We start from the raw sequence: 72,089 nt of genomic DNA, 5'->3' as shown, positions 1-72,089 counted from the left end.
AGGGCAGGCAGAGTGCGGCATTGTAGTTCTGGATTGCCAAACAGGAGGGCTTGTGGGCCAGTAGTCTGAGGACGGAAGTCTGAGAACCCAAACTAGGCCAAGGTTTCTGGGTGAGAATATGGCAGACACAAGCTACAGAACTCAATCGAGATCTCGTGCACCTGAAGTCAAGGCAAGGATCAGACGATCGCTCAGGTTGGACTTTCTGTCCCTGATGGCCCCTTCTTGAAGGGGGGGTGGGTCACGAAGCCATGGGGGTTTTCCCACGATGGGAGTTGTGAGAAGCTCCAAACTGCAAAGATTCTTCTGCAGGAAAATTGAGACCTGTTGGTTGGCTCGATGCAAAAGATTCCGAGCAGGGTTCAAAGGATGGATGGCTGGGTAGCCCACCTCGCATTCCAATTGTCTCCAAGCAACAAGAAAGGTTAGATCTGCTGGATGAGGGGGGAGCAACCGAGGAGGCTGAGTTGAAATGGACTCTCCTTTGGATGTGTCCTAATATGTTTTTGTGTCTAAGGAGACCTTGGAATGAAGCGATGGCACTGGGGCCCTGAAGGGTTCTCCTAAACAGAGGCTTTGACACAGCTCCAACGTGCATGTTTCCCATGTGTAGATGAGATTTGTTCTGATGGGTGAGTCAAGAAACAGCCATATGCTGGTATTGAAATCCAGGCCTCTGAGGAGAGATGCCTGGAAACCAAAGCAATGGATCTGATTAGTGCCTAGGGGCCTGTTCATTCCTTTTTACCTCTGGGGACATCAGTCTACGGGTCTGAGTGCAGGTAGGTGCTCAGATGGGCTCAGATTGCCCGTTTGTCCTGGGAAGCCACAACTATTGGGATGGCCTCAGGGACTTTGGAGATTTATCCTATTAGTAGGGTTGTGGCCATTGGAATGGGCACATACAATTCCCTTGGAAAGGGCAAGTACAGTCCTCAGGTTTGGCTACAGGGGCTTGAGCCTGTAGGGTGTGTAGTCCACAGTTGTTAGGACAGTTGTCTGAAAACACAAACTCGGCTTATGTTTCAGGTCATAGGTATGGCAGGACTGATCTACAGACCATGAGGAGAACTCTTCGGGATATGAAAAAAGGGCGAGTGTGAGGCTCTTGCTCAAGTTTTTGTCTCTGGATATCGTGTCACTCATGGTCGTGAAATTGCCAGATGACTTCATGGGAAATGGACGAGTCTTACTCTCTGGGGGTCCGGCCCCGTCCAAAGAGTTTGGGGTCATTCTGGGGATGGAAGAAGTCCGTTTTTTTGTTGTTTTTGACTTGTTTCCTTTTGTGTTTCAACCTCAGATGTCCCACCTAATGAGGGATTCCAGAGTAGAGCCCTGAGGAGGGGCGATTGGACACCAGAAATCTGGGAAAAATTGGGGCCTAGGGACATGTCAAGCCCATTATGACATCTAATGATCCAGCCACTGAGAGGAATTCCGAGAGGACAGGACCCACGCTGAGGTCACAATGTGTGTTTATGCTCTCCTCGCACTCAAGAATGGGCGGGGCCTCCTTGTGAATGCTGATTTCTCCTACACTGAATGTTGGACAACATGCCAACCACAAGGTTTCTTGCCATGGGTCAGGAAGAGTTATGATTTCTGCATCACAGTCACCCGTGGGCAGTGATTGGAGATAAGGTCTAGGTTCTGAAGCCTGAAAACTGAGGTAGGGAAGAGATGATGATATAAGGCCATGGCGGGTCTGATGTGCTCAGTGTGCGGTCAGCTGTCTGGGAGTTGGTCAAAATGTCTGGGCTCCGGTTGTGTCAGACAGTGCATTAGTGCCCTGGTTAGACTATATAATTTGGGTACAGGCGAGTGCCGTGTAGGTTTATCCTCATTTAAGCTGCCTGGGCAGCTCATTAGGCAATATATTTTTTCTAGAGGGCAGGCAGAGTGCTTCTTTGTCGGTCCGGAATTGCCAAACTTGAGGGCTTCAGGGCCAGGAGAGTGAGGACGGAAGTCTGAGAACACAAGCTAGACTTCGGATTCAGGGTGAGGGCACGGCAGGTACCCCCTGCAGATTTGAACCAATATCTCATGCATCTAAAGTCAGGGCGAGGATCCGACGTTGGCTCAGGTAGGAGTTTCTGTGCATGACGGCCCCTTCATGAAGGGAGCAGAATCTCGAGGCCATGGAGGTTTTCCACGTTGGGAGATGTGGGATGCCCCCTTCAAGGATTCCTTCTGCGGGATAATTGAGACCTGTTGGACAGCTCCAGGACATCCCATATGGAATGACTCCAGAGCACCGTTCGAGGATGGATGCCTGGGAAGTCCTCCTCGCATTCCAATTGTCTCCTAGCAATGAGACAGTTCGATCCAATGGATCTGCGGGAGCAACCGGGGTGGCTGAGTTGAAATGGACTTTCCTGAGGATGGGTCGTAATGTGTGTTTGTGTCTATGAGGGCCTTGGAATGGGGCGGTGGCACCGGGACACTGAAGTATTCTCCTACGCTTTTGTCATAGCTACCATGCACATGTTTCCTCGTGGAGAGGAGATTTGTTCTGATGCGTGCCTCAGGAAATCCCCTCTGCTGGTTTTGGAATCCAGGCTTTTTAGGAGACATGCCTGTAAACCAAAGCAATGGATCCAATAATGGCCTCGTGTCCTGTCTGGTTCAATTTTCTTCTCTGGGGACATCCATCATGGTATGAGTGGAGGTAGATGCTCAGCCGGTATCAACCGCCATTTTTGTCCCAGGCTACTTACACTATTGGGATGGCCTCAGGGACTTTGGAGGGTTCTCCTAATTTGTATGATTTTTGACAATGGAATGGGCAGAATTCCCATGGATTGGGTGGGCGCAGTCCTAATATGTGGCTCCAGGGGCCCCCGCCTGGAGGGTTGTGGCACAGGACTTTGAGGACAGAAGTCTGAAAACACAAACTCAGCTTAGGTTTGGGGATGTAGGTATGGCACGACCAATCTAAAAACCAGGAGAATAACTCTTCAGGATATGAAGAACGAGGGAGTCTAAGGCGCTTGCTCATTCTTTTGTCTTTGGATTTCGTATCAGCGATGGCCGTGGGATGTTGGGGAGGCCTCATGGGACATGGACAAATCTACCTCTCTGTGGATTTGGTGCGATCCCAATTGTTTTACGTCAATCTGTGGGATGGGAGGACTCCTTTCAGGTTTGTTACCTCAGGTGTCCCACCAAAAGAGGAATTCCAAAGCAGAGCCCTGGAGAAGAGTGAAGGGACAACCCAAACTATGGTTAAAACTTGGGGCCTAGGGGCATGGCAAGCCCAATATGCTGTCTCTTCATCCAGCCACTGAGAGGCCTTACCTGAGGACTGGGCTCAGGCTGAGCGTCACAATGTGTGTTTGTGACCAATGTGGCCCGCAAGCATGGGCTGGGCCTAATGGGCCACACTGTTTTCAACTCACTGAACGTTGGACAACATGCCAACCACAAGGTTTCTTGCCATGGGGAAAGAGTTCTGATTTCTGCATCATTTTCAAACCAGGGCATTGATTGGAGATCAGGTCTAGGTTCTGAAGCCTGGAAACCGAGGTTGAGAAGAGATGACGACCTAAGGCCATGGCGGGTCCGATGTGCTCAGTGTGCAGCCAGCTGTCTGGTTGGGGCCAGGAGGTCCAGGCTCAGGCTGGGTCAGAAGGGCAATAGTGCCCAGGTCAGCCTATGTATTTGTGGTACATCCGAATGGTGTGCAGGTTGATCCTCATTTGGGGTTTCTGGGTAGCCCCAGAGGGCAATGTTTTTCTTCTGGAGGGCAGGCAGAGTGCGGCATTGTAGTTCTGGATTGCCAAACTGGAGGGCTTGTGGGCCAGTAGTCTGAGGACGGAAGTCTGAGAACCCAAGGAAGGCCTAGGTTTCCTGGTGAGGATATGGCAGGCACAATCTACAGACCTCAATCGAGATCTCGTGCATCTGAAGTCAGGGCAAGGATCAGACGATCGCTCAGGTTGGACTTTCTGTCCCTGATGGCCCCTTTTGAAGGGGGGATGGATCATGAAGCCATGGGAGTTTTCCCACGATGGGAGTTGTGAGAAGCTCCAAACTGCAAAGATTCTTCTTTAGGACAATTGAGACCTGTTGGTTGGCTCCAGGCCAACGAATCCGAGCAGGGTTCTAAGGATGGATGGCTGGGTAGCCCAACTCACATTCCAATTGTCTCCAAGCAACCAGACAAGTTAGATCTGCTGGATGTGTGGGAGCAAGCGAGGAGGCTGAGTTGAAATAAACTCTCCTGTGGATGTGTCCTAATATGTTTTTGTGTCTATGGAGACCTTGGAATGAAGCGGTGGCACTGGGACCCTGAAGGGTTCTCCTAAACAGAGGCTTTGACACAGCTCCAACGTGCATGTTTCCCATGTGTAGATGAGATTTGTTCTGATGGGTGAGTCAAGAAACAGCCATATGCTGGTATTGAAATCCAGGCCTCTGAGGAGAGATGCCTGGAAACCAAAGCAATGGATCCTATTAGTGCCTAGGGGACTGTTCTTTCCTTTTTACCTCTGGGGACATCAGTACGGGTCTGTGTGCAGGTAGGAGCTCAGATGGGCTCAGGTTGCCCCTGTTTGTCCTGGGAAGCGACAACTTTTGGGATGGCCTCAGGGACATTGAAGATTTATCCTATTAGTAGGGTTGTGGCTATTGGAATGGGCACATACAATTCCCTTGGAGAGGGCAAGCACAGTCCTCAGGTTTGGCCCCAGGGGCCTGAGCCTGTAGGGTGTGTAGTCCACAGCTGTTTGGACAGTTGTCTGGAAACACATACTCGGCTTATGTTTTGGGTCATAGGTATGGCAGGACTGATCTACAGACCATGAGGAGAACTCTTCGGGATATGAAAAAAGGGAGAGTGTGAGGCTCTTGCTCAAGTTTTTGTCTCTGGATATCGTGTCACTCATGGTCGTGAAATTTCTGGGTTAGTCCACGGGAAATGGACGAGTCTTACTCTCTGGGTGTTCGGCCCCGTCCAAAGAGTTTAGGGTGATTCTCGGGATGGAAAAGTTTGTTTTTTTGTTGTTGTTGATTTGTTTCTTTTTGTTTTTCAACCTCAGAGTTCCCACCCAATGAGGGATTCCAGAGTAGAACCCTGGGAGGGGCGAATGGAAAACCAAAAATCTGGTTAAAAATTGGGGCCTAGGGACATGTCAAGCCCATTATGACATCTAATGATCCAGCCACTGAGAAGAATTCCGAGAGGACAGGACTCACGCTGAGGTCACAATGTGTGTTTATGCTCTCGTCGCACTCAAGAATGGGTGAGGCCTCATTGTGAATGCTGATTTCTCCTACACTGAACGTTGGACAACATGCCAACCACAAGGCTTCTTGCCATGGGTCAGGAAGCGTTCTGATTTCTGCATCACAGTCACCCCTGGGCAGTGATTGGAGATAAGGTCTAGGTTCTGAAGCCTGAAAACTGAGGTAGGGAAGAGATGATGACCTAAGGCCATGGCAGGTCTAATGTGCTCAGTGTGCGGTCAGCTGTCTGGGTGTTGGTCAGGAGGTCTGGGCTCAGGTTGTGTCAGACAGTGCATTAGTTCCCAGGTTAGACTATATAATTTGGGTACATGCAAGTGCCGTGTAGGTTTATCCTCATTTAAGCTGCCTGGGCAGCTCATTAGGCAATATATTTTTTCTAGAGGGCAGGCAGAGTACTTCATTGTCGGTCCAGAATTTCCAAACTTGAGGGCTTCTGGGCCAGGAGATTGAGGACGATAGTCTGAAAACACAAGCTAGACGTCGGATGTGAAGTCAGGGCGAGGATCAGACGTTGGCTCAGGTTGGAGTTTCTGTGCATGACGGCCCCTTCATGAAGGGAGCAGAATCTCGAGGCCATGGAGGTTTTCCACGTTGGGAGATCTGGGATGCCCCCTTCAAGGATTACTTCTGTGGGAAAATTGAGACGTGTTGGACAGCTCCAGGACATCCCATATGGAAACACTCCAGAGCAACGTTCGAGGATGGATGCCTGGGAAGTCTGCCTCACATTCCAATTGTCTCCTAGCAACAAGACAGTTTAGATCTAATGGATCTGCGGGAGCAACCGGGGTGGCTGAGTTGAAATGGACTTTCCTGAGGATGGGTCCTAATGTGTGTTTGTGTCCATGAGTGCCTTGGAATGGGGCGGTGGCACCGGGACCCTGAAGTATTCTCCTAAGCTTTTGACATAGCTCCCATGCACAAGTTTCCTTGTGGAGACGAGATTTTTTCTGATGGGTGCCTCAGGAAATCCCCTCTGCTGGTATTGGAATCAAGGATTTTGAGGAGACATGCCTGTAAACCAAAGCAATGGATCTGATAATGGCCTCGGGTCCTGTCTGGTTCAATCTTCTTCTCTGGGGACATCCATCTATGGTATGAGTGGAGGTAGATGCTCAGCTGGTATACACCGCCCTTTTTTGAACCCGGGCGACCTACACTATTGGGATGGCCTCAGGGATTTTGGAGGGTTCTTCTAATTTGTGCGATTTTTGACAATGGAATGGGCAGAATTCCCATGGATTGGGTGGGCCCAGTCCTAATGTGTGGCTCCAGGGGCCCCAGCCTGGAGGGAGTGTGGCCCAGGACTTTGAGGACAGAAGTCTGAAAACACAAACTCAGCTTAGGTTTGGGGATGTAGGTATGGCATGCCTGATCTACAAACCATGAGAAGAACTGTTCAGGATATGAAGAATGAGCGAGTTAGGCGCTGGCTCAGGCTTTTGTCTCTGGATTTTGTATCAACAATGGCCGTGGAATGTTGGGGAGGCCTCATGGGCCATGGACGAATCTTCCTCTCTGTGGATTTGGCGCGGTCCCAATTGTTTTTCATCAATCTGTGGGATGGGAGGACTCCTTTCAGGTTTGTAACCTCAGCTGTCCTACCAAAAGAGGAATTCCAAAGCAGAGCCCTGGGGAAGAGTGAAGGGACAACCTGAACTAGGGTTAAAAATTGGGGCCTAGGGGCATGGCAAGCCCAATATGCTGTCTCTTCATCCAGCCACTGAGAGGCCTTACCTGAGGACTGGGCTCAGGCTGAGGGTCACAATGTGTGTTTGTGACCATTGTGGCCCGCAAGCATGGGCTGGGCCTAATGGGCCACGCTGGTTTCAACTACACTGAACGTTGGACAACATTCCAAACACAGGGTTTCTTGCCATGGGGAAAGAGTACTGATTTCTACATCATTTTCAAACCAGGGCAGTGATTGGAGATCAGGTCTAGGTTCTGAAGCCTGGAAACCGAGGTTGAGAAGAGATGACGACCTAAGGCCATGGCGGGTCCGATGTGCCTAGTGTGCGGCCAGCTGTCTGGGTGGGGCCAGGAGGTCCAGGCTCAGACTGGGTCAGAAAGGGCAATAGTGCCTAGGTCAGTGTATATATTTGGGGTACAGCCGAATGGCGTGCAGGTTGATCCTCATTTGGTGTTTCTGGGTAGCCCCAGAGGGCAATGTTTTTCGTCTGGAGGGCAGGCAGAGTGCGGCATTGTAGTTCTGGATTGCCAAACTGGAGAGCTTGTGGCCAGTATCTGAGTACGGAAGTCTGAGGACCCAAGCTAGGCCTAGGTTTCCTGGTGAGGATATGGCAGGCACAGTCTACAGACCTCAATCGAGACCTCTTGCATGTGAAGTCAGGGCAAGATTCAGACGATTGTTTAGGTTGGACTTTCTGTACCTGATGGCCTTTTCTTGAAGAGGGGTTGATCACGAGGCCATGGGATTTTTCCCACGATGGGAGTTGTGAGAAGCTCCAAACTGCAAAGATTCTTCTGCAGGACAATTGAGACCTGTTGGTTGGCTCCAGGCCAACGATTCTGAGTAGGGTTCTAACGATGGATGGCTGGTTAGCCCACCTCGCATTCCAATTGTCTCCAAGCAACAAGAAAGGTTAGATCTGCTGGATGTGGGGGAGCAACCGAGGAGGCTGCGTTGAAATGGACTCTTCTGTGGATGTGTCCTAATATGTTTTTGTGTCTATGGAGACCTTGGAATGAAGCGGTGGCAATGGGGCCCTGAAGGGTTCTCCTAAACAGAGGCTTTGACACAGCTCCAACGTGCATGTTTTCCATGTGTAGATAAGATTTTTTCTGATGGGTGAGTCAAGAAACAGCCATATGGTGGTATTCAAATCCAGACCTCTGAGGAAAGATGCCTGGAAACCAAAGCAATGGATCCGATTACTGCCTAGGGGCCTGTTCGTTCCTTTTTACCTCTGGGGACATCAGTCTACGGGTCTGAGTTCAGGTAGGTGCTAAGATGGGCTCAGATTGCCCTGTTTGTCAGGGGAAGCCACAACTATTGGGATGGCCTCAGGGACTTTGGAGGTTTATCCTATTTGTAGGGTTGTGGCCATTGGAATGGGCACATACAATTCCCTTGGAGAGGGCAAGTACAGTCCTCAGGTTTGGCTTCAGGGGCCTGAGCCTGTAGGGTGTGTAGTCCACAGCTGTTTGGACAGTTGTCTGAAAACACAAACTCGGCTTATGTTTCGGGTCATAGGTATGGCAGGACTGATCTACAGACCATGAGGAGAACTCTTCGGAATATGAAAAAAGGGCGAGTGTGAGGCTCTTGCTCAAGTTTTTGTCTCTGGATATCGTGTCACTCATGGTCGTGAAATTTCCGGGTGACTCCTTGGGAAATGCCGAGTCTTACTCTCTGGGGGTTCAGCCCCGTCCAAAGAGTTTGGGTTCTTTCTGTGGATGGAAAAAGTCCGTTTTTTGTTGTTGTTGATTTGTTTCGTTTTGTTTTTCAACCTCAGATGTCCGACCAAATGGGGGATTCCAGAGTAGAGCCCTGGGGTTGGGCGACGGGACAACCAGAAATCTGGTTGAAAATGGGGCTAGGGACATATGAAGCCCATTATGACTTCTAATGGTCCAGCCACTGAGAGGACTTACTAGAAGACAGGACTCACGCTGAGTGTTTATGCTCTCCTCGCACTCAAGAATGGGCGGGGCCTCAGGGTGAATGCTGTTTTCTTCTACAGTGAACGTTGGACAACATGCCAACCACAAGGTTTCTTGCCATGGGTCATAATGCCCCTGTTTGTCTAGTGCGGCTTGCGGGTGTGGGATGTCCTTGGGGACCTTGAGGTTTCTACTATTTTGTAGAGTTGTGGCCAATGGAATGGCAGTTTCTTAGAAGAGAGCAGGCATAGTTCTGTGGTGTGGCTCCAGAGACCCAAGCCTGGAGGCTGTGTGGGCCACGGCTGTGCAGACAGACATCCAAAAACCCAAACTCAGCTCAGGGATGGGGCCGAGGTTAGGGCAGGCGTGATCTACAGTCCATGAGGTGAGCTAAGCTGAATATGAAAGAAGGGTGAAGGGAGACAGTCGCTCAGGCTTTTGTCTCTGGATGGTTTGTCCACAATGGCCGTTTAATGTAGAGGTGCCTCATGGATCGTAGAAGTCTCCCTCTCTGGTAGTTTGTCCAGCCCCCAAGAGTTTGGGGTCATACCGTGGGAAGGGAAGAGTCCTGTTTTCTGCTTCATGTGTCCCCCCAGTAGAGGGATTCTAGAGCATAGCAGTGGGTACTGACAACTGGAATACTCGCCCTCTGGTTAAGCCTGGGGGCCTATGGATATGACAAGCCGCATATGCAGGATCTTGGCCCAGCCACTGAGAGCCGTTACTTTAATACGGGACTCACGCTGCAGGTCACAATGCATGTCTGTGCCCTAGGCTGCCCTCAAGCACTGGCGTGGCCTTTTGGACAATGCAGGTTTTCCCACATTGAACGTTGGACAACATGCCAACCACAAGGTTTCTGGCCATGGGGAAGGAGAAATTCTAATTTCTGTATCACGTTCACCCCTGGGCAGTGATTGGAGATAAGGTCTAGGTTCTGAAGCCTGAAAACCGAGGTTGGGAAGAGATGACGACCTACAGCCATAGCGGGTCCTATGTGTCCAGGTTGGGGCCAGCTGTCTGGGTGTCGTTTGGGATGTCTTGTCTCAGGCTGTGCCAGACAGGGCCTTAGTATACAGGGTAGGCTGTATAATTGCTTTACAATCGAGTGGCATGCATTAGAAATCATTTGGGGCTTCTTATTAGCAGCATAGGGCAAAGTTTTTCTTCTGGAGGGCAGGCAAAGTGCTGCATTGTGGCTTCGGAATTCCCAAACTGGAGGGCTTGTGGGCCAGGAGAGTGAGGACGGAAGTCTGAGAACACAAGCTAGGCTTAGGTTTCGGGGCAAGGACATGGCAGGCACACTCTGCAGAGCTGAATTGAGATCTCATGCATCTGAAGTCAGGTCGAGGATCAGACTTTGGCTCAGGTTTGAGTTTCTGTCCATGTTGGCCCCTTCAGGAAGGGGGGGCATTATGAGGCCATGGGGGTTTTCCCACTATTGGAGTTGTGAGATGCTCAAAACCGCAAGGATTCCGTCTGTGGGACAATTAAGATTTGTTGGATGGCTCCAGGACGTCTTATAAGTTATTTTTCTAGAACAGGGTTCTAAGTATGGATGCCTGGGCACCAGGCTCAAATTCCAATTGTCTCCTAGCAACATGAAACGTTTGATCTGCTGGCTTGGGATAGCAACAGAGTGGGCTGAGTTGAAATGGACTTTCCTGAGGATGGTCTTAATGTTGGTTTGAGTCCATGGAGACCTTGGTATGGGGCAGTGGCACCAGGGCCCTGAAGGATTCTCCTACCCAGAGGTTATGACAAAGCTCCAATGAGCAAGTTTTCCATGGGGAGATGAGATTTGTTCTTATTGGTGCCTCAGGAAACCACGATATGCTGGTATTGGAAACGAGGCCTCTGAGGAGAGATGCCCGGAAATCAAAGCAATGGATCTGATGAGGGCCTAGGGGCCTGTCCGGTTCAATATTCTTCTCTGGGGACATCTGTTGTCTGAGTGGAGGTAGTTGCTCAGCTGGTTTGAGATCACCCCTGTTTGTCCTGGGCGGCCTACACTATTGGGATGGCCTCGGTGACTTTGGAGGTTTTTCCTAATTTGCAAGGTTGTGGCCAATGGAATGGGAAGGATTCCCTTGAAAGGGAAGCACAGTCCTGAGGTGTGGCTTCAGGGACCCAAGTGTGGAGCGTGTGTGGTCCAGGGCTATTTGGACAAAAGTCTGAAAACACAAACTCCACTTAGGTTGGGGGATGTAGGTATGGCCGGCCCGATCTATAGACGGTGAGGAAAACTCTTCGGGATATGAACAAAGGGCGAATGTGAGGTGCTTGCTCATGCTTTTTTCTTTTTTCTTTTTTTTCTGGAAATGTGTCACCGATTGCCATGGAATGTCAGGGTGTCCTCATGGGCCATCGATGAGGCTCCCTTTCTGGGGATTTGAACCGATCCCAAGAGTTTGGGGTCATTCTGTGGGAAGGGAGGAGGCCTTTCTGTTTTTTTTTGTTTATTTATTTATTTATTTATTTATTTATTTATTTTTACCTCAGGTGGACCACCAAAAGAGGGATTCCAGAGCAGAGTCCTGGGGAGGGGCGACTTGACAACCAGACCTCTGGTTAATATTGGGACCTAAGAACATGGCAAGCCCCATATGTGGGCTCTTGGTCCAGACACTCAGAGGCCTTCCTTGAGGATAGGTCTCACACTGAGTTTCACAATGTGTTTTTGTGCCCAAAGAGCCCCTCAAGTCAGGGCGTGGCCTAATGTACCATGCTGGTTTCTCCTACACTGAACGTTGCACAATATGGCAACCACAAGTTTCCCGGCCATGGGGAAGAAGGAGTTCTAATTTCTGCAACACTTTCACTCCTGGACTGTGATTGGATTTAAAGTCTAGGTTCTGAAGCCTGAAAACTGAGGTTGGGAAGAGATGAAGCCCTAAGGCCATGGTGTGTCTAATGTGCTCAGTGTTCGGCCAGCTGTTGAGTGTGGGTTGGGAGGTGCAGGCTCAGGCTGTGGCAGACAGGGAATTAGTGCCCAGGCTAGACTGTATCATTGGGGTGCAGTCGAGTTTCGTGCAGGATGGTACTCATTTGTGGTTACCGGGTAGCCCCAGAGGGCAAAGTTTTTCTTCTGGAGGGAAGACACAGTGCCACATCGTGGCTGCATAATTCCCAAACTGGAAGGCTTTTGGGCCAGGAGTGTGAGGAAAAAATTCTGAGAACACAAGCCAGACTTAGATTTCGGGGTGAGGCGACGGCAGGCACCCTCTGAAGAGATGATTCGAGATCCCATATACCTGAAGACATAGCTAGGAACAGACGTTGGCTTACGTCGGAGTTTCTGTCCATGAAGGCCCCTTCATGAAGGGGAGGGTGTCACGAGGACATGGAGGTTTTCCCACGATGGGAATTGTGAGATGCTCCAAACCGCAATATTACTTCTGTGGGACAGTCGAGTCCTGTTGGATGGCTCCAGGACATCCCATAAGGAAGTTATCCAGAGCAGGGTTCTAAGGATGGATGCCTGGGCAGCCTGCCTCCCATTCCAGGTGTCTCATAGAGCCAAGGCAAGTTCGATCTGCTGGATCTAGGGGAGCAACCGAGGCGGGTGTGTTGAAATGGGTGAGTTGAGGATGGGTCATAATGTGCATTTGTGTCCATGTAGACCTTGGAATGGGGTGCTTGATCCGGGGCCTTGAGGGATGTTTATAACCGGAGGTTTTGATGGGCTCTAAAGAGTACGTTTCCTATGTAGAGAAGAGAATTGTTTTGATGAGTGCCTAAGGAATCTCCCATATGCTGGTATTGGAAACCAGGCCTCTGAGGAGAGATGACTGGAAACAAAAGCAATGGATATGATTAGGGCCTAGGTGCCTGTCCGGTTCAATCTCTTTCCTGAGGATACGTGTCTACGGATCTGAGGGGATGTAGTTGCTCAGCTTGTGTCAGATCGCCCCTGTTTGTCCTGGGCAGCCTATAATATTGGGATGGCCTCGGGACTTTGGAGTTTCTCCTAATCTATAGGGTTGTGGCCAATGGAATGGACAGAAATCCCCTGGAGAGGGCAGGCACAGTTCTGAGTTTGGCTCTAGGGGCCCAGCCTTGAGGCTGTGTGGGCCAGGCCTGTGGGGACAAAAGTCTGAAAACACAAACTCCGCTTAGGATTGGGGACATAGGTATGGCACGCCCAATCTACAGACCGTGATAACACTTCGGGATATGAAAAAGTGTGAGTTTGAGGTGCTTGCTCAGGTTTTGTCTCTGGATTTGTGTCAACAATGTGGGTGGAATGCTGGCGTGGCCTCATGGGTTGTGGACGGCTTTCCTTCTCTGAGGATTTGACCGATCCCAAGAGTTTGGGTACATTCTGTGGGATGGGAGGAGTCCTTTCTGTTTTTTATTTTATTTTATTTCATTTATTTTATTTTATTTTATTTTATATTTTATTTTATGTACCTCAAGTGTCCCAATAAAAGAGGGATTCCAGAGCAGAGTACTTGGGAGGGACAACTGGATAACCCCACCTCTGTTTAAGTTTGGGGGCCTAGGGGCATGGCAAGTCCAATATGTGGGCTCTTGATTAAGACACTGAGAGGCCTTCCTTGAGGACAGGGCTCATGCTGAGGGTCACAATGCCTATTTGTGCCCAACAAGGCCCTCAAGCATGGGAAGTGCCTCATGAGCCACGCTGGATTCTCCTACACTGAACGTTGGAGAATATGCCAACCACAATGTTTCCAGCCATGGCAACGGAAGAGTTGTGATTTCTGCATCATGTTCACCCCTGGACAGTGATTGGAGTTTAGGTCTAGGTTCTGAAACCCGAAAACTGAGGTTGGGAAGAGATGAAGACCCTAGGACCTGTTGGGTCCAATGAGCTCAGTTTGCAGCCAGCTGTTGAGCGTAGGTCTGGAGGTGTGGGCTCATGCTGTGTCAGACAAGGCATTAGAGAGGGTAGACTGTATATTTGGGGTGCAGTCGAGTGGCGTTCAGTTGATCCTCATTCGGGTTTCTAGGTAGCTCCATAAGGCAACGTTTTTCTTCTGGAGGGCAGGCAGAGTGCTGCATTGTGGCCCCAGTATTGCCAAACTGTAGGGCTTTTGGGCCAGGGGTGTGAGGACGGTAGTCTGAGAACACAAGCTAGGCTTAGTTTTCGGGGTGAGGGCACAGAAGGCACACTCTGCAGAGCTGAATCAAGATCTCATGCACCTGAAGTCAGGGCGAATATCAGACGTTTGCTCAGGTTGGAGTTTCTGTCCATGATGGCCCCTTTATACAGTGGAGCGTCTCAAGAGGCCATGTAGATTTTCCCACAATGGGAGTTGTGAGATGCTCCAGACTGCAAAGATTCCTTCTGTGGGACACTTGAGACCTGTTGGATGGCTCTAGGATGTCCCATGTGGAACGACTCCAGAGTAGGGTTCTAAGGATGGATGCCTGGGCAGCCCGCCTCCCATTCTAGTTGTCTCCTAGCAACAAGGCAGGTTTGATCTGCAGGCCCTGGGGGAGAAACCAAGGGGGTTGAGTTGACATGGACTCTCCCGAGGATAGATCATAATGTGGGTTTAAGTCCATGGAGACCTTGGAATGGGGCACTTGATCCGGGGCCCTGAAAGATTCTCCTAAACAGAGGTTTTTATAGAGCTCCAAAGAGTACATTTCCTATGTGGAGACGAGATTTTTCTGATGAGTGCCTCAGTAAAGCCCGTATGCTGGTATTGGAAACCAGGCCTCTGAGGAGAGATGCCTGGAAACAAAAGCAATGGATCTGATTAGGGCCTAAGTGCCTGTCCAGTTCAATCTTATTCTATGGGGATATCTGTCTCTGGGTCTGAGTGGAGGTAATTTCCTAACTTGTGAAAGATCATTCCTGTTTGTCCTGGGCAGCCAACACTATTGGGATGGCCTCGAGGAGTTTGGAGGATTCTCCTAATCTATAGGGTTGTGGCCAATGGAAATGACAGAATTCCCCTGGAGAGGGAAGCCACAGTCCTGAGGTGTGGCTCCAGGGGCCCCAGCTTGGATGGTGTGTGGGCCAGGACTGTGGGGACAGAAGTCTGAAAACACAAACTCAGCTTAGGTTTGGGGATGTATGTATGAAGGCTCGATCTACAGACCGTGAGAATATTCCGGGCTATGAACAAAGGGCGAGTATGTGGCGCTTGCTCAGGCTTTTGTCTCTGGATTTTGTGTCAACAGTGGCCGTGGAATGTCGGGGTGTCCACAAGGGCCATGGACAATTCGTGCTCTGGTGATTTGGCCTGATCCCAAGGGTTTGGGGTCATTCTGTGGATGGGAAGAGTCCTTTCTGTATTTTTTTTTTTTTTTTTTACCTCAGGTGTCCCACCAAAGAGGGATTCCAGAGCAGAGCCCTGAGTAGGGGTGACTAGACATCTCTAACTCTGGTTGAGATTGGGGGACTAGGGGCTTGGCAAGCCCCATATGTGGGCTGTTGTTCCAGTCACTAAAAGGCTTTAAATGATGATAGGGCTCACGCTGAGGGTCACAATGTGTGTTTTTGCAAATTGTGGCCCTCAGGGATAGGTGGGGCCTAATAGTCCTTGATGCTTTCTCCTACAATGAACATGGGACAACATGCCAACCACTAGGTTTCTTGCCAAGGCGAAGGAGAAGTTCTGATTCTTGCATCACGTTCACTCCTGAGCAGTGAGTGGAGATAAGGTCTAGGTTCTGAAGGTGAAAACTGAGGTTGGGTAGAGATGATGGCCTAAAGCCATTGTGGGTGTGATATGCTCTTTGTACGGCCAGCTCTCTGGGTGTTGGACTGGAGGTCTGACCTCAGGCTGTTTCAGACAGGGCTTTAGTGCACAGGATAGACTGTATAATTGGGGTATGGTCGAGTGGCATGCAGGTTGTTACTCATTTGGCGTTTCTGGTTAGCCCTATAGGGCAACATTTTTCTTCTGGAGGGCAGGCAGAGTGCTGCATTGTGTCTCCAGAATTGCCAAACTGGAGGCGTGTGGCCAGGATTCTGAGTAAGGAAGTCTGAAAACACAAGCTAGCACGAATTTGGGGGCCAAGAGCATGGCAGGCCCACTCTGCAGTGGCTGAATTGAGATCTCCTGCAGGTGAGGTCAGGGCGAATATCAGATGTTGCCTCAAGCTGGAGTTTGTGTCCATGACGGCCCCTTCCTGAAGGGGGTGGGGGCGTCATGAGGCCAGGGAGGTTTCCCTACGCTGGGAGTTGTGAGCTGCTCCAAACTTCAAAGTTTCCTTCTTCAGGACAGTCGAGTACTATTGGATGGTCCCTTGATGCCCCATACAGAAAGACTCGAGTGCAGGGGCCTAATCATGGATGCCGAGAAACGCCAACTCACCTTCCCATTGCCTGGTCGAGACAAGGCACGCTCAATCTGCGGGCTCTTGGGTGAGCTACCCAGAAGGCTGAGTTTAAATGGACTCTCCTGAGGATGAGTCATAATGTGGGTTGGTGGCCATGGAGACCTTGGAATGTGGCAGTAGCTAAGGGACTCTGCAGGATTCTCCAACCCGAAGGGCTTGACACAACTCCTTCAAGGAAGCTTCCCATGTGGAGATGAGAGGTCTTCTGTCTGGTGCCTCAGGAAAGCCCCGTATGCTGGTCTTCGAACCCAGGCCTCTGAGGAGTGAAACCTGGACACCAAAGCAAGAGTTCATAATAGGGCCTAGGGGCCTGTCTGGTTCAATCTTCTGTCTCTGCGGATATCTGTCTGTGTGTCTGCATGGAGGTAGTAGTTGCTCAGCTTGTGTCATAATGCCCCTATTTGTCCAGTGCGGCTTGCGGTAGTGGGATGTCCTTGGGGACCTTGAGGTTTCTACTATTTTGTAGAGTTGTGGCCAATGGAATGGGCAGTTTCTTAGGAGAGAGCAGGCACAGTTCTGTGGTGTGGCTCCAGAGACCCCAGCCTGGAGGCTGTGTGGGCCATGGCTGTGCAGACAGACATCCAAAAACCCTAACTCAGCTCAGGTTTGGGGCCGAGGTTACGGCAGGCCTGATCTACAGTCCATGAGGGGAGCTCCTCTGGATATGAAAGAAGGGTGAGAGGGAGGCAGTCGCTCAGGCTTTTGTCTCTGGATGTTTTGTCCACAATGGCCGTTTAATGTAGGAGTTGCCTCATGGGTCGTAGAAGTCTCCCTCTCTGGTAGTTTGTCCAGCCCCCAAGAGTTTGGGGTCATTCTGTGGGAGGGAAGTGTCCTGTTTTCTGCTTCATGTGTCCCCCCAGTAGAGGGATTCTAGAGCATAGCAGTGGGCACTGACAACTGGAATACTCGCCCTCTGGTTAAGCCTGGGGGCCTATGGATATGACAAGCCGCAAATGCAGGATCTTGGTCCAGCCACTGAGAGGCGTTACTTTAATACGGGACTCACACTGCAGGTCACAATGCATGTCTGTGCCCTAGGCGGCCCTCAAGCACTGGCGTGGCCTTTCGGACAATGCAGGTTTTCCCACATTGAACGTTGGACAACATGCCAACCACAAGGTTTCTGGCCATGGGGAAAGAGGAATTCTAATTTCTGCATCACGTTCACCCCTGGGCAGTGATTGGAGCTAAGGTCTAGGTTCTGAAGCCTGAAAACCGAGGTTGGGAAGAGATGAAGACCTACAGCCATAGCGGGTCCTATGTGCCCAGGTTGGGGCCAGCTGTCTGGGTGTCGTTTGGGATGTCTTGTCTCAGGCTGTGCCAGACAGGGCATTAGTATACAGGGTGGGCTGCATAATTGCTTTACAATCGAGTGGCATGCATTAGAAAATCATTTGGGGTTTCTTATTAGCAGCATAGGGCAAAGTTTTTCTTCTGGAGGGCAGGCAGAGTGCTGCATTGTGGCTTCGGAATCCCAAACTGGAGGGCTTGTGGGCCAGGAGAGTGAGGACGGAAGTCTGAGAACACAAGCTAGGCTTAGGTTTCGGGGCAAGGACATGGCAGGCACACTCTTCAGAGATGAATTGAGATCTTATGCGTCTGAAGTCAGGTCGAGGATCAGACTTTGGCTCAGGTTTGAGTTTCTGTCCATGTTGGCCCCTTCAGGAAGGGGGGGCATTATGAGGCCATGGGGTTTTCCCACTATTGGAGTTGTGAGATGCTCCAAACCGCAAGGATTCCTTCTGTGGGACAATTAAGATTTGTTGGATGGCTCCAGGACGTCTTATAAGGTATTTTTCTAGAACAGGGTTCTAAGTATGGATGCCTGGGCAGCCAGCCTCACATTCCAATTGTCTCCTAGCAACAAGAAACGTTTGATCTGCTCGCTTGGGGTAGCAACAGAGGGGGCTGAGTTGAAATGGACTTTCCTGAGGATGGTCTTAATGTTGGTTTGAGTCCATGGAGACCTTGGTATGGGGCAGTGGCACCAGGGCCCTGAAGGATTCTCCTAACCAGAGGTTATGACAAAGCTCCAATGAGCAAGTTTTCCATGGGGAGACGAGATTTGTTCTTATTGGTGCCTCAGGAAACCACCATATGCTGGTATTGGAAACGAGGCCTCTGAGGAGAGATGCCTGGAAACCAAAGCAATGGATCTGATTAGGGCCAAGGGGCCTGTCTGGTTCAATATTCTTCTCTGGGGACATCTGTTGTCTGAGTGGAGGTAGTTGCTCAGCTGGTTTGAGATCACCCCTGTTTCTTTTGGGCGGCCTACACTATTGGGATGGCCTCGGTGACTTTGGAGGTTTTTCCTAATTTGCAAGGTTGTGGCCAATGGAATGGGAAGGATTCCCTTGAAAGGGGAGCACAGTCCTGAGGTGTGGCTCCAGGGACCCAAGTGTGGAGCGTGTGTGGTCCAGGGCAATTTGGACAAAAGTCTGAAAACACAAACTCCACTTAGGTTGGGGGATGTAGGTATGGCCGGTCCGATTTATAGACCGTGAGGAGAACTCTTCGGGATATGAACAAAGGGCGAATGTGAGGTGCTTGCTCATGCTTTTTTTTTTTTTCTGTAAATGTGTCACCGATTGCCATGGAATGTCGGGGTGTCTTCAAGGGCCATCGATGAGGCTCCCTTTCTGGGGATTTGACCCGATCCCAAGAGTTTGGGTTCATTTTCGGAAGGGAGGAGGCCTTTCTGTTGTTTTTGTTTATTTTTTTTTTGTTTTTTGTGTTTTGTTTTTACCTCAGGTGGACCACCAAAAGAGGGATTCCAGAGCAGAGACGTTGGTAGGGGCAACTGGACAACCAGACCTCTGGTTAACATTGGGACCTAAGAACATGGCAAGCCCCATATGTGGGCTCTTGGTCCAGACACTGAGAGGCCTTCATTGAGGATAGGTCTCATGCTGAGTTTCACAATGTGTTTTTGTGCCCAAGGAGCCCCTCAAGTCAGGGCGTGGCCTAATGTACCATGCTGGTTTCTCCTACACTGAACGTTGCACAGTATGGGAACCACAAGTTTTCTGGCAATGGGGAAGATGGAGTTCTAATTTCTGCAACACTTTCACTCCTGGACTGTGATTGGATTTAAGGTCTAGGTTCTGAAGCCTGAAAACTGAGGTTGGGAAGAGATGAAGCCCTAAGGCCATGGTGTGTCTAATGTGCTCAGTGTTCGGCCAGCTGTTGAGTGTGGGTTGGGAGGTGCAGGCTCAGGCTGTGGCAGACAGGGAATTAGTGCCCAGGCTAGACTGTATCATTGGGGTGCAGTCGAGTTTCGTGCAGGATGGTACTCATTTGTGGTTACTGGGTAGCCCCAGAGGGCAACGTTTTTCTTCTGGAGGGAAGACACAGTGCCACATCGTGGCTGCATAATTCCCAAACTGGAAGGCTTTTGGGCCAGGAGTGTGAGGAAAAAATTCTGAGAACACAAGCCAGACTTAGATTTCAGGGTGAGGGGACGGCAGGCACCCTCTGCAGAGATGATTCGAGATCCCGTATACCTGAAGACAGAGCTAGGATCAGACGTTGGCTTACGTCAGAGTTTCTGTCCATGAAGGCCCCTTCATGAAGGGGAGGGTGTCACGAGGACATGGAGGTTTTCCCACGATGGGATATGTGAGATGCTCCAAACCGCAATGATTCCTTTTGTGGGACAGACGAGACCTGTTGGATGGGTCCAGAACATCTCATAAGGAAGTTATCCAGAGCAGGGTTCTAAGGATGGATGCCTGGGCAGCCTGCCTCCCATTCCAGGTGTCTCATAGAGCCAAGGCAAGTTTGATCTGCTGGATCTAGGGGAGCAACCGAGGCGGGTGTGTTGAAATGGGTGACTTGAGGATGGGTCATAATGTACATTTGTGTCCATGTAGACCTTGGAATGGGGTGCTTGATCCGGGGCCTTGAGGGATGTTCATAACCGGAGGTTTTGATGGAGCTCTAAAGAGTTAGTTTCCTATGTAGAGAAGAGAATTGTTTTGATGAGTGCATAAGGAATCTCCCATATGCTGGTATTGGAAACCAGGCCTCTGAGGAGAGATGACTGGAATCAAAAGCAATGGATCTGATTAGGGCCTAAGTGCCTGTCCAGTTCAATCTTATTCTATGGGGATATCTGTCTCTGGGTCTGAGTGTAGGTAGTTTCCTAACTTGTGAAAGATCATCCCTGTTTGTCCTGGGCAGCCAACACTATTCGGATGGCCTCGGGGAGTTTGAAGGATACTCCTAATCTTTAGGGTTGTGGCCAATGGAAATGGCAGAATTCCCCTGGAGAGGGAAGCCACAGTCCTGAAGTGTGGCTCCAGGGGCCCCAGCTTGGATGGTGTGTGGGCCAGGACTGTGGGGACAGAAGTCTGAAAACACAAACTCAGCTTAGGTTTGGGGATGTATGTATGAAGGCTCGATCTACAGACCGTGAGAATTTTCCGGGCTATGAACAAAGGGCGAGTATGTGGTGCTTGCTCAGGCTTTTGTCTCTGGATTTTGTGTCAACGGTGGCCATGGAATGTCGGGGTGTCTTCAAGGGCCATGGACAATTCTTTCTCTGGTGATTTGGCCTGATTCCAAGTGGTTGGGATCATTCTGTGGATAGGAAGAGTCCTTTCTGTATTTTTTTTTTTACCTCAGGTGTCCCACCAAAGAGTGATTCCAGATAGAGCCCTGAGTAGGGGTGACTAGACATCTCGAACTCTGGTTGAAATTGGGGGACTAGGGGCTTGGCAAGCCCCATATGTAGGCTGTTGTTCTAGTCACTAAGAGGCTTTACATGAGGATAGGGCTCACGCTGAGGGTCACAATGTGTGTTTGTGCAAATTTTGGCCCTCAGGGATAGGTGGGGCCTCATAGTCCATCCTGCTTTCTCCTACAATGAACATTGGACAACATGCCAACCACTAGGTTTCTTGCCAAGGCGAAGGAGAAGTTCTGATTCTTGCATCACGTTCACTCCTGAGCAGTGAGTGGAGATAAGGTCTAGGTTCTGAAGGTGAAAACTGAGGTTGGGTAGAGATGATGGCCTAAAGCCATTGTGGGTGTGATATGTGTGGAGAGCCATGCAGCAGAAGCTGGGAGTCAAGTACTATGCGAGGCTTGTGGAGAAGGGCAGGTGAATGTTTATGTGGGAGCGCTCCAGGCAACGCACAACCTGTACTGAAGTATCGGGACTAGTATAAGATTAACCAGGGACCATGGGAATGGCACAAAAACAGAGTGAACAATAAGTTTCGGGGGCTCACGTCAGTAGGCACGAGCTCCCCGCATGATCTGGGTTGAAGTCATCTGTGTCCCTTCTGATTGGGTGTCATATTAGTCGTGTTGTATGGTGATTGGTTACTTTCTATCCACTGTATCCTATAACTTGGGGCTGTAATCGGTGTTCGGGGTCCCGGGGCTGAAGATTGTCAATAAAGAAGTTTGCCACTCACCTCGTCTGCAGGTTGTTCTTGCGGGCCGAGAGCGACATCTGGTGCCGAAACCCGGGATCGGACGCCGAGCGCAGAGCGAGGATTGGGGTAAGAGCAACGAAAGGGAAAGCTTGCAACCATTTCTGTCTAAGGACAGGGGAGGCTCTCTGGGATGAGTGTAGACGTAGCTATTAAAGTTCCACAGAGACTAGAGTAACAAAAGATTTCCAGAATGGGAAACGAGCTTGCTAGATATAGGATGGAAGGTCCGTTAAAGGACATTCTCAAAGCAAATGGCACGCCTTTAAAATCAAAAACAGCTCGTGCCTTTTTAAAGGAGGTAGGGGAAATTTCCCCTTGGTTCATAGAGGAGGGACTTCTGAATGTGCCTCAGTGGGAACATCTAGGAGAGGATTTAAGGCAGAACCCCACCGTGAACGCCGGCACTCTTGCCGTGTGGTCCCTTGTGAAGGTATGCTTGCAGTCATCTCGGGAGCGACTAAAACAGGTGGTACAACTAGGAGGGGAGATTTTAGAGCAGTTAAAGGAAGAATCACACAAGGGGTCCTCCCAAAGTTCTGAGGCAGACAGTGAAAGCTCAGAAGGACTCCCGGATGAAATAACCCAAAATATAAAAGGAAGCAAAGAGAAAAAGAATCCAGAGGCTCTAGGCTTACCCACGGGGGCAAAGCCTATAGCTGTAACGCAGTCGGAAGCAGAAACAGACCGTGCGCCGACTCCTCATTCCAGCCCCACGGCACCACCTTATGAATGGCCCCCACCATATTGGTCAGGCTGTGCGAAAGTCTGCCATTGCTCAGACTGCACCGCGGCAAACTGGAGAGAGGTCTTAGGCCCAGGAAAAGGGTTTTTCCCAGTACTAGAAGATCAAAATCAGCAGAGATATCATCAGCCGCTAGATTTTAAACTAGTGAAACAACTTAAGGAAGCGGTTAGTGCCTATGGACCCCAGGCAGCCTTTACTGTCTCCCTTGTGGAGTCGCTGGGAGCGCTTACCCTCACTCCTGAGGATTGGAGCAATTTAGCCAGAGCAGTTTTGAGCGGAGGACAATATCTGGAGTGGAAAATTCAAAATCAGGATAATTGCCAGGATACAGCGTGGAGAAATGCAGCTGCGGGAAATCCTCAGTGGAACTTAGAAATGCTAACAGGCACTGGACCATATCTCGGGGCTCAGGTACAGGCCACCTACCCCCCTGCTGTATTTCAACAGATTGCCACAGCGGCCGTTACGGCCTGGAAAACATTGAGGGGTGTAAATGATTTGCAAGGACAACTGTCTAGAGTAGTACAGGGGCCAAGTGAGCCCTATGCTGATTTTGTGGATAGGCTGATGCAGGTTGCGGGCAGGATGTTTGGAGATGCTGACTCTGCTATGCCTTTAATTAAACAATTAGCCTATGAGAATGCTAATAAATGGTGCCGTGAGGCCATTAGGCCATGGAGGGCTAAAGATCTTTCTTCCTATATCAAAGTGTGCAGAGACATTACAGGGCCAGTAATTCAGGGGCAAGTTATGGCTGCGGCCTTCACTCAGGCTATGCAAGGACAGCAAGGAGTCCACCCCCGGAAATGTTTCCAGTGCGGACAAGAGGGCCACATAAAAAGAGACTGCCCCCAGAGAGGAGTTCAATTTGGAAAGGCCTCTCCAAATAAGCCAGCAGGGAAAAAACCCCAACTGTGTCCACGGTGTAGAAAAGGAAATCATTGGGCACAAGAATGCTGATCTGTGGTAGATATACAAGGAAATCCGTTACCACCTAATAATTGGGGGAGTCCAAAAAACAGGGGGCAGGGCCCCAGCCCCCGGGGCCCGAATCAAATGTACGGGGTGGCGATGTCCCTGCCAGTCAAGCCACGATGGCTGTACCCACCCACCGATCAGGGGAGTCAATTCCTGCAGGGCCCCGGAGAGCCACAACAGGCTCCGCCGGACTTGACGTCTGTGCCACCACCCGAATGGTCTTAACACCTGAGATGGGGGTGCAGGCTGTGCCATCTGACCTTTCTGGATGGCCTCCAAAAGGAATGGTGGGACTCATTCTTGGCAGAAGTTCTTGTACTTTACGAGGGCTTCAGGTCCATCCAGGAGTGATTGATCCTGATTTTGAAGGGGAAGTTAAAATTCTGATATCATCTCCTAAGGGAATTAATATTATAAATCCAGGGGACAGAATTGCGCAGCTTTTGATCTTGCCTAGTAATCATGAAAAATATCCCTCTACAGGCCAGGCTAGAAAAGGGGGTCTAGGATCCACAGGATCTTCCCTCGCATGTCTTACTATGAACATGAAAGAGAGACCTATGCTTAAATTAAAGATTAGAGGTAGACTATTCTGGGGACTCCTAGATACAGGAGCAGACAAAAGCATTATAAATTGTCTAGATTGGCCTAAAGCCTGGGCTCTAGTCAAAGCCAGCCAGACCCTCCGAGGATTAGGGATAGCTACCAGCCCTGATATCAGTGCTGCATCTTTAGACTGGGAGGATGAGGAAGGACATAAAGGCATTTTCCAACCATATGTCTGTTCCATCCCTGTTTCTTTGTGGGGGCGCAATGTGTTGGAGCAAATGAATATCAAACTTACTACAGAAAAGTTATACAGTGAGGCCTCTCAAACCATGATGAGAAACATGGGATATAAGCCTGGCCAGGGACTTGGGACCAAGGGCCAGGGAGATCCCAATCTGCCTTCCATGGGAGGTCAGGTTTTTTCCTAGCGGCCACTGAGGCAATTCGCATAACTTGGAAAACACAGGAGCCGCGCTGGGTACCTCAGTGGCCTTTAACAAAAGATAAATTACAAGCGGCAAAAGAGCTAGTTCAAGAACAGCTCAAAGCAGGACATATTCAAAAATCCACGTCCCCGTGGAATACACCCATATTTGTAATAAGAAAGAAATCAGGCAACTGGCGATTGCTACATGACCTACGACAGATTAATGATCAAATGCAGGTCATGGGGCCCATTCAGTTAGGGCTCCCAGTCGTGACGGCTTTGCCAAGAAACTGGCCTTCTATTGTAATTGACATCAAAGACTGTTTCTTTTCCATTCCACTACACCCTGCAGATACAGAGCGCTTTGCATTTACCCTGCCATCAATTAATCATGCTGAGCCAGATCAAAGGTATGAATGGAAAGTACTCCCTCAGGGGATGGCCAATAGCCCCACCTTGTGTCAGTTGTATGTAAGCCAAGCACTAGAGCCTTTCCGAAAAGCATTCCCAGACTTGCTTTGTTATCATTATATGGATGATATCTTGATTTGTGGGCCAAATGAGAGGTCTCTTCCTTCAGCTCTAACCTTCCTACAGAAACAGTTAGCAAAGTGGGGACTAACTATATCCCCTGAAAAGATCCAAGCAGGAGACCTACAAAATTACCTTGGTATGAAGCTCTCTAAAACGTCAGTAAAGCCTCAGCTAATTCAAATTCGCAGAGATCACTTGCATACATTGAATGATTTCCAAAAACTTTTAGGGGACATTAACTGGATTCGACCATACATAAAAATTACTACTGCAGAGCTGAAACCTTTATTCAATAGTCTGCCTGGGGACCCTGCATTGTACTCCCCAAGAGTACTCACTCCAGCTGCTATTAAATCATTACAGTTAGTTGAAAGCAGGCTAGCCTTAACAGCAGCAGATAGGTGTGACTCGGAAAAGCCTATAAGTGTCATAATTATCCCATCCCCTGGATCACCTACGGGGGCCTTATGGCAAGGAGGGCCCCTACTATGGATTTATCTACCCCATAACCTTAACCGTGTCATCACCCCGTATGCTACGGCTGTAGCTACAGTGGCAAATAAAGCTTTTAAAGCCAGCATACAGGTCCTCGGGAAACTGCCTGATGTTTGTATAATCCCTTATGATAAAACCCAAATGAGCATTTTAACGCATGAAAATGACGATTGGGCCATTCTAACAGTTGCTTATCCTGTTACGTTTGATAATCATTATCCCTCACATCCTCTCATTGAGTTTTATAAGAATACACCCCTTATTTGGCCTAAATCCTGTCGATTGGAGCCATTAATCGGGGCCCTCACAATCTTTACAGATGGCAGTAAATCAGGAACTGGCGCCTATGTGGTAGAAGGAAAAATAATTCCTGTTGTTGTGCCCTCGACTTCAGCTCAGAGAACAGAATTGTTGGTGATTATGTGTGTTTTGCAAAGGTTTCTAAATCAACCTATTAATATTATCTCAGATAGCAAATATGCAGTTGCAGCCACCAGGTCTATAGAAACTGCTATTATCTCAGCCAGCCAGTCAGAAATTTCCTCCCTGCTGGCTGAATTGCAACACCTTATACTCTCCCGTGGTGCCCCTTTTTATATTGGACATCTTAGAGCACATTCAGATCTTCCAGGACCTATGGCTGAGGGAAATCGAATGGCTGATGCAGCTGCACGCTTTTATGTTTGCAGTGTTCTAGAAGATGCTAAAAGATATCATGATAAATGGCATGTGAATGCCCAAACATTAAAGGCACGCTTTCATATCTCCAGAGCTGACGCACGAGATATCGTAAAGTCTTGTGGCAATTGTGTGGTGCACTTGCCCATGCCCTCCTTAGGGGTAAACCCTAAAGGGCTATTGCCCAACCATCTGTGGCAAATGGATGTAACACATATACCTTCTTTTGGGCAACAAAAATACGTTCATGTGAGTGTGGATACTTGCTCAGGGGTTGTTAGTGCAACCCCCCTGCGAGGAGAAAATGTTAAAAACGTGATATCTCATTGCCTGCACAGCTTTGCCTGCTGGGGAGTGCCTAAACAATTAAAAACAGACAATGCTTCTGCTTATACTTCTAAAAGCTTTTCAAACTTTCTAGCCTGTTATAATATTCACCATGTTACAGGCATTCCTTATAACCCTCGAGGCCAGGGTGTCATAGAGCGCACCCACTTGACCTTTAAAACCACCCTGCAAAAAATACAAAAAGGGGGAATAGGGGAGGAATATCATACACCTACAGACCTTACCAACTTGACCACTTTCATTTTAAATTTTCTTACGCTTGACAAGGATGGCGTTTCAGCCCCAGAGCGCCATTGGGGCCAACAGAAAACGCAGCAATCTATGGTGAAGTGGAAGGATGTCTTCACTGGGTCATGGAAGGGCCCTGACCCGGTGCTCCGGTGGCACTGAGGTTCCCTTTGTGCTTTCCCACAGGATGCGCCCACTCCACTCTGGGTAACAGAACGTCTCACCAGGCTGGTGGCCGTGGAACCTGTGGAAGATGCTGACACTGCGGATGACAGTGACGACGATCGTCCTGCAGCCTGCCCCCGTGAATCCGGAGCCAATCCAACTGTGGCCGAGACAAGAGACTGCCCAACCTCAAGCCCTTTTTCAAATGACTCAGCATAGAGTGCATTTTTCTCTTCTGGACTCATATCTGTCACTAATGCTTGTTTGTATGCAAATATTGTCAGCTCAAGGTTCTGTATATTGGGCATACGTGCCTGATCCGCCTTTGTTACAACCTGTGAGTTGGGATATGAGCTCTGTCCCTGTTTATGTTAATGACACTGCCCTGTTAGGACCGCCTTCCTCGGTACATCTTCAGCCGCAGCAGGCAAACATTTCTTATAAGGGCTATTCTGACATGTATCCTATGTGTTTCTCCATGAATGGTAGACGATCACATTGCTTGTGGGTGTTTACACTAGTTCAATATGATGATGTAACTATAGCAGGGGTAACTGCTGGCCGCGCAACATCAATAGGTAAGATTCCCCGGGATATCCCATTATGTGCAGCTCAGTTGGGAATATCTAAAGGAATAGATGTTCCCTGGAGGTTATGTGTGGAAAAGAAGGCCACTGCTTACACCCTTGAGGAGGGATTTACACTTTTGGATTGGGGACCTGGGACACGGGGACCTGGGACACCTACCTGGGTTTTTAAGCCAAAAGTACCTTCTATACTTGCTCCGCCAAGAGGGTATCCAGTACAAACGGAAATATGGAAGCTTTTAGCCGCTTTTAGTAAAGCAACCCGTTGGAGCAAGGGGGCCCAAGATCCAGAGGATAGATACCCTCAAGCGTGTGTGCCTAGACCTTTTATGCTGCCATTAAAAAAGATAAAGCTACATATCACCTGCTCTGTCCGAATTGTACTTTAACTAACTGCATTCAGGGTGTCTCGGTAGATGATGGTGTATTAGTAGTTCGACAACCCCCCTTTATCATGCTTCCTGTTAATATATCTAAGCCATGGTACTCTAACCCTGGGTTAGAATTGTGGGATCGGGTACAGAATGCCCTTAGTCGGCCTAGACGAGAATTAGGTTTGTTGATCTTCGGTATAGTTTCTCTTATAACAATAATTGCTACAACTGTTACTGCATCTATTTCTTTAACTTAAGCAGTGCAAGCTGCAGATACTGTAGATCATCTGGCACATAATACTTCTCTGGCCTTGGGAACACAAGAGGATATAGACAAAAGGGTTGAAACCAGACTAAATGCCTTATATGATGCTGTGAAGTTTCTGGGAGACGAACTTCAAAGTTTGAAATTGCGAACTAGGATCCAATGCCACAGTGACTACCACTGGATCTGTGTCACCCCCAAGCGCTATAATGTCACAGAAACTTCCTGGGGTCGAGTGTTGTACCACCTTGAAGGGGTATGGTCTAACTCTAATGTGTCCCTGGACTTGCTGCAGTTACATCAAGAGATTTTGAATATTGCAGAAGCTCCGCATGCCAAGCTGCCCGTGGCTCAGCTTGCTGACAATTTTGTAAATTCGCTATTTTCTCATATTCCTTCGCTATCCCGTACTTGGTATGCTATAGGCTCTATTGTAGGAGTGTTAATACTTATGCTTTTATTCATGTGCCTCTTTCCCTGTGTGGTTAAATTTATGCTTACAGAATTATATAAAGTGCGAGCCACTGTGCGGAATCAGCAACGGGCTGTCCGTGACAAAACTGCACGACAACCCTGATTACGGGGTGCTCCCACCATGGCTAGTACCCTGCTGCCTCAAGCGGCTCAAAATTGGCTTTGCTGCCTAAAAGGAGCTAGTAATTGATGCCTCCCCCATGAATATGGCTCTGTATGCTGGGTCGGTAGCCAAAGACGGGTAAGACTGATCCCTCACCATAGCAACCTAAGACAGGGGCTCCTCGGTGAAGGGGAGTACCCGATGACGGGTAAGCATGTGTGCTGAGGATTGGCAACCTAAGACAGGCACGATCCCTGCCATATAAAAATACAAAAAGGGGGAGCTGTGGAGAGCCATGCAGCAGAAGCTGGGGGTCACGTACTAGGCGAGGCTTGAGGAGAAGGGCAGGTGAATGTTTATGTGGGAGCGCTCCAGGCAACGCACAACCTGTACTGAAGTATCGGGACTAGTATAAGATTAACCAGGGACCATGGGAACGGCACAAAAACAGAGTGAACAATAAGTTTCGGGGGCTCACGTCAGTAGGCACGAGCTCCCCGCATGATCTGGGTTGAAGTCATCTGTGTCCCTTCTGATTGGGTGTCATATTAGTCGTGTTGTATGGTGATTGGTTACCTTCTATCCACTGTATCCTATAACTTGGGGCTGTAATCGGTGTTCGGGGTCCCGGGGCTGAAGATTGTCAATAAAGAAGTTTGCCACTCACCTCGTCTGCGGGTCGTTCTTGCGGGCCGAGAGCGACAATATGCTCTGTGTACGGCCAGCTGTCTGGGTCATGGACTGGAGGTCTGCCCTCAGGCTGTGTCAGACAGGGCTTTAGTGCACAGGCTAGACTGTATAATTGGGGTATGGTCGAGTGGCATGCAGGTTGTTACTCATTTGGCGTTTCTGGTTAGCCCTATAGGGCAACATATTTCTTCTGGAGGGCAGGCAGAGTGCTGCATTGTGTCTCCAGAATTGCCAAACTGGAGGGGTGTGGCCAGGATTCTGAGGAAGGAAGTCTGAAAACACAAGCTAGCACGAGTTTTGGGGCCAAGAGCATGGCAGGCCCACTCTGCAGAGGCTGAATCGAGATCTCCTGCAGGTGAGGTCAGGGCGAATATCAGATGTTGCCTCAAGCTGGAGTTTGTGTCCATGACGGCCCCTTCCTGAAGGGGGTGGGGGCGTCATGAGGCCAGGGAGGTTTCCCTACGCTGGGAGTTGTGAGCTGCTCCAAACTTCAAAGTTTCCTTCTTCAGGACAGTCGAGTACTATTGGATGGTCCCTTGATGCCCCATACAGAAAGACTCGAGTGCAGGGGCCTAATCATGGATGCCGAGAAACGCCAACTCACCTTCCCATTGCCTGGTCGAGACAAGGCACGCTCAATCTGCGGGCTCTTGGGTGAGCTACCCAGAAGGCTGAGTTTAAATGGACTCTCCTGAGGATGAGTCATAATGTGGGTTGGTGGCCATGGAGACCTTGGAATGTGGCAGTAGCTAAGGGACTCTGCAGGATTCTCCAACCCGAAGGGCTTGACACAACTCCAACAAGGAAGCTTCCCATGTGGAGATGAGAGGTCTTCTGTCTGGTGCCTCAGGAAAGCCCCGTATGCTGGTCTTCGAACCCAGGCCTCTGAGGAGTGATACCTGGACACCAAAGCAAGAGTTCATAATAGGGCCTAGGGGCCTGTCTGGTTCAATCTTCTGTCTCTGCGGATATCTGTCTGTGTGTCTGCATGGAGGTAGTAGTTGCTCAGCTTGTGTCATAATGCCCCTATTTGTCCAGTGCGGCTTGCGGTAGTGGGATGTCCTTGGGGACCTTGAGGTTTCTACTATTTTGTAGAGTTGTGGCCAATGGAATGGGCAGTTTCTTAGGAGAGAGCAGGCACAGTTCTGTGGTGTGGCTCCAGAGACCCCAGCCTGGAGGCTGTGTGGGCCATGGCTGTGCAGACAGACATCCAAAAACCCTAACTCAGCTCAGGTTTGGGGCCGAGGTTACGGAAGGCCTGATCTACAGTACATGAGGGGAGCTCCTCTGGATATGAAAGAAGGGTGAGAAGAGGGAGGCAGTCGCTCAGGCTTTTGTCTCTGGATGTTTTGTCCACAATGGCCGTTTAATGTAGGAGTTGCCTCATGGGTCGTAGAAGTCTCCCTCTCTGGTAGTTTGTCCAGCCCCCAAGAGTTTGGGGTCATTCTTTGGGAAGGGAAGTGTCCTATTTTCTGCTTCATGAGTCCCCCCAGTAGAGGGATTCTAGAGCATAGCAGTGGGTACTGACAACTGGAATACTCGCCCTCTGGTTAAGCCTGGGGGCCTATGGATATGACAGCTCCATATGCAGGATCTTGGTCCAGCCACTGAGAGGCGTTACTTTAATACGGGACTCACACTGCAGGTCACAATGCATGTCTGTGCCCTAGGCGGCCCTCAAGCACTGGCGTGGCCTTTCGGACAATGCAGGTTTTCCCACATTGAACGTTGGACAACATACCAACCACAAGGTTTCTGGCCATGGGGAAGGAGGAATTCTAATTTCTGCATCATGTTCACCCCTGGGCAGTGATTGGAGCTAAGGTCTAGGTTCTGAAGCCTGAAAACCGAGGTTGGGAAGAGATGACGACCTACAGCCATAGCGGGTCCTATGTGTCCAGGTTGGGGCCAGCTGTCTGGGTGTCGTTTGGGATGTCTTGTCTCAGGCTGTGCCAGACAGGGCATTAGTATACAGGGTAGACTGTATAATTGCTTTACAATCGAGTGACATGCATTAGAAAATCATTTGGGGTTTCTTATTAGCAGCATAGGGCAAAGTTTTTCTTCTGGAGGGCAGGCAGAGTGCTGCATTGTGGCTTCGGAATTCCCAAACTGGAGGGCTTGTGGGCCAGGAGAGTGAGGACGGAAGCTGAGAACACAAGCTAGGCTTAGGTTTCGGGGCAAGGACATGGCAGGCACACTCTGCAGAGCTGAATTGAGATCTCATGCGTCTGAAGTCAGTCGAGGATCAGACTTTGGCTCAGGTTTGAGTTTCTGTCCATGTTGGCCCCTTCAAGAAGAGGGGGGATTATGAGGCCATGGAGGTTTTGCCACTATTGGAGTTGTGAGATGCTCCAAACCGCAAGGATTCCTTCTGTGGGACAATTAAGATTTGTTGGATGGCTCCAGGACGTCTTATAAGGTATTTTTCCAGAACAGGGTCTACGTATGGATGCCTGGGTAGCAGCCTCACATTCCAATTGTCTCCTAGCAACAAGAAACGTTTGATCTGCTCGCTTGGGGTAGCAACAGAGGGGGCTGAGTTGAAATGGACTTTCCTGAGGATGGTCTTAATGTTGGTTTGAGTCCATGGAGACCTTGGTATGGGGCAGTGGCACCAGGGCCCTGAAGGATTCTCCTACCCAGAGGTTATGACAAAGCTCCAATGAGCAAGTTTTCCATGGGGAGACGAGATTTGTTCTTATTGGTGCCTCAGGAAACCACCATATGCTGGTATTGGAAACGAGGCCTCTGAGGAGAGATGCCTGGAAACCAAAGCAATGGATCTGATGAGGGCTAGGGGCCTGTCCGGTTCAATATTCTCCTCTGGGGACATATGTTGTCTGAGTGGAGGTAGTTGCTCAGCTGGTTTGAGATCACCCCTGTTTGTCCTGGGCGGCCTACACTATTGGGATGGCCTTGGTGACTTTGGAGGTTTTTCCTAATTTGAAGGTTGTGGCCAATGGAATGGGAAGAATTACCTTGAAAGGGAAGCACAGTCCTGAGGTGTGGCTCCAGGGACCCAAGTGTGGAGCGTGTGTGGTCCAGGGCAATTTGGACAAAAGTCTGAAAACACAAACTCCACTTAGGTTGGAGGATGTAGGTATGGCCGGCCCGATCTATAGACCGTGAGGAGAACTCTTCGGGATATGAACAAAGGGCGAATGTGAGGTGCTTGCTCATGCTTTTTTTTTTTTTCTGGAAATGTGTCACCGATTGCCATGGAATGTCGGGGTGTCCTCATGGGCCATTGATGAGGCTCCCTTTCTGGGGATTTGACCCGATCCCAAGAGTTTGGGGTCATTCTTCGGAAGGGAGGAGGCCTTTCTGTTTTTTTTTTTTTTTTTTTTTTTTTTTTTTTTTTTTTTTTTTTTACCTCAGGTGGACCACCAAAAGAGGGATTCCAGAGCAGAGTCCTGGGGAGGGGCGACTGGACAACCAGACCTCTGGTTAACATTGGGACCTAAGAACATGGCAAGCCCCATATGTGGGCTCTTGTTCCAGAAACTCAGAGGCCTTCCTTGAGGATAGGTCTCACGCTAAGTTTCACAATGTGTTTTTGTGCCCAAGTAGCCCCTCAAGTCAGGGCGTGGCCTAATGTACCATGCTGGTTTCTCCTACACTGAACGTTGCACAATATGGCAACCACAAGTTTTCTGGCCATGGGGAAGAAGGAGTTCTAATTTCTGCAACACTTTCACTCCTGGACTGTGATTGGATTTAAGGTCTAGGTTCTGAAGCCTGAAAACTGAGGTTGGGAAGAGATGAAGCCCTAAGGCCATGGTGTGTCTGACGTGCTCAGTGTTCGGCCAGCTGTTGAGTGTGGGTTGGGAGGTGCAGGCTCAGGCTGTGGCAGACAGGGAATTAGTGCCCAGGCTAGACTGTATCATTGGGGTGCAGTCGAGTTTCGTGCAGGATGGTACTCATTTGTGGTTACTGGGTAGCCCCAGAGGGCAACGTTTTTCTTCTGGAGGGAAGACACAGTGCCACATAGTGGCTCCAGAATTCCCAAACTGGAAGGCTTGTGGGCCAGGAGTGTGAGGAAAAAATTCTGAGAACACAAGCTAGACTTAGATTTCGGGGTGAGGGGACTGCAGGCACCCTCTGCAGAGATGATTCGAGATCCCGTATACCTGAAGACAGAGCTAGGATCAGACGTTGGCTTAGGTCGGAGTTTCTGTCCATGACGGCCCCTTCATGAAGGGGAGGGTGTCACGAGGACATGGAGGTTTTCCCATGATGGGAATTGTGAGATGCTCCAAACCACAATGATTCCTTCTGTGGGACAGTCGAAACCTGTTGGATGGCTCCAGAACATCCCATAAGGAAGTTATCCAGAGCAGGGTTCTAAGGATGGATGCCTGGGCAGCCTGCCTCCCATTCCAGGTGTCTCATAGCGCCAAGGCAAGTTCGATCTGCCTGATCTAGGGGAGCAACCGAATCGGGTGTGTTGAAATGGGTGAGTTGAGGATGGGTCATAATGTGCATTTGTGTCCATTGAGACCTTGGAATGTGGTCTTGATCCGAAGCCTTTAGAGATGTTCATAACCGGAGGTTTTGATGGAGCTCTAAAGAGTATGTTTCCTATGTAGAGAAGAGAATTGTTTTGATGAGTGCCTAAGGAATCTCCCATATGCTGGTATTGGAAACCAGGCCTCTGAGGAGAGATGACTGGAAACAAAAGCAATGGATATGATTAGGGCCTAGGTGCCTGTCCGGTTCAATCACTTTCCTGGGGATATTGTCTAAGGATCTGAGGTGAGGTAGTTGCTAAGATTGTGTCAGATCGCCCCTGTTTGTCCTGGGCGGCCTATAATATTGGGATGGCCTCGGGACTTTGGAGTTTCTCCTAATCTATAGGGTTGTGGCCAATGGAATGGACAGAAATCCCCTGGAGAGGTCAGGCACAGTTCTGAGTTTGGCTCTAGGGGCCCAACCTTGAGGGTGTGTGGGCCAGGCCTGTGGGGACAAAAATCTGAAAACACAACTCCGCTTAGGATTGGGGACATAGTTATGGCACGCCCAATCTACAGACCGTGATAACACTTCAGGATATGAAAAAGTGTGAGTTTGAGGTGCTTGCTCAGGTTTTGTCTCTGGATTTGTGTCAACAATGTGGGTGGAATGCTGGCGTGGCCTCATGGGTTGTGGACGGCTTTCCTTCTCTGAGGATTTGACCCAATCCCAAGAGTTTGGGTACGTTCTGTGGGATGGGAGGACTCCTTTCTGTTTTTTATTTTATTTTATTTTATTTTTTGTACCTCATGTGTCCCAATAAAGGAGGGATTCCAGAGCAGAGTCCTCGGGAGGGACAACTGGACAACCCCACCTCTTTTTTAGTTTGGGGGCCTAGGGGCATGGCAAGTCCAATATGTGGGCTTTTGATTCAGACACTGAGAGGCCTTCCTTGAGGACAGGGCTCATGCTGAGGGTCACAATGCCTATTTGTGCCAACAAGGCCCTCAAGCATGGGAAGGGCCTCATGGGCCACGCTGGATTCTCCTACACTGAACGTTGGAGAATATTCCAACCACAAGGTTTCTGGCCATGGCGAAGGAAGAGTTGTGACTTCTGCATCACGTTCACCCCTGGACAGTGATTGGAGTTTAGGTCTAGGTTCTGAAACCCGAAAACTGAGGTTGGGAAGAGATAAAGACCTAAGGACCTGTTGGGTCCAATGAGCTCAGTGTGCGGCCAGCTGTTGAGCGTAGGTCTGGAAGTGTGGGCTCATGCTGTGTCAGACAAGGCATTAGACAGGGTAGACTGTATATTTGGGGTGCATTCGAGTGGCGTTCAATTGATCCTCATTCGGGTTTCTAGGTAGATCCATAAGGCAACGTTTTCTCTCCTGGAGGGCAGGCAGAGTGCTGCATTGTGGCCCCAGTATTGCCAAACTGTAGGGCTTTTGGGCCAGGGGTGTGAGGACGGTAGTCTGAGAACACAAGCTAGGCTTAGTTTTCGGGGTGAGGGCACAGAAGGCACACTCTGCAGAGCTGAATCAAGATCTCATGCACTTGAAGTCAGGGCGAATATCAGACGTTTGCTCAGGTTGGAGTTTCTGTCCATGATGGCCCCTTTATAAAGTGGAGCGTCTCAAGAGGCCATGTAGATTTTCCCACAATGGGAGTTGTGAGATGCTCCAGACTGCAAAGATTCCTTCTGTGGGACACTTGAGACCTGTTGGATGGCTCTAGGATGTCCCATATGGAATGACTCCAGAGTAGGGTTCTAAGGATTGATGCCTAGGCAGCCCACCTCCCATTCTAGTTGTCTCCTAGGAAGAAGGCAGGTTTGATCTGCAGGCCCTGAGGGAGAAACCAAGGGGGTTGAGTTGACATGGACTCTCCCGAGGATAGATCATAATGTGGGTTTAAGTCCATGGACACCTTGGAATGGGGCACTTGATCCGGGGCCCTGAAAGATTCTCCTAAACAGAGGGTTTTATAGAGCTCCAAAGAGTACATTTCCTATGTGGAGATGTGATTTTTCTGATGAGTGCCTCAGTAATCCCCCATATGCTGGTATTGGAAACCAGGACTCTGAGGAGAGATGCTTGGAAACAAAAGCAATGGATCTGATTAGGGCCCAAGTGCCTGTCCAGTTCAATCTTATTCTATGGGGATATCTGTCTCTGGGTCTGAGGGGAGGTAGTTTCCTAACTTGTGAAAGATCATCCCTGTTTGTCTTGGGCAGCCAATACTATTGGGATGGCCTCGGGGATTTTGGAGGTTTCTCCTAATCTATAGGGTTGTGGCCAATGGAAATCGCAGAATTCCCCTGGAGAGGGAAGCCACAGTCCTGAGGTGTGGCTCCAGGGGCCCCAGCTTGGATGGTGTGTGGGCCAGGACTGTGGGGACATAAGCCTGAAAACACAAACTCAGCTTAGGTTTGGGGATGTATGTATGAAGGCTCGATCTACAGACTGTGAGAATTTTCCGGGCTATGAACAAAGGGCGAGTATGTGGCGCTTGCTCAGGTTTTTGTCTCTGGATTTTGTGTCAACGGTGGCCGTGGAATGTCGGGGTGTTCTCAAGGGCCATGGATAATTCTTTCTCTGGTGATTAGGCCTGATCCCAAGGGGTTGGGATCATTCTGTGGATGGGAAGAGTCCTTTCTGTATTTTTTTTTTTTTTTACCTCAGGTGTCCCACCAAAGAGGGATTCCAGAGCAGAGCCCTGAGTAGGGGTGACTAGACATCTCGAACTCTGGTTGAGATTGGGTGACTAGGGGCTTGGCAAGCCCCATATGTGGGCTGTTGTTCCAGTCACTAAGAGGCTTCACATGAGGATAGGGCTCACGCTGAGGGTCACAATATGTGTTTGTGCAAATTGTAGCCCTCAGGGATAGGTGGGACCTCATAGTCCATGCTGCTTTCTCCTACAATGAACGTTGGACAACATGCCAACCACAAGGTTTCTTGCCATGGCGAAGGAGAAGTTCTGATTCTTGCATCACGTTCACTCCTGAGCAGTGAGTGTAGATAAGGTCTAGGTTCTTAAGGTGAAAATTGAGGTTGGGTAGAGATGATGGCCTAAAGCCATGTGGGTATGATATGCTCAGTGTCCGGCCAGCTGTCCTGGTGTTGGACTGGAGGTCTGCCCTCAGGCTGTGTCAGACAGGGCTTTAGTGCACAGGCTAGACTGTATAATTGGGGTATGGTCGAGTGGCATGCAGGTTGTTACTCATTTGGCGTTTCTGGTTAGCCGTATAGGGCAACATTTTTCTTCTGGAGGGCAGGCAGAGTGCTGCATTGTGTCTCCAGAATTGCCAAACTGGAGGGGTGTGGCCAGGATTGTGAGGACGGAAGTCTGAGAACACAAGTTAGGCTTAGGTTTCGGGGTGAGGGCCCAGCAGGCACACTCTCAAGTGCTGAATCGAGATCTCATGCTTCTGAATTCAGGGCGAGGATCAGACTTTGGCTTAGGATGGAGTTTCTGTCCATGATGGCCCATTTATGAAGGTGTGGGGTATCATGAGGAAATGGAGGTTTTCTCACAGTGGGATTGTGTGATGCTTCAAACCACAAGGATTCATTCTGTGAGACAGTCAAGACAGGTTTTTCGGCAGGTACACTCTGCAGAGTTGAATCAAGATTTCGTGCATCTGAAGTCAGGGCGAGGATTAGACGTTGGCTCAGGTTGGAGTTTCTGTCCAAGATGGCTCTTTCATGAAGGGGACGGTGCACCACGAGGCCACAGAGCTTTTCCCATGATGGGAGTTGTGAGGTGCTCCAAAGCGCAAGGATTCCTTCTGCAGGACAGCTGTGACCTGTTGGATGGCTCCAGGACGTCCCATATGGAATTACTTCAGAGTAGTTTTCTACAGATTGATGCCTAGCCAGCCCGCCTCACATTCCAATTGTCTCCTAGTGACAAGATAGGTTCGATCTGCTGGCTCTAGGGGAGCACCCAAGGGCACTGAGTTGAAATAGACTCTCCTGCAGATGGGTCCTAATGTGGGATTGTGTCCATGGAGACCTTGGAATGAGGTGGTGGCACCGGGCCCCTGAAGGATTTTCCTAGCCAGAGGTTTTGACACAGCTTGAAAGAGCACGTTTCCCATGTGGAGAAGACATTTGTTCTGATTGATGCCTCAGGAAACCCCCATATGGTGGTATTGAAAACCAGGCCTCTGAGGTTCTGACATAGCTCCACGAGCAAGTTTCCAATGTGAAGACAAGACTTGCTCTGATGGGGCATCTGGAAACCCCATAGGCTGGTATTGGAAACCAGGCCTCTGAGAAGAGATGCCTGGAAACCAAAGCAATGGATCTGATTAGGGCCTAGGGGCCTGTCCAGTTCAATGTTCTTCTATGGGGACATCTGTCTCCGAGTCTGTGTGGAGCTAGTTGCTCAGCTAGTGTCAGATCACCCCTGTTTGTTCCGAGCGGCCTACAATATTGGGATGGTCCCAGGGACATTGGAGATTTCTCCTGATTTATATGGTTGTGGCCAATGGAATATGAAGAATTCCCTTTGAGAGGGCAGGAACAATCCTGAGGTGTGGTTCCAGGGGCCCTAGCCTGGAGGGTGTGTGGGCCAGGGCCGTGGGGACAAAAGTCTAAAAACAGCAACTCAGCTTAGGTTTGAGGATGTAGGTATGGCAGGCCCATCTACAGATCATTAGAACTCTTTGGGATATGAACAAAGGGCGAGAGTGAGGCGCTTGCTCAGGCTTTTGTCTGGATTTTGTGTCAACGATGGTCGTGGAATGTCGGAGTGGCACCAGTCAGAACAAATTAGGACAAAGCTCCAGAGTCCCCAAGGCTATCCTAAGTGTGTAGGCTATTTGGGACAAACAGGGGCTATCTGCCACCAGCTGAGATAATACCTTCACTCAGACCTTGAGACAGATGTCCAAAGAGAAGAAAATTGAACTGGACAGGCCCCTAGGACTTCAGCAGATCCATTGCTTTGGTTTCTAGCCATCTCTCCCCAGAAGCCTGGTTTCCAATAGCAACATATGAGGCTTTCCTGAAGCACCCACCAGAACAAATCTCGTCTCCATATGGGAAACTTGCACATGGGAACTGTGTCAAAACCTCTGATTAGTAGAAAACTTCATGACCCTGGTGTCACCGACCCATTCCAAGGTCCCCATGGACACAAACCCACATTATGACCCATGCGCAGGAGAGTCCATTTCAACTCAGCGCCCTCGGTTGCTCCACCAGAGACAAGAGATTCAACTTGTCTTATCGCAATGAGACGATTTGAATGCGAGGTGGGAAACCCAGGCATCCCTCTTTAGAACCCTGCTCTTGAGTCGTCCCTATGGGATGTCCTGGAGCCATCCAACAGGTATCAATTGTCCCGCAGAAGGAATCTTTGCTGTTTGGAGCATCTCACAACTCCCAACATGGGAAAACCTCGATGGCTTTGTGATGCCCCCACCCCGCTTCATGAAGGGGCCATCTTGGACAGAATCTCCAAACTGAGCCATCGTCTGATCTTCTCCCTGATTTCAGATGCACGAGATCGCAGAGTGTGCCTGCCTTTCCCTCGCCCTGAAACCTAAGTCTAGCTTGTGTTCTCAGACTTCTGTCCTCACATCCCGGCCCCCAAGCCCTCACGTTTGGCAATTACAGACCCACAATGCAGCAATCTGCCTTCCCTCCAGAAGAAAAATGTTGCCCTATGGAGCTTTCCAGACACCCCAAATGAGGATAAACCTACACGGCACTCGACTGTACCTAAATTGTATAGTCTAACCTGGGCACTAATGCACTGTCTGACACAGCCTGAGCCCGGACGTTCTGACCAACACCCAGACAGCTGACCGCACACTGAGCGCATCCGACCCTCCATGGCCTTAGGTCATCATTTTATCCCAAATTCGGTTTTCAGGCTTCAGAAGCTAGACCTTATCTCCAATCACTGCCCAGGGGTGAACGTGATGCAAAAATCAGAACTCCTCCTTCCCCATGGCCAAAATCTTGTGGATAGCATGTTGTCCAACGTTCAGTGTAGGAGACACCAGCGTGGTCCATGTGTCCCCGCTCATGCTTGAGGGCTACGTTCGGCACAAACATGCATTGTGAGCCTCAGTGTGAGCTCAGTGTCCTCAAGTAAGGCCTCTCAGTGGCTGGACCAAGAGCCCGCATATGGGGATTGCCATGCCCCTAGGCCCCCAATCTGAACCAGATTTCGTGTTGTCCAGTCGCCCCTCCCCAGGACTCTGCTCTGGAATCCAATCCGTCTTTTAGTGACACACCTGAGGTAAAAAAAAAAACAGAACGGACTCCTCCCATCATACAGAATGACCCCAAAAATCTTGGGATCGGGCCAATATCCCAGAGAGGGAGACTCGTCCATGGCTCATGAAGCCACCCCGACATTCCACAGCCATTGGTGACACAAAATCCAGAGACAAAAGCCTGAGCAAATGCCTCACACTCGCCCTTTGTTCATATCATGAAGATTTCCCAAGGTCTGTAGATTGGGCCTGCCATAGCTACATCCCCAAACCTAAGCCGAGTTTCTGTTTTCAGACTTCTGTCCCCACAGCTGTGACCCACACACCCTCCAGGCTGGGTACCCTGGAGCCACACTTCAGGTCTGTGCCTTCCCTCCCCAAAGGAATTCTGCCCATTTCATTTGCCAAAAACTTGCAAATTAGGAGAGACCTCCAAAGTCACTGAGGCCATCCCAATAGTGTAGCCCAACCGGGAGGAATAGTGGTGATCTGACACATGCTGAGGAACTACTTCCACTCAGACCCGTAGACAAATGTCCCCAGAGAATATTTAACTGGAAACAGATCCATTGCTTTCGTTTCTAGGCATCTCTCCTCAGAGTTCTGATTTCCATATGGGGGTTAAATGAAGCACCAATGAGAACAAATCTCATCTCCACATGGGAAACATGCTCTGTAGAGCTGTGTCAATACCGCCAGTTAGGAGAATCCTTCAGGGCCCCGGTGCAACTGCCCCTTTCCAACGTCTCCATGGACATAAACCCACATTATGACACATCCTCAGGAGAGTCCATTTCAACTCAGCCCCTTTGGTTGCTACACCAGAGCCAACAGATCAAACGTATCCTGTTGCTAGGAGACAAATGAAATGTGAGGCGGGCTGCCCAGGCATCCATCCTTAGAACCCTGTTCTGCAATCTTTCCATATGGGACGTCCTGGAGACATCCAACAGGTTTCAATTGACCTGCAGAAAATCCCTGTGGTTTGGAATATCTTACTACTCCCATCACGGGAAAACTCCCATGGTCTCGTTATGACCCCACTTCATGAAGGGGCCATCATGGATAGAATCTCCAAACTGAGCCAACGTCTGATCCTCGTCCTGACTTCAGATGCACGAAATCTTGATTCAGCTCTGCAGAGGGTTCCTGCCGTGCTCTCGCCCCAAAACCTAAACCTAGCTTGTTTTCTCAGACTTCCCTTCTCACAGTACTGGCCCAAAAGCCCTCCAGTTTGGCAATTCCGGAGCCAGAATCCAGCACTCTGCCTGCCCTCCAGAAGAAAAACTTTACCCAAAGGGGCTAATGAGAAACTGCAAATGATTATCTTCTGCATGCCACTCGACTGTACCCCAATTATACAGCTTATCTGGGTACTAATGCTCTGTCTGACACAGCCTGAGCCCAGACCTCGTGACTGATATCCAGACAGGTGGCCGCAAACTGGGCACATCAGACATGGAGTGGCCTTAGGTCGTCATCTCTTCCTAACCTCGGTCTTCAGGTTTCAGAACCTAGATCTTATCTCCAATCACTGCCTAGAGGTGAACGTGATGCAGGAATCAGAACTCCTCCTTCCCCATTGCAAGAAACCTTGTGGTTGGCATGTTCAACATTCAATGTAGGAAAAACCTGCATGGTCAATGATGCCCCACCCATGATTGAGGGCCGCTTTGGGCACAAACACGCATTGCGACCCTCAGCATGAGTCCCCTACTCAGTTAATGCCTCTCAGTGGCTGGAACAAGAGCCGCCCTGGACAAACAGGGGCAATCTGACACAAGCTGAGCAACTACCTCTACACAGACACGCAGAGAGATGCCCACGAAGACAGAAGATTGAAATGGACGGGCCCCTAGTCCCTAATCTGAACTCTTGCTTTGATTTCCAGGTGTCATTCCTCAGAGTCCTGGGTTCTAAGACAAGCATATGGGGCTTTCCTGAGGCACCAAACAGAACACTTCTCGTGTCCACACGGGAAGCTTCTTTGTTGGAGCTGTGTCAAACCCTTCAGGTTGGAGAATCCTACAAAGACCCTGAGCCACCACCACATTCCAAGGTCTCCATGGCCTCCAACCCACAATATGGCCCATCCTCAGCAGAGTCCATTTCAACTCAGCCCTCTGGGTAGCTCGCCCAAGAGCCCGCAGATTGAGCCTGCCTTATCCCAACCAGTCAATGGGAAGGTGAGGTGGTGTTTCCTGGCATCTATGCTTAGACCCCTGCTCTCGAGTCTTTCTGTGTGGGGCATCCTGGAACCATCCAATAGGACTCGACTGTGTGTAGGAGGAAAACTTGAGGTTTGGAGAAGCTCACAACTCCCAGCATAGGGAAACGACTCTGGCCTCATAATGGCCCCACCCCCTTTAGGAAGAGGCCATAATGGACACAAACTCCAGCCTGAGGCAACTTCTGATACTCTCCCTGACCACAGATGCAGGAGATCTCAATTCAGCCTATGCAAAGTGGGCCTGCGTGCCCTCGGCCCCAGACCTCACGCTAGCTTGTGTTTTCAGAATTCCTTCCTCACACTCCTGTCAAACAAGCCATCCATACTGGGAAATATGGATCCACAACTCAGCCCTCTGCCTGCCCACCAGTAGAAATTCTTTGCCTGATGGGGCTCTCCAGAAACCCCAAATGAAAATCAACGTGCCTCCACCTCGACTGCACCCAAATTGGATAAGCGGCCCTTGGCACTAATGCTCTGTCTGACACAGCCTGAGGCCAGACATATGGACAGACAAGGATACAGCTGGCCTCACACCCAGCACATCGGACACGCCGTGGCCTTAGGCCATCATCTCTTCCCAACCTAGGTTTTCAGACGTTTGAACCTAGACATTATATCAAATCCCAGCACAGGTGGGTATCTTAAGCACAAATCAGAACTCCACCTTCCCCATGGTTGTAAAGCTTGCTGTTTTCATGGAGTCACACCTTCAGGGTAGGAGAAACCCTCATGTCCCCTGAGGCCAAGCCAAAACTTGAGTTCTCCCTTGGGCACAAACTCACATTGTGACCCTCAGCGTGAGCCCCATGTGGAAGTAAGGCCTCTCGGGGCCTGGACCAAGAGCCCGAATATGGGGCTTGCCAAGCCCCAATGCTCCCAAACTTCACCAGAGTTTGAGTTTTCCAGTTGCCTGATCTGTGATCTGGAGCCCCTCTCTTGGAGAGACACCTGAGCCTGACAACAGGACTCCACCCTTCCCACAAATGACTCCAAAATATTGGGAGCTGGTCCAAATCCTCAGAGAGGGAGACTCTCCCATAGCCCCTGAGGCCACCCCTACATTCCATGGCTACTGGGGACACAACATCCAGAGACAAAACCTTGAGTGACCACCTCCCACTCGCCATTCTTTCATAACCTGAGGAGCTCCCCTCACGCCCTGCAGATCGGGCCTGTCATACCCTCAGTGCCACACGTAGCCGAGTTTGTGTTATCAGACTTTTGTGCCCACAGCCCGGACACAAACACCCTCCAGAATTATAGTGCCTGTCCTCTCCAAGAAAACTGTGCCCAATCCATTGGCCACAACCCTACAGATTAGGACAAACTTCCAAGTCCCCCGAGGCCATGCCAATAGTGCAGGCCGCCCTGGACTAACAGAGGCATTCTGGCACCAGCTGAGCAACTATCTCCACTTAGACCCTCAACAGTGTCCCTAGAGACAGAAGATTGAAACAGACAGGCCCCTAGGCCTTAATCTAAATCCTAGCTTTGGTTTCCAGGTGTCTGTCCTCAGAGGATTGGTTTCGAAGGCCAGCATTTGGGCTTTTCTGATTCACTAAACAGAACCTCTCTCATCTCCACATGGGGAGCTTTCTTATTCGAGCTCTATCAAACCCTTTGGTAAGGCGATTTCTGCAAGGCCCTTGAGCCACCAGCACATTCCATGGTCTCCATGTACACAAACCCACATTACAACCCATCCTCAGAAGAGTTCATTTCAACTCAGCCCCTTGGGTAGCCTACCCTAGAGCCAGGAGTTCAAACATGTTTTGTCGCTCATAGCCAATTGGAATGCGAGGTATGGTGTACAGGCATCCATCCTTCGAACTCTGCCCTCCAGTCCTTCCATATGGGACGTCCTGGAACCATCAAACAGGACTCGACTGTCTCGCAGATGGAAACCTTGTGGCTTGGAGCAATGCACAAACTCAGCATATGTGCTGGTTTCTAAGGTGCTGTGCAGGATTCTCCATCCCTGAGGGTTTGGAACAGGTCGAAGGGCACAGTTTCCTTCTGGGAACAGGAGATGTTCTGTTGCGGGGCTCAGAGACCACATGTTCACTCCTAAGTTGGTATTCCAGAACAGGACCCTGGGGACAGATGCCTGAAAACCTAATCTAGGGTTTCAATGAGGTCCTAGGGGCATGTCAGGTTCAATCTTCTGACTCAGGACCATTGACTTGGATGTCTCCAGTGGATGTAGGTGATAAGGGTCTTTCAGACTGTGAATTTGTGTCCAGCACTGCCAACAATATTGGAGTGGGCTCAGGGGCCTTGCAGGTTTCTCCTAATCTGGAAGGTTTGGGCAACTGTGATGGGCACAGTTACCTTGGGGATTTCAGGCACAATCCTGTGGTGTGTTTTTAGAGACCCTATCCTGGAGAGCATGTGAGCCATGATATTGTGAGAAAGTCTGCAAACACAAATGCGGGTTAGGGTTAGTGGCGAGGTGATCACAGGCGCAATGCGTGGACCTGGAGTGGAGCTCATCAGGAACTGTAATTAAGGTGACTGAAAGGCGGTAACACAGGCTTTTCTCTCTGGATTGTGTGTCCAGATGAGAGATGGACTCTGAATGCAGATGTTGTCTCTTGGGTCCATGGGAGACGTTACCTCACTTAGGATCTGGTGGCTCTCCATAGTTTTGTGACTTTTTCGGGGAAGGGAGGAGTGCAGTTTTCCATCTTAGGGGTGCCCCCAAACAGAGATTTCAGAGAAGGCCTTGTGTCTGGGCACCAAGAAATTCTACCAAGGGTTAGGATTCGGGATGAGGGGTGTTCCAGGGCTGCAATGCGGGATCGTGGTGGCACAACTGAGAGGGCTTGTTTGAAAGCATGCTCAGGCTGAGGGCCACAATGCCTGCTTGTGCCAAGGGCGGACCTCATGAGTGGGCGTGGTCTCATTGGCCATGCAGCTGGCTCCCACTCTGAGGCTTGGACACCCATCCCCACAGCCAGGTTTCCTGCTATGGGGAAGGAGGAGTTCTCTATTGTTCTTCAGGTTCCCCCATTGGCAGGGATTCCAGGTAAGGTCTGGGGACAGATGCCTGAATATCAAGGATGGGTAGAGGGGATGGATTTGGGCTATAGCCGCACTAACATGCTGGATATGGGCCCCAAACTCTGGCTGGCTGACAAAATAGGTCGGGGCTCAGGCTCTGTCAGACACAGCACTAGTGGTCATGGAATCCTATAAAGCGTGCACCCTTGAGAGCCAAGCAGAAAGATCCTCATGTGGGGTTTCTGGCCTGACTCACCAGGCACTTCTTTCTATGGGGAATGCAGAATGTAGTGTTGTGATTCCAGATTTCCCTATCAAGAGGGCATGGGGACCAGTCGGGTGAGGATGTAACTGTAATCACAAGCTACAGTTTAATTCAGTGCCAAGCTGAAGCCATTCCAATGTGCATCAGCTTATGCGAGACATCCAGCAACTGAGTAAGGGCAAATGTCAGACTTGCTCACAGTGGAGTTTGTGTCTATGCTGACCGACAAATGGAGAAGTGGCGTCAAGAGACCATGGAGGATTTCCCATGCTGAGGTTTGTGCGATGCTCCAAACAACAAGGTTTCCTTCTACTGGACAGGTGGAGTCTGGTGTGTTTACTCCAGGGTCCCCCATGTGGAAAGTTTGGGGAGCAGAGCTCTCCCAAATGTATGACGGGAAATCACAGCTCCTTTGACCATTGCTGCTGAAGAACATGGCAGTTTTGTTCTGATGGCTCTTGGGCAAAGCACCAAGACCTTGAGTTGACTTGGAATCTCTTGCACATGGGTCACAGTTCTGGTTTGATATGTGAGAGATCTTAGAATGTGCTGGTGGCTAAGGTGCCATGCAGGATTCTCCTACCCTGAGGGATTGGAACAGGCTGAAGATCACAGTTTCCTTCTGGGGAAATGAGATGTTCTGTTGTGTGGCTCACATGTATCATAAGCTAATATTCCAGAACAGGCCTCTGAGGACAGATGACTGAAAACATAATCTAGGGTAAAATAAGGTCCTAGGGTCATGTCACGTTCAATCTTCTGACTCAGAGACATTAACTTGGGTGTCTGCCTAGATGTACGTGATCAAGAAGTTTCAGACCGCACATTTGCGTCCAGAGTGTCCACCAGTATTGGGGTGGGTCAGGTGCCTTACAGGTTTCTCCTAATCTGGAAGTTTTGGGCAACTCTGACGGGCACAGTCTCCTTGGGGATGGCAGCACAGTCCTGTTGTATGGCTCTAAAGAACCGATTCTGGAGGGCAAGAGAGCCATTGTTTAGGGAAAGAAGTCTGCAAACACAAATTCGAAGTAGGGTTAGTGGTAATATGATAGAGGGCCAATGTATAAACCTGGAGGGCAGAGCATCTGGAACTGTAATTAGGGTGACTGGAAGTTGGTAGCAGAGGCTTTTATCTCTGGATTGTGTGTCCAGGATGGCCTCCAAATGCAGGTGTGTTCTCATGGGACCATGGGAGACTTTTCCTCTCTATGGATCTGGTGGCTCCCCATAGTTTGGTGGCTTTTTCGGGGAAGAGAGTGCTGTTTTCCATCTTAAGGGTGCCCCAAAGTAGGGAATCCAGGAAAAGGCTCTGGGTCTGGGCGCCTGGAAAATCCCACCAAGTTTTAGGATTTGTGCCTAGAGGCATACCAGGCCTGCACAGCAGGATTATGGTGGCGCAACGGAGAGGGATTGTTTGAAAGCATATTCAGGCTGAGGGACAAAATGCCTGTTTGTCCCTAGGGCGGCCCTCAGGAGTGGGCGTGGTCTCACTGGTCTTGTAACTGGCTCCCACTTTGAGGGTTGGACATCCATCCCAACAGCGACGATTCCTGCCATGAGGAAGGAGGAGTTCTCAATTGTGCTTCAGGTTCCCACATTGGCAAGGGAAAGGTCTGGGGACAGGTGCCTTAATACCAAGGATGGGTAGAGATGACGTACTTGGGCCATGGCAATCCCAAATGCTAGATGTGGGGCCCACTGTCTGGGGACAGACACTAGGTCGGGGCTCAGGCTCTGTCAGACACAGCACTAGTGGCCAGGGCAACCTATAAATGGGTTGCCTCGAGGGCCGAGCAGATTGATCCTCATGTGTGGTTTCTGGCCTGACTCACCAGGGACTTCTTTCTATAGGGAAGGCAGAATGGTGCGTTGTGGCTCCAGATTTCCCTATCAAGAGGGCTTGGGGACCAGTAGGGTGAGGATGGAATTGTAAACACAAGCTACGGTTCAATTCAATGCCAAGCAGAAGGCAGTCCCTATGTGCAGTGGCTTATTCGAGATATCCAGCACCTGAGTAAGGGCGGATGTCAGATATTTGCTCACCCTGGAGTTTGTGTCTATGATAACTGACAAATGGATGGGTGGCGTCAAGAAGCCATGTAGGTGTTTTCACGTTGAGACTTATGAGCTACTCCAAATAGCAAATTTCACTCTACTGGCCAGGTGGAGTGTGACTGATTTGCTCCAGGTTCCCCTATGTGAAAACTTTGGGTACCAGAGCTCAACACATGGATGCCTGGAAAGCTCAACTCCACTGACCAGTGCAGCTGAGGAACATGGCAAATTCGTTCTGGTGTCTCTGGAGTGAAGTACCAAGTCCTTGAGTTGACATGGAATCTCTTGCAGATGGGCCACAATGCTGGTTTGTTACTAGGGAGATCTTATAATGTGCTGGTGGCGAAGGGGCTGTGCAGCCTGGGCTACCCTGGGCTTTGGCACAGATGGAAGGGCACGGTTTCCTTCTGGGTTCAGGAGATGTTCTGTTATGTGGCCCAGGGACCACATGATGTATCATAAGCTCACATTCCAGATCAGGCCTCAGAGGACAGATGTGTGAAAACTGAATCTAGGGTTCCAATGACGTCCTAGGGGCATGTTAGGTTCACTATTCTGATTCGGGACCATTCCTTTGGCTGTCTGCCTAGATGTAGGTGCGCTTTTGCATTCAGAGTGGCCGCCAATATTGGGGTAGGCTCAGGGGCCTTGCAGGTTTCTCCTAATTTAGAAGGTTTGTGCAACTTTGATGGGCACAGTTTCCTTGGGGATGGCAGGACAGTCCTGTGGCGTGGGTCCAGAGACCCCATCCTGGAGGGCATGTGTGCCATGGTTTTCATAGAGAAGTCTGCAAACATTAATTTGGATTAGGGTTAGGGGCGAGGTGATCACAGGCCCAATGCATAGATCTGGAGGGGAGCTCGGCTGGAACTGTAATTAGGGTGACTGGAAGGCGGTAGCACAGGCTTTTCTCTCTGGATTTTGTGTCCAGGATGGCCTCGGAATGCCGGTGTGTTCTCATGGACCCATGAGAGACTTTTCCTCTCTATGGATTCTGGTGGTTCCCCATAGTTTGGTGGCTTTTTCGGGGAAGGGAAGAGTGCTGTTTTACATCTCCTGGGTGTCCCAAAACACGAATTCCAGAGACGAGCCCTGGGTCTGGGCACCTGGAAAGTCCCACCAAGTTTTAGGATTTGTGCGTAGAGGCATTCCAGGCCTGCAATTCTGGATCATGGTAGTGAAGCTGAGAGGGATTGTTTGAAAGCATGCTCAGGCTGAGGGTCACAATGACTGTGCCCAGGGTGGCCCTCAGGAGTGGGCGTGGTCTCATTGGTCTTGTAACAGGCTTCTGCTTTAAGGATTAGACACCCATTCCAACAGCCAGGTTTATTGCCATGGGTAAAGTGGAGTTCTCTATTGTGCTTCAGGTTCCCCATTGGTAGGGATTCCAGCAAAGATCTGGGGACAGGTGCCTGAATACCAAGGATGGGTAGAGATGACGTACTTGGGCCATGACCATCCCAAATGCTAGATATAGGGCCCACTATCTGGTAGCTAAAACTCGGTAGGGGCTCAGGCTCTGTCAGACACAGCACTGGGGGCCAGGGCAGCCTAAAATTCGGCGTTCCCTTGAGGACCGAGCGGATGTATCCTCATGTGGGGTTTCTCCCCAGACTCACAAGGCACTTTTTCATTTGGTGGAGAAGGCATAATGCTGCATTGTGGGTCCAGATTTCCCTATCAAGAGGGCTTGGGGACCAGTTGAGTGAGGATGGAATTGTAAACACAAGCTACGGTTCTATTCAGTGCCAGGCGGAAGGCAGTTCCAATGTGCAGTGGTTTATTCGAGACATCCAGCACCGGAATAAGGGTGGATGTCAGATGTTTGCTCACACTAGATTTTGTGTCTATGATGACCAACAAATGGGGGGGGGTGGCGTCAAGAGGCCATGGATTAGTTTACACGCTGAGTCCTGTGAGCCGCTCCAAACAGTAAGGTTTCCTTCTACTGGGCAGATGAAGTCTGGTTTGTTTGCTCTAGGTTCCCCCATGTGGAAAGTTGGTAAAGCAGAGCTCTCCGGCATGGATTCCTGGAAAGCACACTTCCATTGACCATTGCAGCTGAGGAACATGGCAGGTTCGTTCTGGTGGCTCTGGGGCAAAGTATCAATTCCTTGAGTTGACATGGAATCTCTTGCAGATAAGCCACAACACTGGTTTGTTTTCAAGGAGATCTTAGAATGTGCTGGTTGCTAAGGTGCCATGCAGGATTCTCCTACCCTGACGGTTTGGCACAGGTCGAAGAACGCTGTATCCTTCTGGGGACAGGAGTTGTTCTGTCGTGTGGGTCAGGGACCACATGATGTGTCATAAATTGGTATTCCAGAACAGGCCCCTGAGGACAGATGCCTGAAAACCTAATGGGGTTCCATTGAGGGCCTAGGGACATTTCAGGTTCAAACTTATAACTCAGGATCATTAACTTGGCTATCTCCCTGGAGGTAGGTGATCAGGGTGTTTCAGACTGCGCATTTGCATCCTGTGTGGCCAGCAATATTGAGGTGGGCTCAGGGGCCTTACAGGTTTCTCCAAATCTAGAAGGTTTGGGCAACTCTGATATGCACACTGTCCTTGGGGATAACAGACAGAGTTCTGTGGTGGGGCTCCAGCGATCCCATTCTGGTTGGCATGTGAGCCATGGTTTTGGTAGAGAGGTCTGGAAACACAAATTTTGGTATGTTTAGTGGCGATGTGATCGCAGGCCCAATGCATAGACATAGAGGGAAGTTCGTCAGGAACTTTAATTAGGGTGACTGTACGGCTGTAGCACAGGCTTTTATTTCTGGATTGTGTGTCCAGGATGGTCTCAGAATGCAGGTGTTGTCTCATGGGTCCATGGGAGACTTTTCCTCTCTAAGGATCTTGATGGCGCTCCAAAATTTGGTGGCTTTTTTGGGTAAGGTAAGAGTGCTGTTTTCCATATTAGGGGTGCCCCAAAACAGGGATTTCAGTGACGGCCTTTGGGTCTGGGCACCTGGACAATCCCGCCAATGGTTAGCGTTTTGGCCTTGGGGAGTACCAGGCCTGTAATGCGGGATCCTGGGGGTGCAATTCAGAGTGTTTGTTTGAAAGCATGTTCAGACTGAGGGTCACAATGCCTACCTATGCCCAGGGCGGACCTCATGAGTGGGCTTGGTCTCATTGGCCATACATCTGGCTCCCACTCTGAGGGTTGGACACCAATCCCAACAGCCAGGCTCCGTGCCATTAGGAAGTAGGAGTTCTCTACAGTGCTTCAGGTTCCCCCATTGGTAGGGTTCCAGCAAAGGTCTGGGCAGAATGGCCTGAATACCAAGGATGGGTAGAGATGACGGTCCTGGGCCATGCATGGTCTCACATGCTGATAATGGGCCCTGCTCTTTGGGTGTCTGACACACGGTTGGGGCTCATGCTCTGTCATACACAGCACTAGAGGCCAGGGCAGCCTATAAATCGGGATTCCCTCGAGGGCCAAGCAGTTTGATCCTCAGGTGGAGTTTGTGTGCAGACCTCATCAGGCACTTTTTCTTTCTATGGGGAAGGCATAATGCTGCATTGTGACTCCAGAATTCTCTATTAAGAGTGCTTGGGGACCAGTAGGGTGAGGATGGAATTGTAAACCAAAGCTACAGTTCAATTCAGTGCCAAGCGAAAGGCTGTTCCAGTGTGCAGGGGCTGATTGGAATATCTAACATCTGAGTAAGGGCAGATGTCAAATGTTTCTCAAGACGGAGATTGTGTGTATGATGACCGACAAATGGAGGGGTGGTGTCAAGAGGCCATGGAGGATTTCACACACTGGGACTTGTGAGATGCTCCAAACAGCAATGTTTCCTTCTACTGGAGAGGTGGTGTTTGGTTTCTTTTCTCCAGTGTCCCCCATGTAGAACATTTGGGTAGCAGAGCACTCCCACATGGATGTCTGGAAAGCACAACTCCATTGACCATTGCAGCTTAGGAACATGGCAGGTTCATTTTGTTGGCTCTGGGGCGAGTACCAATGCCTGGAATTGACATGGGGTTTCGTGAAGATGGGTCACAATTCTGGCTTGTTAGCAGGGAGATCTATGAATGTGCTGGTGGCTAAGGGCCCATGTAGGATTCATCTACCCTGAGGGTTTGACACCGGTCGATAAGCACGGTTTCCTTCTGGGGACAGGAGATGTTCTGTTGTGTGGCCCAGGGACCATATGTTTTATCATAAGTTGGTATTCCAGACCATATGGTTTCAATCTTCTGACTCAGGACCATTGACTTCAGTGTCTTCCTAGGCGTAGGTGATCATGGTGTTTCTGACTGTGCATTTGTTTGCAGAGTGGCCTCAAATATTGGGTTGTGCTCTAGGGCCTTGCAGGTTTCTCCTAATATGGAAGGTTTGGGCAACTTTGATGGCACAGTTTCCTTGGGGATGGCAGGCACCGTCCTGTAGTGTGTCTCCAGAGACCCCATCCCAGAGGGCATGTGAGCCATGGTTTTGGGAGAGAAGTCTACAAACACAAACTCGGGTTAGGTTTAGTGGCAAGGTGATCGTGGGCCCAATGCATAGGCCTAAAGGGAAGATTGTCAGGAACTGTCAATCGGGTGACTCGAAGGCAGTAGCAGAGGCTTTTGTATCCGGATTGTGTGTCCACAATGGCCTCAGAATGCAGGTGTGGTCTCATGGGTCCATGGGAGATTTTTCCTCTTTAAGGTTCCTGTGACTCCCAAGAGTTGCTGGCTTTCTCGGGGAAGGGAAGAGTGCTGTTTTCCATCTTAGGGGTGCCCCAAAATAGGGATTCCAGAGATGGGCTCTGGGTCTGGGCACCTGGAAAATCCCACCACGTGTTAGGATTTGGGCCTAGTGGCATACCAGGCCTGCATGCGGGATCCTGGAGGTGCAACTGAGAGGGCTTATTTGAAATCATGCTCAGGCTCAGTGTCACAATGCCTGCTTGTGCCCAGGGTGGCCATAATGAGTGGGCGTGGTTTCCTTGGCCATGCAGCTGGCTCCCACTTTGAGGGTTGGACTCCCATCCCAACAGCCAGGATTTATGCCATGGGGAAAGAGGAATTCTCTATTGTGCTTCAGGTTCCTCCATTAGCAGGGATTCCAGCAAAGTCTGGGGACAGATGCCTGAATACCAAGGATGGTTAGAGATGACGGACATTGGCCATGGACAGTCTCAAATTGTGGATATGGACCCCGATCTCTGGGTGGCTGACACTAGGTCTTGGCTCAGGATCTGTCAGACACAGCACTAGTGCCCAGGGCATCCTATAAATAAGGGTTCCCTAGAGTGCCTAGCAGATTGAACTTCAAGTGGGGTTTCTAGGCAGAACCACCAGGCCTTTCTTGTTTCTAAGGGGAAGGCAGAACGCTGCATTGTGGCTCCAGAATTCCCTATCAAGAGGGCTTGCAGACCAGGAGGCTGAGGATGGAATTGTTAACCCAAGCTCTGGTTACATTCAGTGTCATTGGAAAGGCACTTTTTGTGTGCAGCAGTTGAATCGAATATCCAGCACCTGAGTAAGAGTGGATGTCAGATATTTGCTCATGCTGGAGTTTGTTTCTATGATGACTGACAAATGGAGGGATGGTGTCAAGAGGCCATGGAGGATTTCCCACTCTGGTGCTTGCTAGATGCTCCAAACAGCAAGGTTTCCTTCTACCGGAAATGGGCAGTCTAGTTTGTTTGCTCCAGGGTCCCACACGTGGAAAGAATGCGTAGCATAGTTCTCCTGCATGGATGCCTGGAAAGCACACCTCCATTGACCAATGCTGCTGAGGAACATTGCAGGTTCATTCTGGTTGCTCAGTGGCGAAGTACCAAGGACTGGATTAGACATGGAATCTCATGAAGACAGGTCACAGTGCTGGTTTGTTACCAGGGAGATCTAAGAATGAGTTGGTGGCTAAGGGGCCGTGCAGGATTCATCTACCCTGATGATTTGACACAGGTCTAAGAGCCCAGATTCCATCTGGGGACAAGAGATGTTCTGTTGTGTGGCTCAGGGACCATATGTTGTATCATAAGTTGGAATTCCAAAGCAGGCCTCTGAGGACTGAGGACTGAAAAACTAACCTCGGTTTCCTATGAAGTCCTAGGGGCATGTCAGGTTCAATGTTCTGACTCAGGATCATCGACTCTGGTGTCTGCCTGGATAGAGGTATCAGGGTATTTAAGACTGTGCATTTGCATCCAGAGCAGCCTCCTATATTGTGGTGGGCCCATGGTTCTGGCAGTTTACTCCTTATCTAGACGGAATGAGGCCAGAGCAGGGTTCTAAGGATGGATGCCTGGACAGCCCACCTCGCATTCCTATTGTGTTTCCTAGTGACAAGACAGGTTCGATTAGTTGACTCTTGTAGAGAAAGCGAAGGGGTTGAGTTGAAATGGACTCTCCTGCAAATGGGTCTTAATGTGGGTTTGTGTCCATGCAGACCTTGGAATGGGGTGGTGGCACCGGGGCCCTGAAGGATTCTCCTAACCGGAGGTTTTGACACAGCTCCAACATGAAATTTTACCATGTGGAGACGATATTTGCTCTGATGGTGCCTCAGGAAGCCCCCATATTCTGGTATTGGAAACCCGGCCTCTGAGGAGAGATGCCTGGAAACCAAAGCAATGGATCCAATTCCAACCTAGGGGCCTGTCAGGTTCAATCTTCCTCTCTGTGGACATCTGTCTATGGGTATGAGTGGAGGCAGTTCCTAAGCTGGTGTCAGATCGCCCCTGTCTATCCTGGGTGGCCTAAACTATTGGGATGGCCTTGGGGACTTTGGAGGTTTCTCCTAATATGTACGGCTGTGGCAAATGGAATGGGCAGAATTCCCTTGGAGAGGACAGGCACAGTCCTGAATTGTGGCACCAGGGGCCCCAGCATGGAGGGTGTATGGGCCAGGACTATGGGGACAGAAGTCTGAAAACACAAATTCGGCTTAGGATTGGGGAGGTAGGTATGGCAGGCCCGATCTACAGACCGTGAGGAGACATCTTTGGGATATGAACAAAGGGCGAGTGTGAGGCACATGCTAAGGCTTTTGTCTCTGGATTTTGTGTCATTGATGGCCATGGAATGACTGTGTGGTCTCATGGGCCATGGATGAGTCTCCACATTTTAGGGATTTGGCCCAATCCCAAGAGTTAGGGGTCATTATAGGGATGGTAGGAGTCCTTTCTGTTTCCTAACCAGGTCTTCCAACAAAAGAGGGATTCTTCAGCAGAGCCCTGGGGAGAGGCGACTGGACATCCTGACCTCTGGTTAAGATTGGGGGCCTAGGGGCATCGAAAGCCTTATATGTGGGCTCCTGCTCCAGCCACTGAGAGGCCTTACTTGAGGACAGGGCTCACACTGAGAGTCACAATTTGTGTTTGTGCCCATTGCTGCCCTCAAGCATGGGCGGGGATTCATGGGCCCCAAGGTTTCTCCTACACTGAATGTTGGACAACATGCCAACCACAATATTTATTGCCATGGAGAAGGATGAGTTCTGATTTCTGCATCACGTTCAAACCTGGTCAGTGATTGGAGATAAAGTCTAGTTTCTGAAGCCTGATAAACGAAGTTGGGAAGAGATGACGACCTAAGGCCATGGCGGGTCCGATGTGCTCAGTGTGTGCCAGCTGTCTGGGTGTCAGTCGGGAGTTCCAGGCTCAGACTGTGTCAAACAGTGCATTAATGCCCAGGGTAGACTGTATAATTGTGGTACAGTTGAGTGGCGTGCAGGTTGATCCTCATTTGGGGTTTCTGGGTAGCCCCATAGGGCAACGTTTTTCTTCTGGAGGGCAGCTCGATTGCTGCATTGTGGCTCCAGTAATGCCAAACTGGAGCACTTGCGGGCCAGGAGTATGAGGACAGAAGTCTGAGAACACAAGCTAGGCTTAGGGGCGATGGCACGGAAGGCACACTGTGTAGAGCTGACTCGTGATCCCGTGCATCTGAAGTCAGGGCGAGGCTCAGACGTAGGCTCAGGTTAGGGGTCCTGTTCATGATGGCTCCTTCATGAAGGGGCCGGGCAACACAAGGCCATGGAGGTTTTCTCATGGTGGGAGTACTGAGATGCTCCAAACCGCAAGGATTCCTTCTGCAGGACAGTCAGGACCCATTGGATGGCTCAAGAACGTCTCGTACGAAATGACTCCAGAACAGGGTTCTAAGGATGGATGCCTGGGCAGCCCGCCTCACATTCCAATTGTCTGCTAGCGACAAGACAGGTAAGATCTTTTGGCTAGGGGAGCAACCAAGGGGGCTGAATTAAAATGGACTATTCTGAATATGGGTCCTAATGTGGGTTTGTATCCATGGAGAGTTGGAATGGGGCGGTGACACTGGGGCCCTGAAGGATTCTCCTAACCAGAGATATTGACAGAGCTCTAACGAGCAATTTTCCCGTGTGGAGACGAGTTATGTTATGATAGGTGCCTCAAGAAATCCCCATATGCTGGTACTGGAAACCAGGCCTCTGAGGAAAATTCCTTTGGAGAGGACAAGCACAGTCCTGAGTTGTGGCAACAGGGGCCCCAGCATGGAGGGTGTTGGGTCAGGGCTATGTGGACAGAAGTATGAAAACACAAACTCGGCTTAGGTTTGGAGATGTAGGTATGGCAGACCCAATCTACAGACCGTGAGGAGAACTCTTCAGGATATTTATGAAGGGTGAGTGTGAGGCGCTTGCTCAGGCTTTTGGCTCTGGATATTGTGTCAGCGATGGCCATGGAATGTTGGGGTAGCCTAAAGGGCCATGGACGAGTGTCACTTTCTGGAAATTTGGCCTGATCCAAAGGTTATGGGCACATTTTGTGGGATGCATTTTTTTTAACCTTTGTTGTCTCACCAAAGTGGGATTCTAGAGCAAAGCCCTGGGAAGGGGCGACTTAACAGCCCGACTTCCAGTTAAGGATGGAGCCTAGAGACATGGCAAGCCCCATAAGGGGGCTCTTGGTTCAGCCACTGAGAGGCCTTACTTGAGTACAGGGCTCATGCTGACGGTCACTATACATGTTTGTGCCAAACACAGCCCTCAAGCATGGGCAGGGCCTCATGGGCCACACTTGTTTCTCCTACACTGAATGTTGGACAACATGATACCCACAATATTTCTTGCCATGGGTAAGGATAAGTTCTGATTTCTGCATCACATTCAACCATTGGCAATGACTGGAGATAAGGTCTAGATCCCAAAGCCTGAAAAACAATGTTGGGAAGAGATGACGACCTAGACCATGGCGGGGCTTATGGGCTCAGTGTGTGGCCAGATGTCTGGGTGTCGGTCGGGAGTTCCATGCTCAGCCTATGTCAGACAGGGCATTCGTGTCCAGATATAGACTGTATAATTGGGGTAGAGTCTAATGGCATGCAGGTTGATCCTCACTTGGCGTTTCTGGGTAGCCCCAGAGGGCAACGTTTTTCTCCTGGAGGGCAGGCAGAGTGCTGCATTGTGGCTCCAATACTGCCAAAATAGAGCATTGGTGGGCCAGGAGTGCAAAATTTTTCTTCTCGAGGGCAGGCAGAGTGCTGCACTGTAGCTCCAGAATTCCCAATCTGGAGGGCTTGTGGGCGAGGAGTGTGAGGACGGAACTCTGACAACATAAGCTAGACTTAGGTTTCAAGGCGAGGGCAAGGCGGGCACACTCTGCAGAGCTGAATCAAGATCTCGTGCATCTGAAGTCAGGGCGAGGATCAGATGTTGGCTCAATTTGGTGTTTCTGTCCATGACGGCCCCTTCATGAAGTGTGGCCAATGGAATGGGCAGAATTCCCTTGGAGATGGCACGCACAGTCATGAGGTGTGGCTCCAGTGGCCCCAGTATGTAGGGTGTGTGGGCCAGGACTGTGGTGACAGAAGTCTGAAAACACAAACTCGGCTTATGTTTTGAGATGTAGGTATGGCAGACACGATCTACAGACTGCATAAATATCTTTGGGGTAAACTTTTTGGGATATGAACAAAGGGGGAGTGTGAGGCGCATGCTCAACCTTTTGTCTCTGGATTTTGTGGCACCAATGGCCGTCCAATGTCAGGGAGACCTCAAAGGCCATGGATGAGTCTCCCTCTCTGGCGTTTTAGCCCGATGCAAGAGTTTGGGGTCATTCTGTGGATGGGAAGAGACATTTCTGTTTTTATACCTCAGGTGTGCCTCCAAAGGAGTGTTTCCAGAGCAGATCCCTGGGGAGGGGCAACTGGACAGCCCAAACTCTGGTTAAGATTGGGGGCCTAGGGGCATCGCAAGCCCCATGCGCTGGCTCTTGGTCCAGCCACTGATAGGCCTTACTTTAGGAAAGGGCTCACGCTGAAGGTCACAATGTGTGTTTGTGCCCATCACAGCCCTCAAGCATAGGTGGGGCCTCATTGGCCACACTGGTTTCTCCTACACTGAATGCTGGACAACATACCAACCACAAGGTGTCTTGCTATGGGGAAGGAGGAGTTCTGATTTTTGCATCACGCTCACCCCTGGGCAGTGAGTGATTGGAGATAAGGTCTAGGCTCTGAAGCCGAGATTGGGAAGAGATGAAGAGCTATGGCATGGCGGATCTGAATGTGCTCAGTGTGCGGCCAGCTGTCTGGGTGTGTGTCAGGAGATCCAGGCTCAGGCTGTCAGACAGGGCACTAGTGCCCAGGGTAGAGTGTATAATTGGGGAACAGCTGAGTGGTGTGCAGTTGATCCTCATTTGGGGTTTCTGGGGAGCCGCAGAGGGCAACTTTTTTTTTTTCTTGAGGGCGGGCAGAGTACTGCATAGTGACTCTGGAATTCCCAAACTGGAGGGCCTGTGGGCCAAGAGTGTGAGGACAATAATCTGAGAACACAAGCTAGGCATAGGTTTCCGAGCGACGGCACAGCAGGCACACTCGGCAGAGCTGAGTCAAGATCTTGTGCATCTGAAGTCAGGGCGAGGATCAGACGTTGGCTCAGGTTGGAGTTTCTGGTCATGATGGCCCCTTCATGAAGGGTGGGGTCATCACGAGGCCATGGAGTTTGACCCCCGATGGGAGTTGTGAGATGCTCCAAACTGCAGGGATTCTTTCTGCGGGAAAATTGAGACCTGATGGAATGCTGCAGGACGTCCCAAATGGAATGACCCCAGAGCAGGGTTCTAAGGATGGATGCCTGGGCAGCCCGCCTCCCATTCAAATTGTCTCCTAGTGACAAGACAGGTTCAATCTGCTGGCTTTGGGGGAGCAAAAGAGGGGGCTGAGATGAAATGTACTCTCCTGAGGTTGGGTCCTAATGTGGGTTTGTGTCCATGGAGACATTGGAATGGGGAGTATTTCCTTCTGGGGACAGGAGATGTTCTGTTGTGTGGCTCAGGGAACAGATGTGTATCATAAGTTGGTATTAGAAAACAGCCATCTGAGGACAGATGCCTGAAAATCTATTCTTGTGTTCCACTGATGTCCTAGGGGCATGTCAGGTTCAATTCTCTGACTCCAGCATTCAGTGTAGGAGAAACCAGTGTGGCCAATGAGGCACTCTGAAAATTGAACCTGACCCAAGTGTCTGCCTGGATGTAGGTGCTCAGAGTGTTTCAGACTGTGAATTTACATCCAGAGCCACTTCCAATATTGGGGTGGTATCAGGGGCCTTGGAAGCTTCCCCTAATCTGGAGGGTTTGGGCAAATGTGATGGGAAAAGTTTCCTTGGTGATGGAAGGCACAGTCCTGTGGTGTGGCTCCAGAGACCCCATCCTGGAGGACATGTGAGGCATGGTTTTGGGAGAGAAGTCTGCAAATGCAAACTAGGTTTATTCTTAGTGGCGCAGTGATCGCAGCCCAATGCATTGACCTGGAGGGCAACTCGTCAGAAACTGTAATTAGGATGACTCAGTGGTGGTTGCACAGCCTTTTCTATCGACATTGTATGTCCAGGATGGCCTCGGAATGCAGGTGTGGTCTCATTGGTCCACGGGATATTTTTCCTCCCTGAGGATCCTGGTGGCTCCCCATACTTTGGTGGCTTTTTCAGGGAAGGGAAGAGTGCTGTTTTCGATCTTCGGGGTGCCCCAAAACAGGGATACCAGAGACGGGCTCTGGGTCTGGGCACCAAGAAATTCCCACCAATGGTTAGGATTTGGGCCTAGGGGAGTACCAGGCCTGCAATGTAGGATCCTTGTGATGCAAGAGAGAGGGCTTGTTTGAAGGCATGCTTAGGCTCAGGGTCAGAATCCCTGTTTGTTCCCAGGGCACACTTCAGGAGTGGCTATGGTCTCGTTGCCCATGCAGCTGGCTCCCACGCTGAGAGTTGGACACTCTTCCCAACAGCTAAGTTTCCTGCCATGGGGAAGGAGCAGTTCTCTATTGGGCTTCAGGTTCCCCCATTGGAAGGGATTCCAGCAAAGGTCTGGGAACAGATGCCTGAATGCCCAGGATGGGTAGTGAGGACGGGCTAGACCCTGGCCGGTCTCACATGCTGGATATGGGCCCTGCTCTCTGGGTGGCTGACACGAGGTCAGGTCTCAGGCTTTGTCAGACCCAGCACTAGTGGCCAGAGCAGCCTCAAAATCGGGGATCCGCGAGGGCCGAGCAGATGAACTTCATGTGGGTTTTTGGGGCAGTCTTACCAGGCACCACTTCTTTCTATGGGAAAGGCAGAATGCTGCGTTGTGGCTCCAGAATTACCTATCAAGAGGGCTTCAGGACCAGTAGGGTGAGGACGGAATTGTAAACAAAAGCTAGGGTTAAATTCAATTCAAAGCAGAAGACAGTTCCAATGTGCACCAACTCATTGGAGACGTCCAGCACCTGAGTAAGGGCGGATGAAAGATGTTTGTGTCTATGATGACCGACAAATGGAGAGGTGGCTTCAAGAGACCATGGAGGATTTCCCATGATGAGGATTGTGAGATGCTCCAAATATCAAGGTTTCCTTCTACTGGACAGATGGAGTCTGGTTTGTTTGCTCTGGGGTAACTCATGTGGAAATTTTTTGTAGCAGAGCCCTTCCACATGGATTCCTAGAAAGCACAAGTCCAATGACCATTGCAGCTGACAAACATGACAGGTTTGTAATGGTGGCCTGTGGCCACATGCCAAGGTTTCAGTTGACATGGAATCTCTTGCAGTTGTGTTCCAATGCTGGTTTGTTACCAGGGAGGTTTTAGAAAGTCCTGGGGGTTAAGGGGCCATGAAGGATTCTCCTACCCTGACAGATTGGCACTGGTCGAAGAGCACAGTTTCCTTCTTAGGACAGGAAATGTTGTGTTCTGTGGCTCAGGGTCAATATGTTGTATCCTAACTTGGTATTACAGAACAGGCCTCTGAGGACAGATGCCTGAAACCTAATCTAGGGTTCCAATGATGTAGTAGGTGCATGTCAGTTTCAATTTTCTGTCTCAGGACCATTGACTTGGGTATCTGCCTGGATATAGGTGATCAGGGTGTTGCAGACTGAGCAATTTTGTCCAGAGCAGCTTCCAATATTGGGGTGGGATTATTGGCCTTGAATGTTTCTTTTAATCTGGAAAGTTTGGGCAAATGTGATGGGCAAATTTTCCTTGGAGATGGAAGGCACAGTCCTGTGGTGTGGCTCCAGAGACCCCATCCTGGAGGACATGTGAGGCATGGTTTTTGGAGAGAAGTCTGCATACGCTAACTAGGTTTATTCTTAGTGGCACGGTGATCGCAGCCCAATGCATCAACCTGGAAGGCAGTTCGTCAGAAACTGTAATTAGGATGACTCGATGTCAGTAGCACAGCCTTTTTTATTGGCATTGTCTGTCCAGGATGGCCTCGGAATGCAGGTGTGGTCTCATGAGTCCATGGGAGATTTTTCCCCTCTAAGGATCCTGGCGGCTCCCCATACTTTGGTGGCTTTTTCAAGGAAGGGAAGAGTGCCGTTTTGCATCTTAGGGGTGCCCAACAACAGCGATACCAGAGACGGGCTCTGGGTCTGGGCACCAAGAAATTCCCACCAAAAGTTAGAATTTGGGCCTAGGGGCATACCAGGTCTGCAATGCGGGATCCTGGTGGTCCAATAGAGAGGGCTTATTTGAAAGGATGCTTAGGCTGAGGGTCACAATGCCTGTTTGTTCCTGGACACCCTTCAGGAGTGGGAATGATCTCATTGCCCATGCAGCTGTCTCCCTCTCTGAAGGTTGGACACCCATCCCCAAGAGCTAGGTTTTCTGCAATGGGGAAAGAGCAGTTCTCTATTGGGATTCAGGTTCCCCCATTAGAACGAATTCCAGCAAAGGTCTGGGACAGATGCCCAAATACCAAGAATGGGTAGTGAGGACGGACTCGGCCATGGCCGGTCTCATATGCTTTATATGGGTCCTGCTCTCTGGGTGGCTGACACGAGGTTGGGGCTCAGCCTCTGTCAGACAAAGAATTAGTGGCAAGAGCAGCTTATAAATCAGGGATCCGCTAGGGCCGAGCAGATGATATTCATGTGGGTTTTTTGGGAAGTCTTACCAGGCACTTCTTCTTTCTATGAGGAAGGCAGAATGCTGTGCTGTGGCTCCAGAATTCCCTATCAAGAGGACTTTCCGATCAGTAGGGTGAGGATGGAGAAAACCTAGTAAACTCTTTATCTGCATACTTAAAAAAAAAAAGACACTGGTATAGAAAAGCTGGTTTTCTCTCTGTTTAAAAAGACAAAGTTTTCTTAAGTTAATCGATCTGTTATGGTTTTCTCTTTGCCTGCCTAGAAAATTCAGTTTCTATGCTTTGTTTTATCGGGTGTTTAACATCCCTAATTATATTTAGGCATGTGTTTTAAAACTTTCTAAGGTTTTAGCAATTGTGGATAAGATTTAAACCAATAATAAAGCTTGGGTTACATTTGGGAAAATGCCATGCATTTCCTAAAGTTTTAATACGTTGATAGATCACCACTTGATATTGTGATTATGGAAATGTTATGTGTCACAGAAGTAACCTGATTTTCTTGCCAGTTTCATTGTAAATTCTCATATCAGCAGCTCTTTTTGTCATTTGTAATTGTTTAAATTCTCTTGGAAGATAAATTCTGTCTCAAAGAAAATTCATATGGGAGACTTTCAGGACAAATACAGGTCTTTGATATGTTGAAATTCTGGAACTGAAATGGGTAAGAATTTACAGAAGGAAAAGCTGCATTTAGACTAAACCAGAATTATTAACATGGGACTAGGTGAACTGAAAGACTATAATGTTCTATCTCTTGATGTTTTGTCTTATGTTTGATCTTCCAGACTAGGGAAAATCTCCTTAAGTTATCTGTAACGTGGAGGGGACAAGATGGCGAGGAAGTAGGAGGAGGCGCCTTTTCAACCTGTACCCTAAAGTGAGCTGATTGCCTAACAAAGAACTCCAATTACTCATGAAATTAGCCTTAGATCAGAATTATACACGTCTGGATCTCTACAAGTGCAGAAGAAGCCAGTGGGCAGGTAAAGTGGTGTGGGAATGGGGAACTGATATTGGAAGATAAACAACAGGAGGAGGGAGCCACCAGAGGCGACCAGTTGGAAAGTAATACCCCAATATGAGCGAGAGTGCCCTGCATCTGGGGACCAGGTTTAACTTAGGGACTTTTTGAAAGCACTCCAAAAGAGCAAAGGATAGTGGGGTGGGGAAATTGTGGGATTGGGGTGGCTAGGGACAGGGGATTAAATCCCTGGTTCCCGGACAGCCTTCCCTGGTGCTGAGCCAGAGATGGTGTAGCAGAAAAAGCAGGTCTTGGACTCTAAGCCATGAGAGCACCGAGAACACATGGCGTCCTGCTCCTGTGAGGGGATGGGAGCCATGCTGGACACCAGAACGTGCGAGCCCTGCTATAGAGCCTGAGATGCGTGTGCTGCTCATCCTCCCCTGAGAGAGGTACAAAGGGCCAGCCTGTGGCCTTTGATACACACCATTGTTTCAGAGCCTAAGACGCGTGCACCAAACTCTACCCCCAGAGAGTTGCACGAAGGCCCAGCCTGGTGCTTTCCGACCTGCACCCCATTCTCAGAGCCTGAGACCCGTGTGTGACCCACAGGCTCTCCTGAAAGAGGTGTGGGCAAGCCGGGTGCTCTTAGACCCAGAAAGACCAGGCACTCCCAGCCTCAGCCATCGGGAAAATCTCAGTGTGCGATTGCTGCTTGGAACCTCTCTGGTGGTCTGGAGCATCCCAGACAGCTGCCACTGCCATGGCTTTGGGTACAAGCAAAGGATCCTGCGTGCCCAGGGACTGCGACTCGGAACCTGCTTTGCCAGTGGTTAAGGGGAAACATATTTGGGCTCTGAAGCCAGACTGAGGCTTCTCTCTGAGAGGGAGGTCAGGGTGCACTATATTTTCCTCTAAAACTACAAAAACCATCAAAATCCGTCAAGGTGAGAGAAAAAAAAGTGAACAAACATAAAAACCGCCCGAGTTTAAAAGCCTGATTAAAAACAAGTTTCCTCAGAGCCCACTCCCTTGAGGGGGGTGGGAGGACTTAACTCAGGGAACATCACTGAAAACCCACGTGGCAGCCCCCTCACCCAGAAAACAAACCAAGAAAGGAAAAAAAAAAAAAAAGGACGACAAGGGAACAACCACCTCTACTTCAAAGGAAAACTTTTATTTTTTTACTCATTCCCACTACTCTGGTTTATTTTTTTTTATATAGATAATTTTTTAAACATATTTACCATCACAGTGAGCTGTCCAGTACATCAAATTCCATAATAACCTTCTAACCTGAACTTTTTTAAAATTTATATTTTATTTATTTTTATCATAACAATATTCATTATTTTTGCACTTCAACCAGTTCTCCATGCAAACCGTGCCGTCTATAATACCCACCACATGGTACCCCAACCTTCCACACCCGCCCCTTCAACCCCCTCATATTATTTTTCAGAGTACATAGTCTCTCATGGTTCACCTCCCCTTCCAATTTTCCCCAACTCCCTTCTCCTCTCTATCTCCCCATGTCCTCCATGCTCTTTGTTATGTTCCACAAATAAGTGAAACCATATGATAATTGACTCTCTCTGCTTGACTTATTTCACTCAGCATAATCTCTTCCAGTCCCGTCCATGTTGCTACAAAAGTTGGGTATACGTCCTTTCTGATGGAGGCATAATACTCCATAGTGTATATTAACCTAAACTTTTTGATACATACACCTTTTTTTTTTTTTTGCATTTCTATTTTTTGAATTTATTTTTTTAAATTTTAGTTTAGTTTAGTCCAGTTTATTCCTTTTTATTTTTATTTTCTAATATTCAGATAGAATTAAACTTCAAAGTACTCTCCTTTCCCCAAGCAATACTCTCCTATAGCTAATCAAATTTTTAATCCCCCTTTATCTTAGGAAACATGAGGCCTTTAACAAAGATATCAAGATACATCCAAGAAGAAGCAAAACAATCTTCTTGGCTCACACTGAAAATTTATAACCACTCTCCCATCTTTTTCTTCTGCCAGTGTTTCTGTGTTTATGTGTTTGTCCTGATAGTATATAAATCTTACACTTGGGGTTCTTTTTGACGAGGTTCTTCCTTTATTTGCATATATATATATTTTTTTTCTGTTGTCATATACTTTTATCAGTCTTTTTGTTTATTTTTGTTTGTCTACTTCATAAATCTTACCTTGGGGCTCATCTGGGCTGGACCTTCTCTTTCATCTTCCCTTTCTTTCCTGTCTCTCTCTCTCTCCTTTTTTTCTTTTTCTTTTCTTTTGTCTCTCGTTTGGGTAGGAAATCCTGATTGCTCAGAAGTGTTCCAGGGTGCACCTTGACTATAACACTGTCAATACATCCAGCTACATCTGTTCAGTCATCTCTCACCAAAATGACGAGGAGGAGGAATGCCCAACAGTAGAAAAATATAGAGTATGGACCTTCAGCAACAGAGCTAATGGCTATCAACATAGACAATATGTCGGAAAGAGAATTCAGGCTAACAATTATCCAGGCAATAGCTAGGTTGGAGAAAGCCATGGATGACCAAATGGAATTGATTAGGGCTGAGCTGAAAGTGAAGAGAGATGATTTTCACAATGTTAGGGTGGAGCTTAAAGCTACCAGGGCTGAGGTTCACAATGCTCTCAATGAGTTCCAATCTAATCTAAATTCTCTCAAAGCTAGGGTAACTGAGACAGAAGTTAGAATTAGTGATCTGGAGGACAAACAGATAGAGAGAGGGGATCAGGAGGAGGGCTGGAATAAACAGCCTAGAAACCATGAAAACAGAATCAGGGAAATAAATGATGCCATGAAACCTTCCAAAGTCAGAATTATTGGAATACCTGAAGGGGAGGAGAAAGAAAGAAGTCTAGAAGATATAGTGGAACAAGTTCTTTATGAAAATTTTCCCAAACTACCGAATGGAATCTGCGTTCATGTACTAGAGTCTGAACGGTCTCCACCCAAGATTATCCATTCCAAAAAACCATCACAACACCTGGTAGTCAAATTGAGGAATCATAATTGTAGGTATAATTTCATGAAAGCCGCTAGGACAAAGAGGCTCCTTTCTTACAGAGGAAAGCCCATCAGAATAACATCAGACCTGTCCACAGAGACCTGGCAAGCCAGAAAGAGCTGGCAAGATATATTCAGGGCATTAAATGAGAAGAACATGCAGCCAAGAATACTTTATCCAGCAAGACTGACATTCAAAATGGATGGGGAGATATAGAGTTTCCAAGACCGGCAAGGCTTAAAAGACTATGCAACCTCCAAGCCGACTCTGCAGGAAATATTAAAGGGGGTTCTATAAAAGAGGAAAAAATCCTAAGAATAGCATTGAACAGAAATATAGAGACAGTCTACAGAAAGAAAGACTTCAAAGGTAACTCGATGTCAATAAAAACGTATCTATAAATAATCACTCTCAATGAGAATGGCCTAAATACGCCCATAACATGACACAGGGTTGCAGATTGGATAAAACGACAGGACCCATCCATGTATTGTCTACAAGAGACCCATTTTGAACCTAAAGATACATGCAGACTGAAAGTGAAGGGATGGAGAAGCATCTTTCATGCCAATGGGCCTCAAAAGAAGGCTGGGGTAGCAATTCTTGTATCAGATAAATTAGACTTTAAACTAAAGACTGTAGTCAGAGATACAGAAGGACACTACATCATTCTTAAAGAGACTATCCACCAAGTTGATCTAACAATTGTAAATATCTATGCCCCCAATATGGGAGCAGGCAATAATAAAACTGTTAATCAAGATAAAGAGTCATATTGATATAAATACACTAATTGTAGGAGATCTTAACACGTCTCCCTCAGAAATAGACAGATCATCAAAGCAGAAAATCAATAAAGAAACAAAAGCATTGAATGACACATTGGACCAGATGGACCTCATAGATATATACAGAACATTCCACCCTAAAACAACAGAATACTAATTCATCTCAAGTGCACATGGAACCTTCTCAAGAATAGACCACAAACTGGGTTACAAATCAGGACTCAACCGATACCAAAAGACTGAGAAGATTCCCTGCATTTTCTCAGATCACAATGCTTTGAAACTGGAGCTCAATCACAAGGAAAAGTTCAGAAGGAACTCAAACACCTGGAAGCTAAAGACCACCTTGCTTAAGTATGCTTGGATCAAGCAGGAGATCAAAGAATAACTGAAAAAAAATCATGGAAACCAATGAGAATGAAGACCCTTCGGTCCAAAATTTATGGGATAGAGCAAAGGCGGTCCTAAGGGGGGAAATATATAGCCATCCAGCCCTCCCTCAAAAAAATTGAAAAATCCAGAACACAGCAGCTGACTCTACACCTTCAGGAACTGGAGAATCAACAACAAATCAAACCAACTCAACACATAAGAAGAGAAATAATCAAGATTAGAGCTGAGATCAATGAGGTAGAAACCAGAGATACAATAGAATGTACTAATGAATCTAGAAGCCGGTTTTTTGAAAGTATCAATAAAATCAATAGACCACTGGACACACTAATCCAAAAGAAAAGAGAGAAAGCCCAAATTCATAAAATTATGAATGAAAAGGGAGAGATCACAAGTAACACCAAGGAAGTAGAAATAATCATCAGAAGTTTTTATCAACAGTTATATGCCAATAAGCATAGCAACCTAGATGAAATGGATGCATTCCTGGAATACTATAAACTCCCAAAATTGAACCAAGAAGAAATTGACAACTTGAATAGACCAATATCTAGTAACGAGTTTGAAGCAGTGATCAAAAATCTCCAAAAAAACAAGAGCCCAGGACCTGACGGATTCCCTGGGGAATTCTATCAAACTTTCAAAGAAGAAATAAGACCAATTATCCTGAAGATGTTTCAAAAAATTGAAGCAGAAGCCAGCATTGCCCTGACCCCTAAACCAGGCAATGACCCTTAAAAAAAGGAGAATTTCAGACTAAAATCACTGATGAATACGGATGCTAAGATTCTCAACAAGATCCTAGCAAACAGGATCCAACAGCCCATTAAAAAGATTATCCGACATGACCAGTTGGAATTCATCCCTGGGCTACAAGGATGGTTCAACATTCGCAAATCAATCAATGTGATAGAACAAATGAATACGAGACGAGAGAAGAACAACATGGTCCTCTCAATCGATGCAGAAAAAGCAGTTGAAAAAATCCAGCATCCGTTTCTGACAAAAACGCTTCAAAGTATAGGGATAGAAAGAACATTCCTGAACGTCATCAAATCTAACTATGAAAGACCCACAGCAAATATCATCCTCGATGGGAAAAAGCTTGCAGTCTTCCCGTTGAGATCAGGAACAAGTCAAGGATGCCCTGTCTTACCACTCTTGTTCAATATAGTATTAGAAGTCCTAGCAACAGCAATCAGACAACAAAGAGAAATAAAATGTATCCAAGCTGGCAATGAAGAAGTCAAACTCTCTCTCTTCGCAGATGACATGATTCTTTATACGGAAAACCCAAAAGACTCCACCCCCAAACTACTAGAACTCATACAGCAATTCAGCAACGTGGCAGGATACAAAGTCAATGTACAGAAATCAGTGGCTTTCTTATACAATAACAATGAAAATACAGAAAGGGAAATTAGAGAATCAATTTCATTTACTATAGCACCAGAACCATAAGATACCTGGGAATAAACCTTACCAAAGAGGTAAAGGATCCGTACTTGAGGAACTACAGAACACTCATGAAAGAAACTGAAGAAGACACAAAAAGATGGAAGACCATTCCATACTCTTGGATCGGAAGAATAAACATTGTTAAATTGCCTATACTGCCTAGAGCAATCTATACTTTTTTTTTTTTTAATTTATTTTTTATTTTCAGCATAACAGTATTCATTATTTTTTACCACACCCAGTGCTCCATGCAATTCGTGCCCTTTATAATACCCACCACCTAGTACTTCAACCTCCCACCCCCCACCCCTTCAAAACCCTCAGATTGTTTTTCAGAGTCCATAGTCTCTCATGGTTCACCTCCCCTTCCAATTTCCCCCAACTCCCTTCTCCTCTCTAACTCCCCATGTCCTCCATGCTATTTGTTATGCTCCACAAATAAGTGAAACCATATGATAATTGACTCTCTCTGCTTGACTTATTTCACTCAGCATAATAATCTCTTCCAGTCCCATCCATGTTGCTACAAAAGTAGCAATCTATACTTTTAATGCCATTCTGATCAAAATTCCACCGGTATTCCTCAAAGAGCTGGAGCAAATAATCCAAAAATTTGTATGGAATGAGAAGAGACTCTGAATCGCTAAGGAATTGTTGAAAAACAAAAATAAAACGGGGGCATCACATTACCTGATTTCAAGCTTTATTACAATGCTGTGACACCAAAACAGCATGGTACTGACATTAAAACAGTGGAACAGAGTAGAGTGCCCAGATATGGACCCTCAACTCTATGGGCAAATAATCCTCGACAAAACAGGAATATATATACAATGGAAATATACAATGGAAAAAAGACAGTCTCTTCAATAAATGGTGCTGGGAAAACTGGACAGCTATGTGTAGAAGAATGAAACTCGACCATTCTCTAACACCGTACACAAAGATAAACTCAAAATGGATAAAAGACCTCAACATGAGACAGGAATCCATCAGAATCCTTGAGGAGAACATAGGCAGCAATCTCTTCGATATTAGCCACGCAATCTTCTTTCAAGTTATGTCTCCAAAGGCAAAGGAAACAAAAGCGAAAATAAACCTTTCAGACTTCATCAAAAACAAAAGCTTCTGCACAGCAAAGGAAACAGTCAAAAAAACAAAGGTGCAACCCACGGAATGGGAGAAGATATTTGCAAATGACAGTGCAGAGAAAAGATTGATATCCATGATCTATAATGAACTCCTCAAATTCAACATGCACAAAACAGACAATCATATCAAAAAATGGGCAGAAGATATAAACATAAACTTCTCCAATGAATATATACAAATGGCTATCAGACACATGAAAAAAATGTTCATCATCACTAGCCCTCAGGGAGATTCAAATTAAAACCACATTGAGATATCATGTTTCAGCAGTTAGAATGGTCATTAGCAAGACAGGAAACAACTTGTGTTGGAGGGGATATGGTTGGTGGGAATGTAAGTTGGTGCAGCCTCTTTGGAGAACAGTGTGGAGATGTCTCAAGAAATTAAAAATAGAACTTCCCTATGACCCTGCAATTTCACTTCTGGATATTTACCCCAAAGATACAGATGTCATGAAAAGAAGGGCCATCTGTACCCCAATGTGTATAGCAGCAATGGCCACGGTAGACAAACTATGGAAAGAACCAAGATGCCCTTCAACGGACGAATGGATAAGGAAGATGTGGTCCATATACACTATGTATGCATACCCAACTTTTTAGCAACATGGACGGGACTGGAAGAGATTATGCTGAGTGAAATCAGTCAAGCAGAGAGTGTCAATTATCATATGGTTCACTTATTTGTGGAGCATAACAAATAGCATGGAGGACATGGGGAGTTAGAGAGAAGGGAGTTGGGGAAATTGGAAGGGGAGGTGAACCATAAGAGACTATGGACTCTATAAAACAATCTGAGGGGTTTGAATTAGCGGGTGGGTGGGAGGTTGGGGTACACAGGTGGCCGGTATTATAGAGGGCACGGATTGCATGGAGCACTGGGTTTGGTGAAAAAATAATGAATACTGTTATGCTGAAAATAAAAAAAAAATAATAATAATACGCACTTGAGTCCAGAGTGTTGTTTGAAATTAAGGTTGGCACAGGGAATTTGTACTTTGCTTCTAATCTTCAGGGTTTGAGCAACCGTGAAGGGCAGAGTTTTCTTTTGGGTGGTAAGCATACTCATCTGGTGTGGCACCAGAGGCCCCATCCTGGAAAGCATGTGGTCCAGGGCCTTGGGGACAGAAATTTGCAAATGCAAACTAGGTTTATGGTGAGGGCGGAGGCGATCACAGGCCCAATCTGCAGGCCTGAGTGCACCTCATAGTGTACTGAAATTAAGGTGTCATGGAGGCAGTATCTCAGGCTTTTCTATCTGGATTGTGTGTCTAGGATGGTCGCAAAATGTAGGGGAGTCTTCATTGGGCCACGGGAAATTCTTAATCTCTGGGCATTCTGCCCAGCTCTCTAGAGTTTGGTGTCTCTGGGGAAAAGAAGACTGCTCTTTTCCGTCTCAGCAGATCCCCAAAAGAGGGATTTCAGAGACAGTTTCTGGGATTTTTCAGGGCCCCTGAACAATACGAATGAGGGTGAGGATTTGGCCCTAGGGACCTGGCAGGCCCGCCCTGTGTCATTTCTGTCCAGCTACCAAGGGGGTTTGTTTGAAAGCAGGCTCACTCTGAGGGTCATAATGCCCAGGGCAGCTCACATGAGTGGCCGTGGTCTCATGGGCCATGCAGCTGGTTCACACTCTGAGGGTTGGAAACCCATCTCAACAGCCAGGATTCCTGCCATGGGGCAGGAGGAGTACTCTTGTGCTTCAGGTTCCCCCATAAGCAGGGATTTGATCTACAGTCTGAAGGAGAGATGACTGAATATCCAGGTTGAGTATATGTGATGGCTTCTGGCCACAACAGGTCCCACCTGCAGGATATGGAGCAAACTGTCTGTGTGGCTGATTAGAGGTCGTGGCTCAGGATGTGTCAGACCAAGCCTGATTGCCCATGGTGGCCGATGATATTAGGGTACCGTCAGGGCCATGCCGCTGTATCCTCATATGGAGTTTCTGGGCAGAATCACCAGGCACTTCTTCTTTCTGTTGGGCAGGCAAATTCTGCATTTTGTTACCAGATTCCCTATCAAGAGGCCTTGGGGATGGATGGAATTGAGGATGGAATTGTAAACACAAGCTACGGTTAAATTCAGTGTGAAGCAGAAGGCAGTTCCCGTGTGCAGTGGCTGATTTGAGATATCCAGAACCTGAGTAAGGGCAGATGTCTGAAGTTAGCTCACACTGTAGTTTGTGACTATGATGACCGACTAATGGAGTGGGGGCGCAAGATGCCATGGAGGATTTCCCACACTGTGGCTTGTGGGATGCTCCAAACAGCAAGGTTTCCTTGTACTGGACAGGGGGAGTCTGGTTTGTTGGCTCCAGGATCCCCATAGTGAAAGTTTGGGTAGCAGAGATCTCTCACATGGATGCCTGGAAAGCACACCTCCATTGACCATTGCAGCTGAGGAACAAAGCAGGTTCCATTGGTGGCTC

Source organism: Mustela nivalis (assembly GCF_964662115.1).
Source record: "Mustela nivalis genome assembly, chromosome: 9".
Lineage (NCBI taxonomy): Eukaryota > Metazoa > Chordata > Mammalia > Carnivora > Mustelidae > Mustela > Mustela nivalis.
Note: the sequence above shows the minus strand (reverse complement) of the source record.